Consider the following 72,089-nt stretch of genomic DNA (forward strand, 5'->3'; position numbering starts at 1 on the left):
CGTTTAGGACTTGCGAACGCCACCCTACGTGCCACTGGATCCTCCCCCTTTGTAAGGCCTAACTATTGCGGATATTAAACTAATCCTTGTAGAACAAGGAGCAATCGTAACGGATCAGATCTACTAAATAATGATCAAGCGGGTGCCGCCCCCACACCCGAGATAGGCGTGAGGGCGGCTAGATATGCAAGGGTTGCACTACGTAAGCATGCTTAAACGAAGAACAATGCTAACCCTAACACATCTAATGATAACTACGTTGCTCGCCATCAAAAGCGCTTCAGTACGAGCAACGCATGAACAACGTGGGGCTTGTGCTGCCTAGATCGCAAGATGCGATCTAGGCAGCATGTCGCTTACCTGATAGAAACCCTCGAGACGAAGGAGTTGGCGATGCGCCGAGATTGGTTTGTTTTGGGGTTGAACGTGAGTTGTTGTTTATTCCATAAACCCTAGGTACATATTTATAGTCCAGGGGACTTTCTAACGTGGGAATATCCCATCGTGCATGATACAAACTCTAACCCTTATCTAAAATAATAAACTACTAAATAAAGATACACGGGCAATTCAGCCCAAAACCCTTCGTGCCGAGCCGCTTCGAAATCTTCCACATGTAATCTTCCAAGCCCGGCCCACCTCTGGATTTGTCTAAAATCTGGTGATAACACATGCCCCCCGGTTTTGGAAATAACATTTCCAAAATCATTATGCTTTCCCTTCGAAGGGTCATGTCGTGGCAGGAGCGAGCCGTTACAGAGCATCCGTCATCATTATGCCCTCGTCTTCTCGGCTTCTCTAAAAATTCCGACAGCTTTAGCATCGATCCCTTGGAAGCTGTAATGGCATTAAACCTTCACCAGATTTCTCATTATTTAACCGTGCCGACTTGGTTAGCTCTCTCTATCCTCTATTCCATCCCAGCTATCGGCACCAAAAAACCCTCTCCTCCTGTAGCAATGTCTTCCTCTTCCTCTTCCTTCTCAAAACTCTTCCCCCAATCTTCGCCGAAGAAGAAGAACGAGGACAGCCTCCACCCCGTGATGAATCCCTTCTCCTCCGACAAGGAGGAGAAAGAAGGAGAAGCAGCCGAAGGCCAAGGCCTCCCCTTCCGCCCAGCTCCCGCCGAAGAAGCGCCCCCGCATGTGGGCGGACAGCGAGGACGAAGATGATGACGAAGAGGAAGAGGAGGAGGATGACTCCTCCTCCTCCATCGGGTATCCGCCGACCAAGCGCTTCCGCTCCCGGGCGGACAGCGAGGATGATGATGATGACGAGGAGGAAGAGGCTCCGGCCAAGGGCTGGGGCAGCAGCCGACGAGGAGCTCCCTGGGAGCAGCGCCGACGACGTCGACGGCGGCGATGACGAGGACAGCGACGACTAGTAGTATAGGACTAGTAGTAGCAGTGCACTAGGCACTAGATCCCTCTTTTGAGAGCCATCGGCTCTTTCTTGTAAAGTCGCTCCTTGGAATTAATGAAATTGTTCTTTCCATTCATCTTTTAATCGCTCCAATTTCATTCCTTCCGTTTGTCATGCTAAGACCGATAGCAACGCGTCGGACTTCTTTCCTTTTCTTGCAGCAACAGCACAGTCCAAGCCCTGTACTAGACGATGGCTTTTCCTTCCCAGTTCCTCCCTGAGACGACCATGATGCAGCCGCAGCCGAGATGACTTCTAATCGGCTCTTAAAAACAGGGCATCTTCCAGGCTTGTTGCCCCCCGAGTCTTAGCCGAGGCAAAACAGAGCTGTATGGACCTGGGCTCGATCATGTCTGAGGGAGCTCCTTATGCCGAGCTAGCCGATTTAAACATAAATCGGCTTCCCAAAGCAGAGAACCCTCAAGGTGAGCTGCCCCCCGAGTTCCTTCAGCTCCTGCCGGCCAGATAGGCTCCTTTCCTTTGGTGGACCTGATGCAATCCATCCTTGACCTGACCCGCACGCCCATGCTGCTCCTGACATTGTTCTTGAAGAGAGGATCTGAGCTTCCAAACTGCGAGGAGTTCTGTCGTGGTATCGTCACGGCATATGCCATAGGGTGGCTAATCGAAGGGGCTCCTGAGAGATCTCACGGCGGTATCCGGAAGCGGGTTTGGGCACGAGCGACACGGCGACGTACCCGGGTTCGAGGCCCTCCGGTGGAGGTAAAACCTCTACTCCTGCTATGAGTGTATAAGGTGATCACACGAGTACAATGGCGCTCCTAGAGCTGTATCCGGCTGGCCCCGAGAGGCTAAGGGAGACGATGGTCTCTCTCACAGGGCAGCGCTGTAGGTAGGTGAAAGCAATAAGTGTTCGATCGTCCCCTGCACGAGAGGGGTAGTGCGGCTTATATAGGCACCGGCACCTTACATATAAGACCCTATAGTCTATTGGCCGGCTTGGCCGGCTTCGGCTTCCGCTCCTTCCCGAGGCGGTGACGTCGGGAGCCGTTGAGGCGTCATGGCCTGTCCCATCCGGCTGCTCGGGTCGGCGGTATGGAGAGGAAGTGTCCCTGTCGCCGTCAGCCCACTGTTGCTCGTACGGCGCGTCGTAAGCCATGATGGCCTGTCCGGCGCGTGGCACTATTGCTCCACGGTGCCCCGCGCTTTACGGAAGATGAAGTCGGCGTGGACTTTGGGAACCCGGATCACCAACCCGGTTCCTTCCGAGTGCAAGACTCGCCAGCCTCGAGTCGGTCCGAGGTGCAATCCCCGGTCGGATATGGCTTGTAGAAGCCGGCCCAGCTACAGCATTGGCGGCCGTAGCCGGGCCGACTAGGACCTGGAGCCGGCCGACTTCGGACCAGCCGGCCACGGCGCCGGCCGGCTGCTCCTCGGCCGGCCTTTGCCGCGAGCCGGCCAGTGGTCAGCCGGCTGCTCCGCGTCCATTGCCCTACCCGGGGTCTTCCCCCCGACATTAGCCCCCGAAGCTGGCAAGGTCCTGCGTTTAGAAGGACCTAGGCAGGTTTTCCTGGCTTCATGAATATATTCGACGGCACTCGGAGGGGCCGACTGAGGATTTCCTTTTAGCCGGCTGCGCCCTCATCCGGCTCGTTCTTGCCGGCTGCTTCTAGCCGGCCGCTTTTTACACTTGTATAGTTTTTGCTTTTTTGCAAGATCTGATGGCGCCTCCGCCTTGCTGAAGAGTTTTGGTTCGAGTGGAACTTTTCGTCCGGCTCCGGCTTGCTGCGCGCCGGAGTCTCCGCCGCCTCGGGTCCTGCGCCCGACTTGACTGGTCTGACGCCTGGCCTGGCCGTCGGTTCGTCTGGTCACATCAATGTCCCTCCGGATCCGGTGTGGTCGTGGGCGACGTGGTGTGGCCGTTTCTGATAACCGTAGCGATCGTGGGGGGAGTTACTGCGCAGGAAATCCGGAGACGTGGCCCACGATCGCCACGTGGAGGCCCACTTGCCCGCCGCGGTCGGCTATAAATGCCGCGGGGGGGGGCACCGAGGCGGCACTTGCTCACTTGTTCTTCTTCCTCGCGCCCCTGCCTCCGTCGTTCTCCGCGCGCCCAAGCTTTTCGCTGCTCCGGCGAACGTCTTCCGCTGGCGAACTCCGGCGACCAAAACTCCACCGTTCCGCCGCCGCCGCCGCTCCATCAATCCGGCGTCACGGGGCCGCGCGTCTCGACGGAGCGTCCGCAGCCGCTGCTGTCGCCGCCGCGGTCGCAAGGTTCCTCCTCGCCGTTCCACCTTTCGTGGTCGTCCTCTTCTTCTTCGGCCTCGTCAATGGCGTCCCCCAGCGGATCTTGGAGGGGCTCCTACATGCGGGAGGACGACATCGAGCGCCTGGTGCGTCTCCGGCGGATCCCGCGGGGGGTGATCACGCGGGAGCCTGGCAAGGAGACGGAGCCCAAGCCGGAGCCCGGCGAGCGCGTCGTTTTCGGCGCGCATCTCGACCGCGGGCTGGGCCTGCCGGCTTCAAACTTCTTCCGGCGGTTCCTCGACCATTTCGGCCTTCAGCCGCACCACCTGCCGGCCAACGCGTGCGTCCTCCTGAGCTGCTATGTCGCGTTCATGGAGGCCTACGCCGGCTTGTGGCCCGACATCGACTTCTGGAGCCGGCTCTTCTACTTGAAGGCCCAAACCAATGACGGCCAGCTGCGGGCCTGTGGCGCCGCCTCGATCTACACCCGGCCCGGTACGCCTTTCCCCAAAATCCCCACCGTCGACTCGGTGAAGAATTGGCAGATGTCATTCTTCTACGTGCGCAACGACGGGCGCTCGTCGACCGGATCAATTTGCCGGAGTTCAACCCGGCACCTCCGGTCGGCCGGATTAACCTGGAGCCACAACGCTCGCTCGACGGATCCGGACGCCGAGGTGAACCTGCTGTGGGATTTCCTGGCGACGGCCACTAAAGGCGGAGCTGACTGCCGAGGATCTCCTCTCGCACCATCGCCGAGCGCCGCGTGCTGCCGCTCCGGATGCGCTCCCACAAGATTGGGCACATGTCCGGCCGGTTCGACCCGAACCGGACGTCCAAGGCGCCGCTCAACAAGGCCCGGGTGGCCAGCCGGGTGAACCACATCACCAAGGCGAACATGACGGAGAGCTGGAGCTACGGGCTGGCGCCTCGCGACAGGGAGCATCCGCCGGCGCGGGTAAGTCTCATGTCTCTGCCATTTTCCGGCTTGCGGCTGCGAGGCCGACTTCCTTTTTCTCCTGCCGACTTCCGGCTTGTCATATGTTCATATTTTTTCTGTCTTCTAGCTTTTTGAGCGCCAGAACGCCGAGGACGGCGACCTGGCGACGAAGAGGTGGACGCCGGATCTCATCGATCCGGCCGACCAAGCCGGCGAGCATGCCGGCGACGACGACCTGCCGCAGGCGCCTGATCTAGGCGGCCAAGGGGAGCACAATCCGCCCCCTTCCCCAGAGCAGCAGGAGGAGGAGGTGGAACCGGCGACGTCCGGCACGGGGCCCATAGCCGCCGTGCCTCTGCGTGCGAGGCCGCCAAGCACCACGGCAACTTCGGCGCCCAAGGGCACGAAGCGAGCCGGCTCCACCGCCGCCTTGGAGGCGAAGGCGAAGAAGCAGCGCCGGCTGCAGCCGAAGATGGTCCCGGAGAAGGCCGGGTGAGTTCTTTCTCTCTTTTTCTTGTTTGATTCCTTTTCTTTCCTTACTTTTGTGCTTACTATCTCTCTGTTTATCCGGCTAGGGCCCCTATCAAGTTTGCCCGGGCGGCGGCTCCCGGCAAGCTCCGCGCGTTGTGTCGCCGCTTCCCCGCCGGCGAGAGGGAGCGGACGCCGCAGCCTTCCTCGCGCGCATCTACACCGCCGCCGCCTGCCGCAGGGGCGCCTTCCTTCGCCGTGCCGCTGGCCTCAGCGCCTGATCGCGGCACGCGGGCTGAGCCGGCCCGCCAGGCGACGCTGGACGACATGTTCCCAGACCGGACTCGTCCTCTTGGCCCAGCTGCTGGGGCTGGTCTGGGAATGCCGCCATCGACCGGAGCCGGAGCCGGCAGCTCAGCGCCGCCTGCGACCGGAACCGGGGCCGGAAGGGCTGCGCCGCCCACGATCGGAGCCGGAGCCAGGCCGAGCGTGGTGGTGCTGGACGGAAGTCCGGAGGAGGCACCTCAGGCGCCGGAGGCGACTGGGCCGGCTGGGCCATCTGCTGCGCCCGGAGCGATGCCGCCACCGCAGCCGACGACGGAGGAGCCGGCCCGAAGGGAGCCGGCAAGCGACGAGCCGGTGCGCACGGAGGGCGCCGACTCGCGCGCGCTGGTGAGGATGGGGACTCCAACGGCGTCACCGCAAGGCCTGCACGTGGCCAAGGGCGCACTTCTTCTTCAGGTGCCGTCCGCCTCCGACTCCAGCCTCGGCTCGGCTGCCACCATGGAGCAGGCGTGGCTCCGCGCCGACTCCTACGAGGTGACCGGCCGGGAGGGGAATCCCGGCCAAGCGTCGCTGGAGATGTTCTTCTCCGGCCTGCAGGCCAACCTCAAGGCCATGGCAACCGGGGCCGCGGCTGACGTCGCCAAGGTGGAGGAAGCCAGCAAGGTAAGCTTCGACTGTTTTTGGTCTGATAATTATCCTGGTAGCCCTCCGAGGCGTGGGCCGGCTGCTTGGAGCCGGCACGGGTTTCGCTTGATTGACTAACTTTCTCTTTTTTTCCTTAGGCTGTGGCTGATCGGCGCACCGCTCTGTACAACCGCGCCGTGACCCATTACCACAAGGCCAAGCTGGCCCGGGCCGACTTGGCCCGCGAGCTGGAAGCCGCCAAGGGTGAGCTCTATGCTTCTTTTGACTTGATGTCTTCTTTTCTTTCTAATCTTGGTTGGCTGACCTTCCTTTCTGGCCGACTTGTAGTTGAAGCCGCCAAGGTCCCACAGCTGGAGTCGGATCTCCGAGCCGCTCGCGACCAATGCGCCGTGAGCGAGGAGGCGGGCCGCTCCGCCGCCCGCAAGGTTAAACCGGCTGATCGGGGAGCCGACGCGGCTGCGCCAGCCGGAGCGAGAACCACCTCAAGGAACTTGCTGCCCTCAAGAAGGACGGGGAGGACAAGCTGGCGGAGCTGAGCAGGCGGCTGGACGAAGTGGAGCGGCAACGGCTTGCGCTTCAGGAGGAAGTCTCCACCAAGTCCACGGAGCTGACTGCCACCGCCAAGCGCTGGACGGAGGGGATTGGCGCGCTTGATCGCGGTTTGTCGGGTGAGTGCCTCTGTGTTTCCTTCCCCTTTGCCGGCTTTCGGCTGTCGGCTGCCGGCTTAGGTTGGCAGCCGGCAGCTGAAACTTGTCTTTTTTCGCTATCTCCATCTTCGGGCTGGGGGCAGTCGGTTTGTGCCGGCTGCCGCCAGGCTTTTTGCTTTGTTCCTTCGAAATCTCCATCTTCGGGCTGGGGGCAGTCGGTTCGTGCCGGCTGCCGCCAGTCTTACTTTAGGACTTCGAAAATTTGCATTTTTCAGCTTATTTCGGCTTTTGGTGGTTTCTGACATGCTTCTTCCCGCAGCGGCCTTCCCAGAGACGCAAGATGCTGCCTTGGCAGCCGTTGGCATTGAGCGCGAGTCTCGGAGGCAAGCGACTGGCGAGGGCAGCTCGGAGTATTTCTCCATGGAGGATCATCTGGCATCCATGAGTGCCCGCATCGAGCCCATCACCAAGCTTGGCTGGGAGCTTCGGAAGGCGGCCGAAGAGCCGGTGCCCATGCCGTGGCCTCGGAGAGGCGGCGCCGCAAGATATCTCCTGGCCTCGTCGCTGCGATGGAGCGGGCACCGGATCGTTTCCTCGACCGGAAGGAGTCGGCCACGCGCGCCGGTGCCGACATGGCGCCGTCCTTCGTCCTCTCTTGGTACAACGAGGTGGATCCGGGGCAGCTTGAGTTCCGGCGAGCGGCGTGGAGGACAAGCTCCCAGCCGATCTCAAGGCCGCCCGCCTTGCTCGAGCCGAGCGCCATCGCCGAGTTCGTCGACAAGGCCCTCTTCGTCGCGGACCCGAACCCTCCTCTGTCCGATGGAGAGTACATGGACGATGAGGAGGCGGAGGACGTGCCTGAGGATGACCCGGCCGCCGGCTCCACTGATGCTCCTCCAGCTGGTGCTTAGTTTACCTGTCTTTTGATTGTTGTTTTTGCCAAGACAATTTGTTAAATCCCCGGGATGCCGGGTGCATATGTAAGACAATATAATTATCCTTTTATTAGGGCACACTTTAATGTGTTTGTTAATCATTTGTGTGCCGGCTTGCTTTCTTTCGACTTGTTCGCTTTTTCCTATCTGCCCCACTCTTTGGCTGTGCTCTTGCCGGTCGTACGTCCGACTTGCGATCCGTCGCCGGATCAAGAGCGGGCCGCTGAGGGAGGCCGACAGTACTTCAGTCGAACGAGCTGAATTCGGCAATCCGACACTTTATGAAAGTTTGCAAGTCAACTCGCTTTTACTCTTTCCCTTAGTCGTTTTTCGCGTGCCGGCTCCCTAGGCCTTACTCCCGCCAGCCGGACAGCCGGGTTGCGGTCTGTAGCTGGTTCGGAAGCCGGCTGTCGGAAACCGGATCACGTTACTGAGCCGACCGAGTGAGAGGGTTCAAGCCAATTGGCGAAACAAGGTAAAGTACGCGAGAAACTTGTCGGGAACGGCGCTCTTGGCGCGTGCTTTTCATAGCTTACAAAAGGGATACAAGGGATACATACATTCCTGCTCTCATGCGTAGAATGGGCGGAGTAACCTGACATTCCAGGGACGTTTAGTCTCCTCGTCAGCCTTGTCCGGCTTGTTTTTCTTAGCCTCTTGGGCATCTATGAGATAGTAGGAATCATTGCCTACCTGCCTTGCTCACGATGAAGGGACCCTCCCATGGGGATGCTAGTTTATGTCTGTCCGGCTGTCCGCTGGATCAGCCGGAGCACTAGGTCTCCTTCTCGGAATACTAAGGTCTTGACCTTCCGGCTGTGATAGCGACGGAGGCTTTGCTGATATACGGTTGACCTGGATTCGGCCATCAGCCGGACCTCTTCAACCAGGTCGACTCCATCTTCGCGAGCTTCTTTGGCTTCAACTTCTGTGTAGAGCTTGATTCTTGGCGCGTCGTGCTCGATATCAGTCGGCAGGACGGCTTCGGCCCCGTATACGAGGAAGAAGGGCGTGAACCCGACTGAGCGGTTTGGCGTCGTGCGCAGGCTCCACAGCACACTGGGCAGCTCTTCAATCCAGCAGCCGGCTGAGCGCTCAAGCGGCTCCACCAGCCTGGGCCGGATGCCGGCTAGGATCAAGCCGTTGGCTTTCTCCACTTGGCCGTTGGTCTCCGGGTGCGCCACGGACGATAGGTCCATCCGGATCCCCATCTCTCCGCAGTAGCGTTTGAAGATACCTTCGGCGAAGTTGCTGCCGTTGTCGGTGATGATGCTATGTGGGTAGCCATATCTCACGATTATTTCTTTGAGGAATGTGACGGCCGTGGAGCCGTCCAGCTTCTTGATTGGCTTGGCTTCGATCCACTTAGTGAACTTGTCAATCATCACCAAGAGATGAGTCATGCCGCCTCGGGCTGTTTTGAATGGGCCCACCATATCCAAGCCCCATACGGCAAATGGCCGGGTAATGGGGATGGTCTTCAAGGCGGAAGCCGGCGTGTTCCTTTGCTTGGCAAAGCGTTGGCAGCCGTTGCACTTCTTCACCGGTTCTTCTGCGTCTCCGAGCGCAGTCGGCCAGTAAAAACCGTGCCGGAAGGCTTTGGCCACTATGGCTCGGGAGGAGGCGTGATGGCCGCACTCGCCCTGATGGATTTCTCGTAGGAGTTCAATCCCTTCAGCCGGCTCGACGCACCGCTGGAACACCCCACTTACGCTGCGTTTGTACAGCTCGTGGTTGATGATTGTATAGGCCTTGGCCCTTCTCTCAATCTGCCTGGCCTCGGACTCGTCATCGGGCAGCACACCGTCGGTGAGGTAGGAGAGGAATTCTTGTGCCCATGAAGGTACGCATCTTATCTCGAATACGCTGACCAACAGGGTCTCCCGCGTGGGAGCTTCCGGCTTCGACTGCGTGGTCGCCGGGTTCGGCTTGCTAGCCGGCGGGTTCGGCTTGCTAGCCCCCGGGTGTGGCGATGAAGCCCCCGGGTCGGACTGAGAAGTCCCCGGGTTCGGCATGGTAGCCGGCGGGTTCGGCTTGTTAGCCCCCGACTTGGGCGATGAAGCCCCCGGGTTTGGCTGAGCAGCCCCCGGGTCGGCCGGCACGAATATTGAATCCGAATCCGGTGACGGTATGATGGACGGCTTCTTGATAACCGCCAAGGCGATACCCGGCGGAATGGCTTGCCGGGTTGAGCCAATCTTGGACAAGGCGTCAGCCGCCTCATTGTTTGCTCGTGGCACATGGTGGAACTCGCAGCCGTCGAAGAAGCCGGATAACTGCTGGACATGGAAGCGGTATGAGGCCATGTTGGCGTCCTTCGCGTCCCAGTCGCCAGATGCTTGTTGTATAACCAAGTCGGAGTCGCCGAAGCAAAGTATGCGGCGCACGCCAATCTCCTTGGCCAGCTTCAGCCCATGTATGAGCGCTTCATACTCCGCCACATTGTTGGATGCGGCGAAGTGGATCTGCAGGACGTAGTCCAGCCGGTCTCCCTTGGGAGAGGTGATGACGATGCCGGCTCCCAGGCCGTTGCGCATCTTCGAGCCGTCGAAGTGCATCTTCCAATGTGTGGAATCCGGCACGAGCGGCGGGTACCGCATCTCAGCCCGGTCGACGAAGAAGTCCGCGAGGACCTGCGACTTGATGGCTGTGCGTGGCTCGTAGAGGATGGTGTGGGCGGCTAGCTCCGGGGCCCACTTGGCAACTCGGCCGTTGGCATCCTTGCTGCCGATGATTTCTGCCAGAGGTGCTGTGGCCACCACCCGGATAGGATGTTCTTGGAAGTAATGCTTGAGCTTCTTGGCTGCCATGTAGACACCGTAGGTGACCTTCTGGTAGTGGGGGTAGTTCTGCTTCGACTGGGAGAGCACTTCGCTGAGGTAGTAGACTGGGCGCCGGACCAGTCTGCTCTGCTTTCGGCTTCTTTGCGCTCCACCACCAGGACAACGCTAACCACTCGGTTGGTGGCTGCGATGTACAACAGCATCGGCTCCATTGAACCCGGCGTTGCGAGGATTGGCGCGGTTGAGAGCACGCGCTTTAAGTCACGGAAGGCTTCATCCGCCTGCGGTGACCAGACGAACTTGTCCGCCTTCCTCATCAACTGATACAGGGGCAGTGCCTTCTCCCCCAGCCGGCTGACGAAGCGGCTCAAGGAAGCCGGACAGCCGGCGAACTTCCGGACGTCCTTGAGAGCACCGCGGCAGCTCCATCTTCTCAATGGCACCGATCTTCTCCGGGTTGGCTTCGATTCCTCGCCGAGAGACGAGGTAGCCCAGGAGTTGGCCGGCCGGCACGCCGAAAGTGCACTTGGCCGGGTTGAGCTTCATCCGGAATCTTCGCGGATTGGTGAAGGTTTCTCTCGGGTCATCAAGGAGGGTAGGCATCTCCTTGGTTTTTACAACGACATCATCCACGTATGCGTGAACATTTCTGCCGATTTGATCCTCGCAAACACTTTTGCATGCACCTTTGGTAGGTGGCGCCTGCATTTTTCAAGCCGAACGGCATAGTCGTGTAGCGGTAAGCCCCGTACGGGGTAATGAACGAAGTCTTTATTTGATCAGCCGGATTCAAAGGAATGCGGTGGTAGCCTGAATAGGCATCTAGAAAAGACAACAGTTCACGGCCGGCGATCGAGTCTATGACTTGATCTATGCGCGGCAGGGGGAAGGGGTCCTTCGGGCACGCCTTGTTCAGGCTGGTGTAGTCGATACACATGCGCCGAGAGCCGTTCTTCTTCAAAACCAGGACCGGGTTCGCCAACCAGTCCGGGTGCGGTACTTCCATGATGAAGCCGGCAGCTAGGAGCCGGGCGATTTCTTCACCGATGGCCTTCCTTCGTTCTTCGGCGAAGCGCCTGAGAGGCTGCTTCACCGGCTTGGCTTCGGGCCTGACGTGGAGGTGGTGCTCAGCCAACTCCCTCGGCACACCCGGCATGTCTCTTGGAGTCCATGCGAAGATGTCCCGATTCTCACGGAGGAAGCTGGTGAGCTCGCTTTCCTATTTCTTGTTCAAGCCGGCACCGATGGTGACGTACTTGTCCGGCTGCGCCGGGTCCAGCAGGATCTTCTTGGTGCCTGTCGGCCGGCTGGAAGTGAGTCGTCCCAGCCGGGTTGCCGCCGGCCCGGCATGTCCGTCTCGCGCGGCCTTGGCGAGGGCAACGGCGTCGTGGATGAGCTGCTTCTCGGTGGCGATGACCAGCGTCCGGGCCATCTTGGAGCTCGCGTGGCGCAGTCCATGGAGCGGCGATAGTCGCCGGCTATGGTGATGACCCCCTTTGGGCCGGGCAGCTTCACCTTCGGGTACCCATAGTGGGGCACCGTCATGAACTTGGTCGGGGCCGGCCTGCCCAGGAGCGCGTGGTAGGGACTCACGAGGTCCACCACCTCGAACTCGATTCTCTCGGTGCGGAAGTGGTCCGGCTTCCCGAACATCACCTCCGAGCGTGATCCGGCCTATCGGCCGGCAGCGGTGGCCCGGCACGATGCCATGGAAGACGGTGGGGGTGGGGCGCAACTCGGCCTCCTGGATGCCCGGCTTGCGGGCGGTGTCGCGGTAGAGGATGTTGATGCTGCTGCCGCCGTCGATGAGGACGCGCGAAATCGCACGCTGCGCCGGGTCGTGCCGATGGTGGGGTCAAGGACCATGGCGTAGCTGCCCGGCTTCGGCAGGACAGCCGGTGTGTCGCGGCGATCAAATGTGATGGCCTGCTCGACCGGTTTAGGTATCGGGGGACCGGCGGTATGACCGCGTTGACCTCGAGGGAACGGCTCTGCTGGCTCGTCTTGTCCTCGGGCTCGGAGGTGAAGATGATGTAGGTAGCATCTTCGGCCCGATATCGGCCGCCATGGTGCACTTGGTTAGCCTCGTGGTGCTCGAGGTTGGCGTTCTCGGCGCCGCCTTGACCACCCGGCCCGCCGGCGGGAGGGGGCGGGGGTGGAGGGGGGAGGGGTTCGCCGCTTGTCAGCCGCTTCATGAAGTGGCAGTCGCGGGTGGTGTGGTTGGAGGGGTTCTTGCCGCTGTGGTACTTGCACGGCGAGTCGAGCATCTGCTCGAAGGTGTACTTCGGCTTCCATTGCCGGTCCGTTTGCTTCTGGCGGCGGCTGCCGCCTGCCGCGTTGTCCGACACGGCTGCCACATGGGCGGAACCGTACCGGCGGTCCGGCTGGTCGCTGTGACGCTTGCCGCGGTAATTGTCCCGCCGGCTGCCATGCGAGCCGCCTTCGGCCGGCTTGTGCTCAGCCGGCTTGTGGTTGTCCCGTCTTGCTGGGGCTGGTGAAACGTCAGCCGGCGCCTTGCCGGCTTCCTCAGCCAGCGCGTACTTGTCGGCAATGGCCATCAAGGCGGCCATCGTCTTGGGCTCGCTGCGGCGTAGCTTGTGCCACAGCATGGTGTTGGGCCGGCAGCCTCCCATGAAGAAGCTGATGGCTTGCATCTCGTGCACGCCCTCGCAAGAGTTGCGCATCTCGCACCAGCGCGTTAGGTACGCGCGATCCGTCTCGTCCGGGCCCTGCTTGCACATCTCAAGCTGTTGAGGGCGACCCGGCCGGCGATAGGTGCCGGTGAAGTTGCTGATGAAGGCGGCCTCGAAGTCCAGCCAGCCGTTTATGCTGCCGGCTGGCAGGTTGTTGAGCCATGTGCGGGCGGAGCCGAGCAGCATGAGGGGGGAGTAGCGCACAGCCCAGCGCTTGTTGCCCCGGGAGATGCCGACTGCGGTGGAGTAGTCCAGCAGCCAGTCCTCCGGCTTGGCGGTGCCGTCATACTTGGGCGTGTCGCGGGGAGCTGGAAACCGTCGAGCACGGGCTCGTTGGCGATGCGGGGCCCGAAGCACTTGGGGCAAGCTGGCGCCTCCTCTTCCGCGATGCGGGATTCGATCAGCCGGTCGAGGCGGTCTCTGGCGTCGGCGGGCTCGATGCGTGGGCCCAGCCGGGAGTGGGCCGGCTGGCGAGCGCCGCCTGCTTCGGGAGCCGGCCGGTGAGGGCGTCGCAGCTCGGAGTCTTGCTCCTGGTTCCGGCTTGGCGGAGCCCGGCTGCGGCTGCTGCCGCCGGCGGCGATGGCTCGGCCGGCTCGGGGTTGCGCGCGTGGCGCGGGAGTCGCTGCGCCGGCTTGGTGCTGGGGAGGCGGACTCGGCCGTGTCCTCGGCGTTGCCTCGCGGCACCACGAGCGTGAGAAGCTCTAGGATCTCGGGCGTACCGGGGTCTTTCGACCGCTCGTTGGCAGCCTTCACCAAATCAGCCACCCGCGCGGTCGGCGGCGTAGCTCTTCGCCTTCGAGGCGGTGCAGCTCTTCCGCGGCGGCTTCGGCCGCGAGCATGTTCTTGTCGGGGGTGTTGTAGATGGGCAGCTCCATGGATGGAGCCGGCTCGTCCGCGCCGTCGCGGTCGATCTCGGCGCCTAGGTCGCGGCCTCTGCGGCGGATCTCGCCGGCTCGGCTGGGGTTGTCGCCGCCTGGGGTGAGGCCGTGGGCGCGGTTGTACTCGCGCTGGGTGATGTCCCATTGGCGCTTAGCAGCAGCCAGCTCCTCGGTCTGCTTGAGGAGGAGCACGCGGTGCGCCTCCAGGTCTGCCTCGACGGCGGCGGCGTCGGTGCCGGCGCCGGTGGTGAGCGGGGTGCTCAGCTTTGCCCGGACTTGCTCCAGCCGGGACGGTGGTGGTGGCGCCTTTGGGCCCGAGCCGGCGGCGTTGGGGTCAACGTGGCGCTCCGAGTTAGGGCCGCGGGTGCGCGGGTTCTTGGTGACTTCTTCGCCGGCCATCATGACTTGCACGACCGGCGGGGCCGGCGGGAACGCCGCAGCCGGCTCGCGGAGGAGGGCTGGCGCAGCGCAGCACCTGCCGCGGGTAGCGCGGCGGTGCGACGGTGGCGACGTAGACGTCGTGGCCGCCGAAGGAGATGACGTTGCCGCCAGCCTGGGAAGGGCCGGTCGGCGAAGCAGCCCGGCGTTGTCGGCCGACGCAGCCGAGGGAGCCGAATCTCCGGATCAAGCCCGAAGCGACTCGCTCGCCGGTGGTGATGGTGAGGCCCGTCCGGATGAAGACACCGGCCGAGGATGCTCGAAGGCCCCACGGTGGGCGCCAAATGTCGTGGTATCGTCACGGCATATGCCATAGGGTGGCTAATCGAAGGGGCTCTCGAGAGATCTCACGGCGGTATCCGGAAGCGGGTTTGGGCACGAGCGACACGGCGACGTACCCGGGTTCGAGGCCCTCCGGTGGAGGTAAAACCTCTACTCCTGCTATGAGTGTATAAGGTGATCACACGAGTACAATGGCGCTCCTAGAGCCGTATCCGGCTGGCCCCGAGAGGCTAAGGAAGACGATGGTCTCTCTCACGAGGCGGCGCTGTAGGTAGGTGAAAGCAATAAGTGTTCGATCGTCCCCTGCACGAGAGGGGTAGTGCGGCTTATATAGGCACCGGCACTTTACATATAAGACCCTATAGTCTACCGGCCGGCTTGGCCGGCTTCGGCTCCGCTCCTTCCCGAGGTGGTGACGTCGGGAGCCGTTGAGGCGTCGTGGCTCTGTCCCATCCGGCCGCTCGGGTCAGCGGTATGGAGAGGAAGTGTCCCCGTCGCCGTCGGCCACTGTTGCTCGTACGGCGCGTCGTAAGCCATGATGGCCTGTCCGGCGCGTGGCACTATTGCTCCACAGGTGCCCCGCGCTTTACGGAAGATGAAGTCAGCGTGGACTTTGGGAACCCGGATCACCAACCCGGTTCCTTCCAAGTGCAAGACTCGCCAGCCTCGAGTCGGTCCGAGGTGCAATCCCCGGTCGGATATGGCTTGTAGAAGCCGGCCCAGCTACAGCATTGGCGGCCGTAGCCGGGCCGACTAGGACCTGGAGCCAGCCGACTTCCGGACCAGCCGGCCACGGCGTCAGCCGGCTGCTCCTCAGCCGGCCTTTGCCGCGAGCCGGCCAGTGGTCAGCCGGCTGCTCCGCGTCCATTGCCCTACCCGGGGTCTTCCCCCCGACAAGTTCCTTCATAAAAAATCTCCCTTTTGGTGCTCCATTGACCCTCTGATCGTACCAGTTACTCCTCTTGAGTCGATGGCCACGCATCGGCTTTCAGATCCTTAAGTCAATGCCTGCTGCATCGGCTGTGCTCGAAAAATTTCGAATTTTCACCCCCTTTTTTTTTTTACGGCCGACCTGTGCATCGGCCCCCATATTCCAATACCCATCACCAGAAGATGAGATGCTTCCGTTGCATATCCTCGTATTTTATCTACCTGGGTGCCCCCCGAGCCGATTCTGTCAAGAGAATTGATGGTGTCGGCTCGTTGGATAACATGTTGAACCTAGGCGAGAATGGTGGGTGAGGATAATTTTGGCCGATTGCTGGAATCGGCCTCCACGTTGCTTGCTCGTTGAAGGTTTTGTAAGTTCCCTTCATAAATTTTTTGGGGCCGATCACAAGGATCAGCCTCTCCCGGTTTGCTCATTGGTTTGATCTTGCTACTTGGTCGGGCTGGATAAAACCAACCCGACCTCCGACTTGATGCGCTTGCTGTCGTCCACCTTGAGTGCTCCGTAGAGTCGTGGAGCGCTAAGCTCAGTCGGCAAGACGAGTACCATGTTTGTGCCGGCCGATGTCTCATCATCGGCTTTCCTCCGTTTGGGGCGCCACTCCATCTTCCGTGGACGACCCTCTTCATCCAGGGTTCGCCGAACCTTTGCAGCCGGATCAGGCCGTGCCTTCCTTAGCGTATGTAGGTACAACCTTTCGGCTTCCTCCGGGCCGCGCAATCGCTGAACCCCGCGCTTTTGGGAACGGCTGAGTCCGTCGGGGCACCACCTTGGCCGGTGGTACCTGTCTTCTTCCACTTCTCCCTCGTCTTCTGAATCCTCAAGATCTGCCCAACGAGGTGACTCAGCGCGTTTGCTTTGTGGCGGGAGAGGCCCTAGGCGCTCGAACACAGACACGTTGGCTGCCTCCTTTTTATTGTTGCATTCTGGGCAATTGCCGATTGTGGGCAACCGGCTCATTCCTGAATCCCAGCAGTGTCTGAAGAAGGGGCAGTCCCAATGCCTGGCGTTGTCATCTTGCTCCCTTGATGCTTCCGTGGCCCAGCGCTCGTGCTCCTCCTCATCGCGATCCTGCCGACGATATCTTCCGGCTTCTCTAGCCGGACGATCTCCTCTATCATCGTAATTGGACCGTCGGCGTTGGTCATACCGACTCACATATTTGTTGAGGAGGTGATCGCAGAGGGGTCGCCGATATCTTATATTCTTCACCTCTCCCTCTGTGACGTAGCGCTTGCCATCATGACGGAGCCGATCGCGTGGAGCGGCCTCCTCTGTATCCTTGCTATGAGAGCAGCTGCCCTCATCTCCATCTTTGCCAGAGTGGTTTCCAGGTCCCACCATGTTGATGCTGAACGAGGGACCCGGCTGGCAATCCTCCGGGTAGGTGATTTCTACCATGTTAACGGCGGGGAAGGGTTGGGTGTCGACCTTCATGGCGTACTGGTTGAAAATTAGCCGCCCCTTCTCTATCGCCGCTTGGATGTGCTGACGCCACACCCGGCAGTCGTTGGTGGCATGGGAAAGCGAGTTGTGGAATTTGCGCACGGCTTTCCGTTTAGCTCTTTCGCCGTGGGGAACTTGAGACCTTCAGGAACCGTCAATCGTTTCTCCTTGAGCAGGAGGTCGAAGATTTGTTCGGCCTTGGTCACGTCAAAATCAAATCCCCGGGCGGCCCCGGTGGCTTTACCCATTTGCAGGCCACGGGGGTTCCTCCCCGAGTCCACTCAGCCATCGCTATTTCTTGGTCTCCCGCAGGCACTTCATCTTCCTCTCGTATCGACCATAACTACCGCACGCTTGAACTTGTCTTGGTACAGGTCGGGGTGGCGCTGTTCATATGCCGATAGTTTCGAACCATGTGCGCCGACGAGGGATAATCTGCTTGGGAGGCCATGTCCTTGAGCTGGGTTGCAAGGCCTGCTACCGCCAACTCGATCGCTTCCTTTTCAGTTATACGAACCGAATAACATCGGTTCCTAAGATTCCTGAAACGCCGGATGTATTCTCGTCACCGTTTCCCGCGCTTCGACGTAGTTGTGCTAGATCGGCAATGCCGGACTCGGAAGCTTCTGAATGGTATTGCATATGGAACTCGTTCTTCCAATTGCTTCCAAGACTGGATGGAGTTTGCTGGCAAAGAGGTGTACCATCCAAAAGCCGATCCCGTGAGGGACTGTGAAAAGAGCCTCACGCGTAGCTGATCCGACACCGAAGCCGGTCCTAATTGAGCCAAATATCGGCTGACGTGCTCGATGGAGCTGGAGCCATCTGATCCACTGAATTTGGAGAAGTCAGGGAGCCGATATTTAGGTGGCAGCGGGATCATCTCGTAATCGTCGGGGTACGGCTTGGAATAGCCGACTGCCCTTCTTTTCGGCATCATGCCGAACCGGTCTCTCGGCATGGTACCGATTTGATCCGCCGTGCTGGCCGTAGGAGTTGCACTCCGAAGATTCGCCGGGGTGGCGTACTTGGCCTGCCATGTTTGCTTTTCCAGCTCCGAGCCATCTGCGGGAGCCGGGCTCGGGAGTTTCGTCGGTGTGGCGTATTTAGTTAGCCACGTCTGCTCCGTCGCCGACGTTCCTCCAGTCTTCGCCGGAGTCCCCGATGTTGTGGCCTGGTTTGTGAGTGCCCAGTCACCACAATCCGGCACATACATGCACGCGTATCCATGAGGGATCTCCTTAGGCGCCTCCATTAAGAACTGGGTAGTCACTAGGGTCGCCACCAATCCCGTAGACGAGGAATGCCGGTGTAGTCGGCACTTCAGCAGGTGCTGCCAACGCATATGGCAGCGGTGGACGGGACCTGGAGTGGCAACTCTCCTTGATGAGTCCCGAGAGCTGGTCCCGACGGCGAGTACCGGCGGCTCATGATCTCCCGGATCACGCGCGAGCGACACGCTCCAACACGTTGACCAAGTTCTCGCAGTGGCGGTGTAGCGAGTGAGCCACCGGGTAGTTGATCTCCTGCCGCGGACCCTCGGTGCGTTCCTCCGACGGGGTAGAGAGGTCTATCCCATCGAGCGCACCTTGCGGTGAGAATCCCTTCCATCCGATGCCATGGGAACGGGTTCTCCGAAAAGAGCCGATGAGGTCGGCTTCGAGGGTGGCCTTGATCTCGTTGTATTGCTTCTTGAGGTCGTCGGGCAGATCCTCGTAGGTGACCGGCGTGCCGTCCGCCATCTCGGATGTAGATGGCGATGTGGTTGATGTAGACGATTGTCCCACCGGGCGTGCCGGAATGTGTTGACTCGCCAAAACCCACCGGCGGGCAGCGGCCTTGTCAACACCGTAGAGCCGGGAAGAGCCTAGAGCTGCGGCCGGCCGAGACCCCTCCGAGCGACGGCCCGCAATGCTCTTCTGGTCACACGCGGCGATGCGAAGTGCAAGGGCGTGCCACCTGACCTATACCTGGTCAGGAAGGTGATGAGGATGCCTCGCTTAGTTTCCTGCAGGGCATACATGTAAACGTTAAATACGAGCCTCGATCGGCTCTCAGGTTATCCTGTGAATCGGCTCAAAGAGCCGATCCACCCATGATCCGTACGGGGTGCACGAATACTTGGTGGTCCTGCTTGATCAAGATGAAGCTAATGAGATCTACGACGATTTAGGGTTTTCACCGCATAATCGGATCATCCTACTCCAGAGTTGGGCCTCGCGGCCACGCACGGTGCTCGTAAGCCGATCCTAAACAAGGCCTAAAAACCAACATGAAGTTGATCCTCGGAACATCCCGTTTAGGACTTGCGAACGCCACCCTACGTGCCACCGGATCCTCCCCCCTTTGTAAGGCCTAACTATTGCAGATATTAAACTAATCCTTGTAGAACAAGGAGCAATCGTAACGGATCAGATCTACTAAATAATGATCAAGCGGGTGCCGCCCCCACACCTGAGATAGGCGTGAGGGCGGCTAGATATGCAAGGGTTGCACTACGTAAGCATGCTTAAACGAAGAACAATGCTAACCCTAACACATCTAATGATAACTACGTTGCTCGCCATCAAAAGCGCTTCAGCACGAGCAACGCATGAACAACGTGGGGCTTGTGCTGCCTAGATCGCAAGATGCGATCTAGGCAGCATGTCGCTACCCGATAGAAACCCTCGAGACGAAGGAGTTGGCGATGCGCCGAGATTGGTTTGTTTTGGGGTTGAACGTGAGTTGTTGTTTATTCCATAAACCCTAGGTACATATTTATAGTCCAGGGGACTTTCTAACGTGGGAATATCCCATCGTGCATGATACAAACTCTAACCCTTATCTAAAATAATAAACTACTAAATAAAGATACACGGGCAATTCAGCCCAAAACCCTTCGTGCCAGGCCGCTTCAGAAATCTTCCACATGTAATCTTCCAAGCCCGGCCCACCTCTGGATTTGTCTAAAATCTGGTGATAACAGATTCTTCTAGCATTTTGGTTGTGATGCCCATGTTTCTAACTATGCTGGTGAATATCAGATTTAATCCACTTCCACCATCCATGAACACTTTGCTCATACTGAATCCTCCTATTTGTGCTTTAACTACTTATGACCTGGCTTTGGGATGGTCATCGAATGGTCCGCCCTGCTAAATAGATTTAAACCACTTTGCATTTTTTTTCCTAAGACTTTGAAATAGCATTTGGACGGGTTCACATCGTCCGTGGCCCCTTACATCAGTTTATTATATTTGCTCCAAGTGGATCCTCGACTAACCAAATCCATCACTAGTATCATAAGCACTATATTATGTACGACATGTTAGATAAAAACTTATGCTAATTCTCAGTTAAGGGCTCAGTTAAATTTCTAACCGTTCAAATAAATGTTGAGATTAGTGCGGCCAAGTTTTTATTTTGGGAGAAGCTTTGGCTCGGACCAGCTTTGCTGGCGCAGAAATTGATCTCGCCCGCATGCGGCTTACCTTGCGTGCATGAAGTGACTAGCTAGCTACGGTTTTGTTGTATACACATGCTACTAGCTCTCTTTTTTTACCTCCTGCTGGCCGCGTGAGTTAGTTGATGTTACATGGAGTAACTAGCTAGGCCATGTAGTAGTAGTACAAGTTAGTTAACTTTTTGTATGTGTTTATCATTTTTTAAATTAGTTGAAGTAACTTTTGCGTAAATGTGTTTTTGTTCATGTGGATTATTTTGTGATATTTTCTATACATGTCCATTCAAAATTACTTTTTAATCTTATGAGCGTCTTAGTGGGTTGCAACGTTGCAACTGTGATTTTTCAGTTGCAAATAGGGTTGTACTTTTGCTTTTTCCAGTTGCGAGCAAGGTTGCAACTGTGATTTATTTGAGTTGCAACTAAGGTTATAATTGTGATATTTTTCAGTTGCAAGTGGGTTGCAACTATGATTTTTTCAGTTGCAAGCCCACTTGCAACTGTGAATTTGTTAGTTGCAAGGAGGGTTGCAACTGTGGTTTTCCAGTTGCAAGTAAGGTTACAACTGTGGTTTTCCAGTTGCAAATAGAGTTGTAACTGAATTTTCCAGCTGCAAGTGGTTTTGCGACTCTGGTTTTTCAGTTGCAAGTGGGGTTTTAACTGTGAATTTTCTAGTTGCAAGTAGGGCTGCAATTGTGAATTTTCGTGTTGCAACTTGCAAGTGGGGTTGTGAATCTGATTTCCAGTTGCAAGTGAGGTTGCAACTAAGCATTTTCTAGTTGCAAGTAGGGTTGCAATTGTGAATTTTCTAGTTGCAAGTAGGATTGCAACTGTGATTTTTCCAGTTACAGGTGGGGTTGCAACTGTGATTTTTCCTGATTTTTTCCATCTGCAAGTGAAGTTGCAACTGTGATATTTTTTCAGCTGCAACTGAGGTTTTATCTAGTTGTAAGTAGGGTTGCAATGGTGATATTTTGTGGTTGAAAGTGAAATAATAATTGAGTTATTGTCAGCTGTAGCTGAAATGTTTTTTCTACTCACTTTTTCTCCGGTTCCAAGTATAAGTTCTATATATCCTAGTTATAAATGAGATTTTTTATTAGATGTTGATGCAAATGACAATTTTATGGTTAAAAAATGTGTACCAACCATTTTTTTTCTTGTTAAAAATAGCAAAATCATTTTAAATCGATGAGTTTTCCGTTACAAATGTAGGAGTAGTAATAGAAAAAATTATTGTTAGAGCATCTCCAACAGGGCGACGCAAACGGACGCTGAGCGACTATTTGCGTCCGCCGTGACCGAAAATGCGTCTGGGCCCTCCTTCAGTGGGCCGACGCAAAGTGACCGGGCCGTCCGTGGCGACGCAAACCTGGCGCAAATATACGCCTCGGGTGCGTCTCCGCGGACGCGCAAAGTGTCCGCTCGCGTCTGGCGGACGTTTCGTCGGGCCTGCCTGGCAGCGACCCTGCTCGATGCGTCTTCTCAGGCGCGCCAGCAACTAGCGCCGCTGCGTCGCTTCGGCAGTCTGCGCCACGTTAATGGCGATGCCTCGGCTGCCGAGCGGCCGTCGCCCACCTCTGCCAACGAAATTAATGGCGACGCCACGTGTCCCGCGGCCGTCTCCTGCCTCCGGCTATATAAAAAGGACGCACGTTCTTCTTCCTCATCCACTCCTCCAAGCAAACCCTAGCCGCCACAAGCTCCACCGTAGCGTCGTCTAGCTCTTCCTACGACGCAGCCAGGCCTACGAGGAAGTCCACGGCGGGACCTGGTGCCCAGCGAGGCGGTCGAGGCCGCGGGCCTGGGCGCCTCTGGGGCCGTGGCCGGGGCAGGGCCGCCGTGGTGGAGCAGCTACGACACCACGGTCGGCGTCGCCTGCGCCCTCCTCGTCTTTGCAGGAGGACCGCTACTTCGAGTTTCTCCTCCGCATCGACGACGACCCACTCGGCATCAAGCGGCTCCCGGACAAGTTCGCCGAGTTTGTCAATGGCGTCGAGCCGCGGCAGTTGCAACTACGGGAGGCCAACTGCAACTTCTGCCGGTGGAATGTCGAGGTCTTGTTCGACGGGCAGGGCAATATATACCTGCACACGGGGTGGGACAAGTTCGTCCGCGACCTCGACCTCGAGCCCGGCTGCCAGCTCACCTTCCTCTACGAGGGTGACATCGAGATGATCGTCAAGGTGTTCGACGACACAACGTGCCGCAGGCACTACCACACCGGCGAATCCGACTTGGACACCGATAGTTAGAACTTAGAGTGTTCTTTCTTTGCAGCGAATATGGCTACAGGCCAGTTGAAGCCAGTAGAGAAGTTTTCTAGATGTTCATCCTCGTAAGAACCAAGAAGGGCACCGTCACCAGCTGGATTTTCCATTTTGGGTGAGTGGGTGTGCCCTCGAGTGTTCTTTCTTGGCAGCGAACATACGAAAATCAACACAACTGGTTTTCTCTTTTTAAAATGTTTTATTTCTGTCAACCATGGTTCAAACTATGTATTAGTTTGTGTAAACCATGTTCCAAACTATGTATTAGTTTGTGTAAAATCATGTTCCAATATGTAATATTTGGAACTATGTTTAAATGGAGAATAGGAAAAAACAATTAAAAACATACGTCGCTCTGTTGGACGCAATGAACACGCGGACAAAAATGATCATTTTAGCATCCACGGCGCGACGGAAACAGACACTCGCGAATAATAAAATGCGTCACGCGCTTAGTATGAAAAATTAAGAAGCTATTAAATGGTGGGCTTAATAACTCACATGGTATGCCCCTTGGAGCTAGTCTAGAGACAGGCCGGACAGCTACAGCAACTTTTGTGCGCCTATGAGCTAGCTTAGAGGCAGGCTACATGTACATGCACAGTTGCGACAGAATTGATAGACGTGCGCGTGTCGGTTAAAATTTAATAGCTAAATTTATCACGCACGTTGATGATGTCAGACTACCGAGCACTAAGCTAATGCTCAGTAAATTGAACTCTAGCCACACCTAAAAACTTAATATGTCACAACAATTAACGATGAGAGAGATGAGAGCAGTATCATAATAAGATAACGTACCATATCGCGTAAAATTAAAATGTTTATTAGAAAATATAAGATGTACCAAAAAATGCTTTGCGGTTCTACAAAATAGTAAATATGATAGACAAAAACTAGTTCCGAACTTGGGTGTAGATGCTTCTGATTGAATAAAAAATCAAAAAAAAAAAGTAAACAAATCCAAAAGAATCTGAAATTTCTGGACAATGAACATAAACAAGTGTCCTAACTTCACACAAAAAATCTCCGAGAAAAGATGTGTGTAGTGGTCTGTGAAAAAAAATACAAAATGTGGTGTTGTTTAAAACATCTAGATTTGTTTCTTACATCACTCCAATTGTCTTTTTTTTTGCATAGACCACTACTTATGTCTTTTTTTGGAGATTTTTTTGTGTACAGTTAGACACTTGTTCGTATTTATTTCTCAAAAATTTCAATTTTTTTTGAATTTTGTTGCTATTTTTGAACTTTTTATTCAACCAGAAGCATCTACACCCGGTCCGAAATGCCTTGTCCCTACTCCCCCTGTTTTTACTTTTTAATTACATCGCGTTCAAGGTTTCGTTAGAGTCAAACTTTGCAAGGTTTAACCTAAAAGATAAGAAAAAATGGTAAATTTCATCCACACTAGACTACTCCCCTTGTTTTTAATTATTTCATCCACATCAAATCAAACTGCTGCATCCTCATCAACAGCTGGTAGCCCGGTACTACACCGTATACAAAACGCGCGTCAACTCTCGCGTGTCCGCATGCTGGAATTAACAAACAGCATAGGGCGGCTTGCCGACGGCCACTTATGATCCGCGAGCTCGCTCGGCTCTATCCCGACCGAAGTACTGAGTAATTTGCTAGGTTCAGTTTGATTCGTTGCTAGCGTTTCAGATGGAGCAAATGGCGGTGTCGGCGCAAGCAAAGGACGCCGAGGTGCTCCGGTTCATCGAGGAGATGACCAGCGATGTGGACTCCCTGCAGGAGCGAGTGTTGGCCGAGATCCTCGCCCAGAACGCCGGCACGGAGTACCTGAGCAAGTGCGGCCGCCCCACGGACCGCGCTATGTTTCGGGCCAAGGTGCCGGTGGTGTCGTACGAAGCTCTGAAGCCGTACATCCAGCGCATCGCCGACGGATACCGGTCGCCAATGCTGTCGACGCGCCCCGTCACCGACTTGGTGGCCAGCTCCGGCACGTCGGCCGGCGAGTGCAGGATGCTTCCCAACATTCAGGACGTGGGCGGCCGGCTCCGGCATCTCGACAGCCTCCTTATGCCAATGATGAACATGTAAGTCTTGTCATTTCCATCCCGAGCGAGACGCACTGCTGCATATGCTTGTAGGCTCAGTATTTGGTTTGGTATACAATCCATAGGCACCTCCCTGGTCTGGACAAGGGGAAGGCACTCTACTTCCTGTTCGTGAGGCCGGAGACCAAGACGGCGGGTGGCCTCACGGTGTGGCCCTTCCTGACGAGCATCTACAAGAGCGAGGGCTTCAGGAACCGGCCGCACGACCCCTTGCGTGACTACACGAGCCCCACGGCGGCCATCATCTGCCCGGACACGTTCCAGAGCATGTACGCGCAGATGCTGTGCGGCCTGTGCCAGCGCCACCAGGTGCTGCGCATCGGCGCCGTGTTCGCCACCGGCCTCCTTCGCGCCGTCCGCTTCCTCCAGCTCAACTGGGAGCAGCTCGCCGCCGACATCGAGGCCGGCACGCTCAACCCACGTGTCGCGGAAGAGTCGGTGCGTGAGGCGGTAGCCGGCATTCTTCGGCCGGATCCTGAGCTCGCCCGCTCCGTCCGGGAAGAGTGCGGCAAGACCGAGTGGGCCGGCATCCTCGGCCGCGTCTGGCCCAACACCAGGTACCTCGACGTCGTCATCACCGGCACCATGGCGCAGTACGTCCCCACCCTGAGACACTACAGCGGTGGCCTGCCCATGGTGTCCCTCTCCTACGCGTCCTCCGAGTGCTACTTCGGCGTCAACCTCCGCCCGCTGTGCGACCCGTCGGAGGTGTCCTACACCATCATGCCCAACCTGGCCTACTTCGAGTTCCTCCCGGTAGACGGCGACGAGCAGGAGGAGGGCGACGAGGTCCCGGCGCTGGTGGATCTTGCGAGGGTGGAGGCCGGCCGCGAGTACGAGATCGTGATCACCACCTTCGCGGGGCTGAACCGGTACCGCGTTGGCGACGTGCTGCGCGTGTCAGGGTTCCACAACAGCGCGCCGCAGTTCCAGTTCGTGCGCCGCGCCGGCGTGGTCTTGTCCGTGGACGTGGACAAGACGGACGAGGTGGATCTGCAGCGCGCCGTGGAGCGGGCCTCGGCGCTGCTGCGGCCGCACGGCGCGTCCGTCGCGGAGTACACCAGCCGCACCTGCACCGATCGCATCCCAGGCCACTACGTCGTCTACTGGGAGCTGCTGCTGCTGGCTGGCGCCGTGGCGGTGGACAAGGAGGTCCTGGACGGCTGCTGCCTGGAGATGGAGGAGGCCCTGAACACGGTGTACAGGCAGAGCCGGGTGGTGGACGGCTCCGTCGGGCCGCTCGAGATCCGGGTCGTCCGGCCAGGCACCTTCGAAGGTCTCATGGACTACACCATCTCCCGCGGCGCCTCCATCAACCAGTACAAGACGCCCCGCTGTGTCACCTTCCCGCCGGCTATCAAGCTGCTCGACTCATGTGCCGTGTCCAGCCACTTCAGCGCTGCCCTGCCCCGTTGGACCTCCTATGACTAAACGGAGGCAGCTCCCCGATTTTAGGTGGTGTTGGCAAGTTGTATCGAACGGCTGTGTCTCAAACATGACCGCAATAATTGTTGTAATTAATATAAATTAAACTGAGTTGGGTATTGTGACTGCATGTGGTCACGATCCCCCGGTGGAGGCATATTGTGACCTAAACCAGCTCCCATATTGGACCACGTAGGGTCAAAAGATTCATTCGAACGTAAACAACAGGTCATTAATTGGCATGTAAATAATCACGTGTTAGTAGGTAATTATTAAATATGAGCATACCTGAGTGTTGAATCTTTGCGAATAATCGCCTTCTGTATAGGAGTATTGTTGTCCAGATGGATATGACGGAAATTGATCGTCGTCCTATTACAATTGGAAAAAAAATGTCATTGTTGTAAGTTCAGGAGAAATAGATGTACACAACTTGAGTACCTGTGTGGCGCCATGGTGTTTACATATGTGTGCGGACTGTGAGCGGTCAAGTAGAGATGAGTCACGTCGTGGATTAGATGTATGCCAGGTAGAGGGAACTGCTATGGTCGGTGTGGCGGATGACTGGTTCACACGTTTCATACTCGGTCTATTCGACGGCGCCTCCGGCATGTCGAATGCTCGACTGACAACAGCATCATGGCGAGTGCAACAAAAATGCATAAGCCCTTTTATGGCAGTATTAAAAATACGTTTTACCATGTATTTTCTCTCTGAACTATCCATGTTGCGCCTGTTCAAAGTGTACTGGGCGTCCCGTGCGATCTGCCTAAACTCGTCAATCTAAATGAATAAAAAAATATTAATATTGGATATAAACACAAGTTTTCTTAATTAAATTTATATAGCAAGTACCGAAGTGTCACGGTGGTAAGCTGAGGCCCATGTGAGGTGTATCGGACTCGATGGTGGGGGACCGGTGAACAGAGTCCGTGTGCTAGCGCGGTACCATTCATTATTCATTGACAATATCTCACTGTTCTACCGTCTGCATTAATGATAAATTACATTAGCACGTACATGATGATAAAATGAATTAAAATATAGAATTACCTATTTTTGTGTATTTTATTGGACTCTGCTTCATCAATCCATTTCGTAATCAATGTTTGATTACGGTGACTCCAGTCGAAACAACTCATGCCTTTATTGTCTTGTCTACAATCCAATAAGTTTTATTAAATAATGAAATAGATTAACTGAAATGCAATTCATTGTTTCTATTAGAGTGATCAAACTTACGTATGAACATCAACAAAAAGTCGTCTTGGTGATGGTGGGGGAACATCCTGATGCATACCAAACTGACGCATGACACGCTCTAGGTTGTATGACTCAACCATCCAAATAAAGAGTAGGTTGCATCATGTGAACCACAACCGTCTGTCTCGCAGCATATCTGGTGGTGGGGGAACAAGACCCCAGACAGCGTACACATCGTGTTCCGTATATGGGTCCCATTTGACCATGGTCTCCTGCAGCTCCTCAAACTGTTGGTGGTATTCAGGGTAGTAACCGTGTACCACATTATTTGATCATAATTTTTTAGCATGTACCCATCGACTTCCAAAGGTAAGAGGGGCATATTGTTCGGACTCACCGCCGTAGGGGTGAATTGGGTTCATTATGCGGGGACGCCCAACTGGAAGGTACTCCCACGACCATAACTGAAGAAACTCTGCGCTTACAACAAGTATATGTCCCTTTGAAGATGCATTGGTTTTTTTTGTTGCATCACACAACCCCTGTAGGTATTAGCGAGCATTGCAGAACCAAAGCTGTATATAGGGCTGGGAGGTGGAGGCGAATCTACTATGTTCTCGGCTATCTTAATTAAACCCGGAAGAACAATGTCACCATGGGATGAAGGAAATATTATACCAAATAGGTACGATAAATACGCAAAAAGATGTCGCCTCATGATCGCATTATCTGCATGAGCTGGTAACTCTTGAAAATTATTGACCAACCAGCTTAGAGGGACCCCCCTAGGACGTGACCCTCCGTGGCTCGTAGCAGGCATTGCCACGCCAAGACGGTCCTATACCTCAGTCGGCCAAATACTAGAATAAGAGATAGGGACCAAAGGAGTACCATTGACTGGCAAACAGGTGATCATGGAAACATCTTTCAGCGTAGGTGTCAGCTCCCCACAACTTAAGTGGAAGGTGTGGGTTTCAGGTCTCCAACGATCAACAAGGGCCGATAGAAGAAATGGGTCTAACGTGAACTTCTCCCTGCTTGATGTCAGCTTAGAATATGGCAGAAGTCCATGAGCCCTGAGATGTTCCTCATAAACATTGTTAACAAGAAACCTGTTCTTAATGGTTCGTACCTTGAAGGTCGGAGGTGGGTTTGGGTAGGCGTCCGGGTTCAACCAGAGGTGGCAACGGTGTCCGGCATCGCAGGATCTTCGCAGAAGGTCTGGCAAATCCGACGTCATAAACTGCATCCATCGATTGTATAATCATACATTAATACATTAATCACACATTAGTAAAATAATAATTTAAATATGTATGCATGTAGCGATGCGATAATCATACAATAATACATTAATACATGTCTCTTTATTACAGCACACCAGACATACAAATATTTGAATTTTTTTTACATCATGCAGTGTTATTGTTGGTGCGGTAAGGGCATTCCCTTCGCGCATGACCGGGGCATCTGCAAAGGCGACAACGGTGAGGTTCTCCTGCCTAGCTATGATCCATGTCATTCCTATGACGTCGAGATTGGCGTCATCCCCTTGCGGTTCTCTTCAACGTCGGGTCCGGAACCCAATTGGTAGTTCTTTCTAGAAACTCGTCCCTATAGGGTCGAGCGAGTCCCCAGGTCCAGAACTCACCGTTCCAAGTTCCGAGTAGGTTCTGGATGTTGAAGTACGGAGATATGTAGTTCTCCACGCTGATGTTCTGCGCTGCAGCCGCCCTGAGGACATGACTACACGGGTATCCTAAAAGCTTGGGCTTGTTGCAACTGCATTCACATATGTTGGGGCCGAGTTGAAAAGCTTGCTTTCTTGATCCTCTATGGTGGCCTTTCACATACTTTGCTCGTCGTGGATTTTCCATTTATTATTAAGTGCATCAATTTGACGAAACCCATGACTTTTGGATTTTTCAGCTTTCTCATCCAAATGCCATTGCTGACAAGGTATCGACTTGTCAATGCCTACAGATTGTAGACTAGGGTTTTCGTAAGAAGTAGAGGGCAAGTAGATCTCTAGGGTTCAGCCGGAAAAGTACTCGACTGCTAGAAAACTAGGGTTATGTTGACAATGAAATCGATCCTTTCTTTCTCCTTCGACTCCCCCTTATATAGGAGGCGGAGCCGGAGGTTTCGTGATGCACAAGTTACAAAGACCGGAAGACTCTTTGAGTTCGTCTGATGTCTACGGGAGCTTCTATTCTTGTAGACAGTGTTGGGCCTCCAAGAGCAGAGGTTTGTAGAACAGCAGCAAGTTTCCCTTAAGTGGATCACCCAAGGTTTATCGATCTCAGGGAGGAAGAGGTCAAAGATATCCCTCTCATGCAACCCCGCAACCGTAAAGCAAGAAGTCTCTTGTGTCCCCAACACACCTAATAGGTGCACTAGTTCGGCGAAGAGATAGTGAAATACAGGTGGTATGAATAAGTAGTAGCAACGGCACCGAGAAAAGTGTTTTGCCCGGGACGAGTAAACAAGCAGTAGTAACGCAACAGTAGTAACGCAGCGATGAGTAACGCAAAGAAACAAGTAAACAAGCAGCGATAGCGATATTTAGGAACAAGGCCTAGGGAATAGACTTTCACTAGTGGACACTCTCAACATTGATCACATAACGGAATAGATAAATGCATACTCTACACTCTTGTTGGATGATGAACACATTGCGTAGGATTACACGAACCCTCAATGCCGGAGTTAACAAGCTCCACAATTCAATGTTCATATTTAAATAACCTTAGAGTGCATGAAAGATCAATTCGACTAAACCAAGTACTAACATAGTATGCACACTGTCACCTTCACACTATGTAGGAGGAATAGATCACATCAATACCATCATAGCAATAGTTAACTTCACAATCTACAAGAGATCATGATCATAGCATACGCCAAGTACTAACACGGATGCACACACTCGTCACCATTACACCGTGCAGGAGGAATAAAACTACTTTAATAACACATCACTAGAGTAGCACATAGATAAATTGTGATACAAAACACATTGCAATCATAAAGAGATATAAATAAGCACTTCACTACGCCATTCATAACGGTGAGTAAGTATTCGTGAAATATAGCCTAAGAGACCCACACGGTGCACACACTGTCACCTTTACACACGTGGGACAAGGAGTCTCCGGAGATCACATAAGTAAAACTCACTTGACTAGCATAGTGACATCTAGATTACAAGCATCATCATATGAATCTCAATCATGTAAGGCAGCTCATGAGATTATTGTATTGAAGTACATAGGAGAGAGATGAACCACATAGCTACCGGTACAGCCCCGAGCCTCGATGGAGAACTACTCCCTCCTCATGGGAGCAGCAGCGGTGATGAAGATGGCGGTGGAGATGGCAGCGGTGTCGATGGATAAGCCTTCCGGGGCACTTCCCCGCTCCGGCGGGTGCCGGAACGGAGACTCCTGTCCCCGGATCTTGGCTTCGCGATGGCGGCGGCTCTGGAAGGTTTTCCGTATCGTGGTTTTTCGCATCAGGGGTTTCGCGACGGAGGCTTTAAGTAGGTGGAAGGGCAGAGTCGGGGGGCTGACGAGGGGCCCACACCACAGGGCGGCGCGGGTCCCCCTTTGGCCGCGCCGCCATGTGGTTTGGCCACCTCGTGGCCCCACTTCGTATGCTCTTCGGTCTTCTGGAAGGTTCGTGGCGAAATAGGCCCCTGGGTCTTCGTTTCGTCCAATTCCGAGAATATTTTGTTACTAGGATTTCTGAACCAAAAACAGCAGAAAACAGGAACTAGCACTTCGGCATCTTGTTAATAGGTTAGTTCCGGAAAATGCACGAATATGACATAAAGTGTGCATAAAACATGTAGGTATCATCAATAATATGGCATAGAACATAAGAAATTATCGATACGTCGGAGACGTATCAAGCATCCCCAAGCTTAGTTACTGCTCGTCCCGAGCGGGTAAAACGATAACAAAGATAATTTCTGAAGTGATATGCCATCATAACCTTGATCATACTATTTGTAAACATATGTAGTGGATGCAGCGATCAAAACAATGGTAATGACATGAGTAAACAAGTGAATCATAAAGCAAAGACTTTTCATGAATAGTACTTCAAGACAAGTATTAATAAGTCTTGCATAAGAGTTAACTCATAAAGCAATAAATCAAAGTAAAGGCATTGAAGCAACACAAAGGAAGATTAAGTTTCAGCGGTTGCTTTCAACTTGTAACATGTATATCTCATGGATAATTGTCAACATAGAGTAATATAACAAGTACAATATGCAAGTATGTAGGAATCAATGCACAGTTCACACAAGTGTTTGCTTCTTGAGATGGAGAGAGATAGGTGAACTGACTCAACATAAAAGTAAAAAGAATGGTCCTTCAAAGAGGAAAGCATCGATTTCTATATTTGTGCTAGAGCTTTTATTTTGAAAACATGAAACAATTTTGTCAACGGTAGTAATAAAGCATATGAGTTATGTACATTATATCTTACAAGTTGCAAGTCTCATGCATAGTATACTAATAGTGCCCGCACCTTGTCCTAATTAGCTTGGACTACCGGATCTTTGCAATGCACATGTTTTAACCAAGTGTCACAATGGGGTACCTCCATGCCGCTCGTACAAAGGTCTAAGGAGAAAGCTCGCATTTTGGATTTCTCGCTTTTGATTATTCTCAACTTAGACATCCATACCGGGACAACATGGACAACGAGATAATGGAATCCTCTTTAATGCATAAGCATGTGGCAACAATTATTATTCTCATATGAGATTGAGGATATGCGTCCAAAACTGAAACTTCCACCATGATTCATGGCTTTAGTTAGCGGCCCAAAGTTCTTCTCTAACAATATGCATGCTCCAACCATAAAGGTGGTAGATCTCTCTTACTTCAGACAAGACGGACATGCATAGCAACTCACATGATATCCAACAAAGAATAGTTGATGGCGTCCCCGAAGCATGGTTATCGCACAACAAGCAACTTAATAAGAGATAAAGTGCATAAGTACATATTCAATACCACAATAGTTTTTAAGCTATTTGTCCCATGAGCTATATATTGTAAAGGTGAATGATGGAAATTTTAAAGGTAGCACTCAAGAAATTTACTTTGGAATGACGGATAAATACCATGTAGTAGGTAGGTATGGTGGACACAATTGGCATAGTGGTTGGCTCAAGTATTTTGGATGCATGAGAAGTATTCCCTCTCGATACAAGGTTTAGGCTAGCAAGGTTATTTGAAACAAACACAAGGATGAACGGTACAGCAAAACTCACATAAAAGACATATTGTAAACATTATAAGACTCCATACCGTCTTCCTTGTTGTTCAAAACTCAATACTAGATGTTATCTAGACTCTAGAGAAACCAAATATGCAAACCAAATTAGCAAGCTCTAAGTATTTCTTCATTAATGGGTGCAAAGTATATGATGCAAGAGCTTAAACATGAGCACAACAATTGCCAAGTATCAAATTATCCAAGACATTTTAGAGTTACTACATGTAGTATTTTCCAATTCCAACCATATAACAATTTAACGAAGAAGAAACTTCGCCATGAATACTATGAGTAGAGCCTAAGGACATATTTGTCCATATGCTACAGCGGAGCGTGTCTCTCTCCCATAAAGTGAATGCTAGGATCCATTTTATTCAAACAAAACAAAAAACAAAAACAAACCGACGCTCCAAGCAAAGTACATAAGATGTGACGGAATAAAAATATAGTTTCAGGGGAGGAACCCGATAATGTTGTCGATGAAGAAGGGGATGCCTTGGGCATCCCCAAGCTTAGACGCTTGAGTCTTCTTAAAATATGCGAGGGTGAACCACCGGGCATCCCCAAGCTTAGAGCTTTCACTCTCCTTGATCATATTACATCATACTCCTCTCTTGATCCTTGAAAACTTCCTCCACACCAAACTCGAAACAACTCATTAGAGGGTTAGTGCATAATAAAAATTCACATGTTCAGAGGTGACACAATCATTCTTAACACTTCTGGACATTGCATAAAGCTACTGGACATTAATGGATCAAAGAAATTCATCCAACATAGCAAAAGAGGCAATGCGAAATAAAAGACAGAATCTGTCAAAACAGAACAGTCCGTAAAGATGGATTTTATTAGGCCACCAGACTTGGTCAAATGAAAATGCTCAAATTTAATGAAAGTTGCGTACATATCTGAGGATCATGCACGTAAATTGGCTTAATTTTCTGAGCTTCCTACAGGGAGGTAGACCCAGATTCGTGACAGTAAAGAAATCTGGAACTGCGCAGTAATCCAAATCTAGTACTTACTTTACTATCAAAGACTTTACTTGGCACAACAAAACACAAAACTAAGATAAGGAGAGGTTGCTACAGTAGTAAACAACTTCCAAGACACAAATATAAAACAAAGTACTGTAGCAAAATAACACATGGGTTATCTCCCAAGAAGTTCTTTCTTTATAGCCATTAAGATGGGCTTAGCAGTTTTAATGATGCACTCGCAAGAAATAGTAGTTGAAGCAAAAGAGAGCATCAAGAGGCAAATTCAAAACAAATTTAAGTCTAACAAGCTTCCTATGCATAGGAATCTTGTAAATAAACAAGTTCAAGAAGCATAATGCAACAAGCATAGAAAAACTAGACAAGCTCAACTTCAAGATTTTAAGCATATAGAGAGGTGTTTTAGTAACATGAAAATTTCTACCACCATATTTTCCTCTCTCATAGTAACTTTCAGTAGCAACATGAGCAAACTCAACAATATAACTATCACATAAAGCATTCTTATCATGAGTCTCATGCATAAAATTATTACTCTCCACATAAGCATAATCAATTTTATTAGTAATAGCGGGAGCAAATTCAACAAAGTAGCTATCATTATCATTCTCATCAAGTGTAGGAGGCATAGTATAATCACAATAAAATTTACTCTCCATAGTAGGTTGTACCAAAAGACCACTATTATAATCATCATAAATAGGAGGCAAAGTATCATCAAAGAAAATTTTCTCCTCAATGCTTGGGGGACTAAAAAGATCATGAAAACCAGCTTCCCCAAGCTTAGAACTTTCTATATCATTATCAACAATGGTGTTCAAAGCGTTCATACTAATATTACTACCAGGCATGCAAATAAGATTTCATAGGTTTTTTAATTTTCGCATCAAATAATCCATGTTTTAAATCAGGAAATAGAATAAGAAGCTCATTGTTGTCCATTATGCCAAACTAGTGTAAACAAGAAACAAAAAGATGCAATTGCAGGATCTAAAGGAAATAGCTTCGAGCACACACACGACGGCGCCGGAAAAGTATCGTTACCCGGAACCGGAGTATGAGTGCCTTTTACCTTTCCTCCCCGAGCAACGGCGCCGGAAAAGTGCTTGATGTCTACGGGAGCTTCTATTCTTGTAGACAGTGTTGGGCCTCCAAGAGCGAGAGGTTTGTAGAACAGCAGCAAGTTTCCCTTAAGTGGATCACCCAAGGTTTATCGATCTCGGGGAGGAAGAGGTCAAAGATATCCCTCTCATGCAACCACTGCAACCACAAAGCAAGAAGTCTCTTGTGTCCCCAACACACCTAATAGGTGCACTAGTTCGGCGAAGAGATAGTGAAATACAGGTGGTATGAATAAGTAGTAGCAACGGCACCGGAAAAGTGCTTTGCCCAGGACAAGTAAACAAGCAGTAGTAACGCAGCAGTAGTAACGCTAGCAGTAGTAACGCAGCAGTAGTAACGCAGATAAAACGAGTAAACAAGCAGCGATAGCGATATTTAGGAACAAGGCCTAGGGAATAGACTTTCACTAGTGGACACTCTCAACATTGATCACATAACGAGAATAGATAAATGCATACTCTACACTCTTGTTGGATGATGAACACATTGCGTAGGATTACACGAACCCTCAATGCCGGAGTTAACAAGCTCCACAATTCAATGTTCATATTTAAATAACCTTAGAGTGCATGAAAGATCAATTCGACTAAACCAAGTACTAACATAGTATGCACACTGTCACCTTCACACTATGTAGGAGGAATAGATCACATCAATACCATCATAGCAATAGTTAACTTCACAATCTACAAGAGATCATGATCATAGCATACGCCAAGTACTAACACGGATGCACACACTGTCACCATTACACCGTGCAGGAGGAATAAAACTACTTTAATAACACATCACTAGAGTAGCACATAGATAAATTGTGATACAAAACACATTGCAATCATAAAGAGATATAAATAAGCACTTCACTACGCCATTCATAACGAGTGAGTAAGTATTCTGTGAAATATAGCCTAAGAGACCCACACGGTGCACACACTGTCACCTTTACACACGTGGGACAAGGAGTCTCCGGAGATCACATAAGTAAAACTCACTTGACTAGCATAGTGACATCTAGATTACAAGCATCATCATATGAATCTCAATCATGTAAGGCAGCTCATGAGATTATTGTATTGAAGTACATAGGAGAGAGATGAACCACATAGCTACCGGTACAGCCCCGAGCCTCGATGGAGAACTACTCCCTCCTCATGGGAGCAGCAGCGGTGATGAAGATGGCGGTGGAGATGGCAGCGGTGTCGATGGAGAAGCCTTCCGGGGCACTTCCCCGCTCCGGCAGGGTGCCGGAACGGAGACTCCTGTCCCCGGATCTTGGCTTCGCGATGGCGGCGGCTCCGGAAGGTTTTCCGTATCGTGGTTTTTCGCATCAGGGGTTTCACGACGGAGGCTTTAAGTAGGCGGAAGGGCAGAGTCGGGGGGCTGACGAGGGGCCCACACCACAGGGCGGCGCGGGCCCCCCTTTGGCCGCGCCGCCATGTGTTTTGGCCACCTCGTGGCCCCACTTCGTATGCTCTTCGGTCTTCTGGAAGGTTCGTGGCGAAATAGGCCCCTGGGTCTTCGTTTCGTCCAATTCCGAGAATATTTTGTTACTAGGATTTCTGAAACCAAAAACAGCAGAAAACATGAACTGGCACTTCGGCATCTTGTTAATAGGTTAGTTCCAGAAAATGCACGAATATGACATAAAGTGTGCATAAAACATGTAGGTATCATCAATAATATGGCATAGAACATAAGAAATTATCGATACGTCGGAGCCGTATCATCGTCCCGTAATAGTTACAAGTCTATTCCTAATACAACTTTATCTTTCCAAACTATCTCTTAATTGGGCTTCCGGGCTTCATAAACTTCGGGTCGTGGGCCTTCAGTAAATCCCGGGTACTATCTTTGGCATGCCCATTGGGGATGCCTATGTCAGTTGCATCTTTTCATACCATTGCTTATTTATCACATACCGTGTGTTTGCGACCTGCACTCTGTCTGCAAAGTATGATAGAGTCCGGTTCCAAGTTTCAGCAATCAGAGTTGTGATAGGGAGGGCTCACACACCTTTCAGCACACCATTGTAAACCTCTAACATGTTGCTGGTCATTATGTCGTACCGAGCCCCCGAGTCGTGAGATTTCGTCCACTTACTTAAATCGGGGCAGTTCTGATTAATCCATGTAGTCAAATTTATTTCAATCCTCCGGCCCCTCCGGTCTTCTCTCGACGGCAAGGCAGCACTCTCGATTTCTTTGTTGATTCCAGCCTAAATAGAATTCATCTTTGCTGATATCTTCTGCATGCACATCCTCTTAAATAGCTTGAACCAATCCTTGTTCTTGAACTTTGAGTAAAAATTGGCTGCCAAGTGCCTCATTCACCACCTTGTCTCCAAGTCGGGCCACCCCCAGTCAGGGTCCGATGAATTCTTGATTATTTCGAGAGCGCTCGAAAGGCCCGTGTTGCGATCTGATATGATGCAAACATCGGGCCGATCTCTCACGACTCCCATTTTCAAGCAGTTGAGGAACCATAACCATCTATCTTTGTTTTCACTCTCGACAAGTGCATAGGCAATAAACAAGAGCTGATTATTTGCGTTAGCTGCGATCGCCACCAAGAGTGTGCCCTTGTACTTTCCTGTGAGCAAGGTACTATCTATTGACAGCACCGGGCGGCAGTGATGGAATGCGCGTATAGCCTGGGGGAATGCCCAGAATAAACGATCAAGTATTTCTTGGTTTTCCTCCAGAGGGTGTTGACGAGCTCTCCTGACCACTTGAATCCCCCGGTTAGTTGTTGCCATCTATGGAGTAGTCTCGGGGTAAGGTTATATGCCTCCTCATAGATGCCAAACAATATCTGGAAAATCTTCTCCTTCGCCCGCCTTGCCTTACTATAGCTGACCGGGAAACCAATCAGATCTTCCGTGATTTTTTGCAGCTTCTTTGTACCAAGGGTTATATCTTCCACCGCCACTTGCATGATATGTGATACATATTTTGCAGCGACGTTGCGGTGTTCATCAAGAGACCACATCTGCTCGCAGCTATGGGGTTCTATTTTTGAGATATGCCATGGCTGACATACCCCAGGGCTCACCCGAGCGATAACTCTCCCCCTGCAACCCCTATTCAATTTGATGCATATGACTTTCAGCCACCTTCGATCAGACCGCTTCACTCTCTGTTCCCGAGATATGGCCAACGCATACCTCTTGATTGCTTGGTCAGCCGAGTCCTTGTCTGGGAAAGTTTGCCCAACCTGAAGACTCGCCTCCCCTAGGCCTGGAGCATAACATAATTCATTCTTGATGGTCATTGTTTTTAAGAACTCAGGGTCCATTGGTGCCGCAACCGCCCTCCGGGAAGGACCGACGCCTTCTTCATCCGAGGAGGATTCAGACGAAGAAGAATGAGCGTCATCGTCCAACGCCTCCAGCAATCCCTCCACACACTCGCTAATGTCAACGAACGCGGACCAGTATCCTGGGTCGGCAAAAAACTGGGCGACCATCTGCTCCGATGGGCCGGTGCTATGGCATGTAGTCAGTGCCTCATGCTCTGATTGGCCTATCATGGCTGCTGCAGTCAGGTCCAAATGCTCCGAGTGAACGGTGCTCGGTCGTGTGGTGATGGACATCTCCTCTTCACCAGTGCTGGTATTGCATCCGGCATCATCATCACCAGATATAAGCTGAACATACACCATGGGCTCTCCGTACATAGCAGCACAAGGTGTGCTTGCAAACCTCATGTAGGTACCCCAATTTCTATCACTCTTTACCTCCCGCAAACTCCAACGGTCAAGTGTCCCATCATCCCCTCCTACGATGATGAGAGCCTCAACGATCATCTTCTTCCCACGCATGTCACGCCCAAACTTTACTCGGATGCATCTTCTAACATCCAAAAATCCTCTATTGAACATGGTTGTCACTACAACTTTCATCGAGTCGCAACGCGACACATCGACACCACAAAATTCGTCGCGTACTACATCTCCAAAAAAACAGTAACACAGTTTCCATCGTACCTACCGCACAACCATATTTTTAAAATAAATTACAATACAAACATGTGATGAACAATTTTATATAATCATAATGCAACACCGTCTATAATAATTTTAACACCGCTCCATAATAATTCTATTAGCCACCTACGACTCACTCATTCCATAATAAATTTAACACAAAACATAAGACGACACCATTAATACGCAACAAATTTTAATACTACCAACTACAAAGTTAAATTAAAATAAGTACGGACGGATTTTAATACCTCAACTTCAGCCCTCAACTTTTAATTACATCTTAAAATACTTTCACCTTATTGCAATCATAGCAGTCTATAATCAAATCCACCTAAAATACACGTTCAACATATTTAGTTACAACATTAATAATTCAACACTAGCGTTCACCATTACTGTAATATCCCAGGTTTAGAGATGATCGAGGGGTAGATTTTAGAAAGGGATGTGCATTGCATCGTAAAATCTGGGGAAATTTTGCGCTTTTAAAAGAAAACTACATCGAAGGGGGACAAGTTTCTCTCTCGACACCTTACAGGGTTAGGGTTTCGAGAGTGCGATAGACTTGGACCTAAATGACCTAAACTAGGGTTTTCGAGAAGAGAGGGGAATAGTGCATCTCAAATTTAAGTTGCATGATTGAATTCAACTAAGTATGTTTGAATTCCAAAATTCAAACATCACATGATCATGTCATAATTCAAATTGAGATCACTTATTAAATAAATATAAATGCAAGTGTATAAATAATACATCAAATATATTTAAAGCTCATTAAGGAAAATTTGAGCTTCATTGATTCACACACAAGATACGTTGTCAATTACAATATCCAGATTGAATTATAAATATTACAACACATTTCTGAAATGAATAGATGAAATAAGAAAAAGGGAAAAATTACAAGGAAATGAAAGATCCTAATCTACACAAACTAATCTTCAAGAACTCCTTATTCAACATGAATTTGAGATGATCTTGATCATTTCTTGATCCCTGCACACACACAAATCAAACATGGTGTTATGCCAAGTGGCATTGCCACTTGGCAGGTTAGCAAAAACAATGGAATGGAGGGGATATGATCAAAGATCAGCCGAGCTGATCCATTCCAGAGCCCAAGTACCAAGCACACACACACAGGCAGCTCACACTGCATGTGTGCATGCTAAACAGCACACCAGGAGTGCTGCATGCACTCCACACACACACAGCCATGGAGAAGCACCAGCACAACATGGATGTCGACCAGAAAGGCATGGAGAAGGCCAGTATAAAGACTTTACACCAGCAAACCCTAGTCATTCCATCGACATGACTCCACAGGGTAAGAACACCAAGAACATATAGAACAGCAAGAACAACACACTTTTAGAAAGTATCCAGAAAACAGTTTCCACCAAGAACTGTTGTCTGTTAAACAAGCACAAGGTGAAGTAGATCAAGCACAAGCTAGCCAGGAGGAGCAGGGCAAGCAAACCAACCATCCAGAAGAAATCCTCTACAACAACATATAAATCTAGGAGCTGGAGTGAGGTATACAAAGATCATCCTGAGCAAAAACATGTTTTGCTCATAAATAAGCATGCTATGCATCACAAGAGCACAGAAGGGTAGAACCTTGTTTGTGTCATCATCTCGTTATCAAACCATTTGGTGCAAGCAAATATGGAAGAAGCCAATAGGTAAATCAACCAAGGGAACATTGGTTGGATCAAAACACTGACACCACCAAGGAAATCCAGCAAGGGTTGATCCTATCTAGTCAACCATGAACACTTAGCACCTATAGCTAGCTATACCATCAGACAAATAGACAAATCTTTGTCTATATATATTTTTTCAGCATCAAAAGCTACTGGAAGTCCAGTCCTGGATCAACCAGTGAGCAATTATCCACTTACAGCAAGCCAACTGAGGTGGGAGCTTCCTGAACAGCAATGAATTGCTGTTGAGGCCACCTAAACCACACAACTAGTCCAAAAAATTAAGCCATGTACAGCTATCATCACCCAGAAGGGTTCAAAGGAGGGCTAGGGTACCCAACCAAGGGTTGGCATCCATCTAGCTCTACCAAATACATTGAAATGATCATTACTGCAAAGCAGTTCACATCATTTAATAAAGCAAGGTAATACAGATAAATGAATTACACAAGTAATCAAGGCACCAGCACCTTGCATATGATCCAAGGGATCACTGCAAGCATCAGCAGATGCTTGAGCAAGTACAAACCAACACCAGCACCAGATATGTAGCCACACATACACAGAGATAAGCAACAGTAAGGCACAGACAGCAGGTGAGCAATCCACCAACCAGTAGCTCGCTGATCATATGATCATCGTAGCTTGCTAGAGCATGCCGGTGCATGCTAGAGCATCACCGAGCAAAGAGCATGGACCAGTTAATTAAATAGCCACAGTTAAGCAACAATTGTATCACAGATAATCATACAAACAATTTTATGATTGTATCCAGAAGCACATCATCAAAAAATTGATGCATATAGACAACAATTAAGCTAAGCAGAGCCTACCATGAGCCAGAGCCCAATAAGCATCACACAAACAGCATCGGCTCTTGCTAAAAGCAAGGATTACTCATAGTAATCAAGCCAGGGGCACTAACCATGGCTACACATGGTTATACAGTAACAGCAACAGCAGCTGGAGCAACATGGCAAGCCATGAGCATCACAACATGCTCATGAGCAAGTATATAAGCACCACAGCAGAAGGAAGTGCATGTACATGAGCATAGGGTGAGCACACGCGCATAAGCTAGGAAGAGAAGAGCATCAGCACAAGCACCATAGCAGCATAGCACAGGCATGGCCACAGAAACAATGGCCATGGCCAGTAAAGCGCAGCAGTAGCATATAGCAATAGCAGCACGGCACAGCATCTCCATGAGGAGAAGCAGCCATAGCTCAGACAGGAGGAGGAGGTAGAACAGGCAACAGAGAAGAGGGAGGAGCACTTACCGGGGAGGAGATGGTCGACACGGCCATGGCGGCCACGGCGGCGCACACCAGGGCACACGGCGGCACCAGGCCTGGCCAAGCCAAGCCACGACGACCACCACAGCACCCCAGCGTAGCACCACGCGCCCAAAAGAGCACCAGGAGGGAGATCCACGGCATCTCCATCGCGCGGCGGCGGTGAACGCCGAAACCCTAGGCGCACAGGAGGGTCGGGGGCGTGCAGACGAGGCAGTGAATGTCAGATCGACGCGGACCACCGTGTCCGCCGTTGAAAGGCGGTTCAGATGTGGCTCATCTTATTGCCGGCGACGGTCGAAGGCGGCCGGAAATAATCGGCGACGGCGGTGGCGATTTCAGTGTCGCGAGAGCCAGAGAGGAGTTAGGGTTAGGACGAGGAGAGGAAGACGACGCGACTGGGTCGGTTGGACCGAGCCCAACGGGCTGGTCCAACCTAACCGCTTGGCCACCCTGACAGGTGGGGCCAGGGGCAAAAAGGTCATTTTCCATATTCAAATTAATCAGAAACTTTGAAAAGGTATAGAAAATGATTAAAAGCTCTAAAAAATAAATAAAAATATGAAAACCACTCAGCATAAAATTCTCTATCATAATAAAATATGAAATGGACTTTTTGAGACAATTCTAAATAAGGCATATTTAAATGCAAGGAATTAATCATTAAAAATTAAACCTTGTATTTTTTATGATAAAAATAAGTCCATAAATACTTTTGGACTTTAAAAACACCTTGACAACATTTCAAGGTAGTATTTTACCCTAAATAGAGTATCCCTAAATCATTCTTAGTAATTAACTCTTACATGAAATAATAAGCATCGGAAAGGGGGGAGCAAACCCTAAAAATGGAAAGCATGCATAATTGCTTCTTTAACCATTGCCCTTATCGGACAATGATGCTATTTTTCAGCAACAGAGGACAAGGGTCAGTCCACACCTTCCAACTGCAACACTTTGCAGTCTTCACACCTCTTGAGTATTTTTACCAAATTACTTGCAAAGTACTATATTTATCGCTCGTGCATAAAAGCAAAACCACTATTTTCATAACTATGAATATGACTATGTGGTTGGCAATGGAACCATGTATTGTGTTGACATGGTGGAGGTTCCATTGCAATGGGTTTATATCCATCTAGGATTAAACAACAAATGTCGTCCAGTGATTCTTGTGCCGTAATACCCATGTTAACCATAAGATCTGGAGTGGGACGGAATAGTCAATTGTATTTCCACCTCTTGTACATCAACGGATGCGCTTTACCGTAGACACTTGAATTCCAAGGGGACAAGCGGTAGGCTGGAGAAGCCTTAAGTCCCCACGGCATTGTCCGTAGTACACTTGTAGCCCGAGGAGCAAGTTGTAGGGTGGGGGTCCCAATAAAGTCCCCACGGTATTGCGGTCTATGATGGGTTGCATCTACCGACGAAGGCGTTTGGTTCGATCCCAGACTGTCGTCGTGGTCGGGGGCCGTCCTTAATTGGTATAAGAGCACCGGCGAGGACCCAGGGTCGGGGTATGCAACAAAGGGTGGGTGTGCGAGGTAGCGGAGGAATATGATTGGCTATGACCTTGTACCGGGCCTCACACCAAAGGAAGTGTGGACGGGAAAGCTGCCCGGTTGGCACCAAGGTTAAGATCTCTTACGGGGAAAGAAACACACCTCTGCAGAGTGTAATGAATCGTGACCTGTCACTCCCTATTCCGGGATTTGGAACTGCGAACGATGCCGGAAAGGAACTCCATGAAGTTTTAGTAAACCGGTGAAGGCTGACGGGCATAGTTCTTCTGAATAAAAGCAACCTCTTGAAGAAATGTTTACCAAAAACCTGCATTGATATTAGACTTTCTGGTCTGATATCGTAGCTAGTGCATTAAACACCTCTTTCCTATAATGAACTTGTTGAGTACGCTCGTACTCATACCACTCTTAAATCCCCTGCTTAGATTGTCTGGATCGACTTGAGGAGGACAACGACAACCAAGATGGAGCAGAAGACATCTGCTATGAAGAACCAGACCTCTCCGGAGGTATAGAAGGAGTTGATTACCTCATCGTCTACGGAACCGGGGAGGGTTCCGGAGGAAAACAAGCGTAGACCTATCAAATCGTAGTAGTATCCGAGCAGTACAAACACTTAGTGATTTCCTGTTCGATGAGAATAAATGTATAACTTAGACACTTAGTAAGACTTCTATATTGTAAGTTGAGTCGGGTTCACCTTGAACCCAGGAGTAGCCCTCTTAGGACCCAAGAGGAACTCCGAGATGACATGTATATATGGCTTGTAATAATAAATGAATGAGTTATGGACCTGCTATGTTCTGTTGTACTACTCTGAGGGATGTAATATTTGCGGATTGGTACTTCGTGAATGTTATATCAACGACTGGCATACTACAACATGCAGTGGTATGTAGGGTCACCACAGTTGGTATCAGAGCAAAAGCTTTGACCTTAGGTTGGAACCTAGTAAATGGGACAGAACGTTAGGAGTCAAATAGGATTAGTATAGAATTCTCTAAAAATATGGTGTATATTCACTTGAGAATAAAACAATCATATCTTTTAGTGCGATATTCTTTATTATCACTATTATGATGCATCATTACTAATATTATACTCTTTCTTATCTACAGCCAACTATGGCAAGTTCACGTTCTGGACGTAACGTGAAAGTGAGTAATCAACTCTGAGCGATTATGACGGAGGACTCGCTGATATTCTTCGTGCAATGTTACTCGAATGTGGGTGCGATCCCCAAATCCAAGTAATGAAATACATGTACTACGATGGTACAGTATTGGCGAAGTGTAGGGTAGGATTACGACTCCCAGAATCCCTAGGAATGAGTGTAGTGATGCCAGCAGGAGAGGCTAGAACCATAAGAACAACCTACCACATAGCCATAATGAAAGTCATCACTGATATTCGGGAACATAAGACGAAGGAGCTTATTGGTTCCGAATTCGCACATATTCCACACACGGAGGAGGAAGATGACCCTATGCTGAACCACTTTAAGTTCGCAAAGCGGAAACCTGCAGAAGCCTCTAAGTACATGGATAACTGTCGAAACCTACTGACATTGTTCTTTCAGTTGAACCGACATCTGTCGGGAGCAATTGACACAATGTTGGAAGAATTCACTGAGCCCAAGGAGGAGTCGAAGGGAAAGGAACCAATGGAGGGTGAGGTTCATACACCAGTTTATTCAGCTGATGACTTCATTAGTATTGACCATCCAGAACAACAAACCACACCTGTAACACCTAGGTACTTTCCTAGTAGTTCCCAAGGTGGATATGAGGGCGGAGAGGAATCCAGAAACCATCAGCGTTCCGAGACTCCTATTGAGAACTCCACAGGTTGGCGTTGGGGATCCTTCATGGGAACCTATAGTGATCCAGTTAGATGTAATCCTGAGATGGATGAGGACGCCACAACCCAGTTTCAGAACCATCAGTATAGTAGGGGAGATTATGAGGAGTATCCGATACTAATCGAGTCAGATACAGATGGTGGGAATGCCTACGGTGGAGTCGCAGGGGAGTACACCCCAGGGGTGGATTATGCTGCATTGAATAACCAGTTCATGAATACAGATTTCTCCCTGGGATCATCCTCTGATTCTGATTACTAGCCGACTGGAAGACCCTATGTTCCAGACTCTGTCAGGAGGACTACTCGTTCGACTGGATGGAAGCCTGGGATCTACCGGGAGTGAAGCCACGACTAGAGACCACCATGGGAGGCGAGACTACAATACAGTTGTACAACATGTATTGTAGTATGTATTTGTATAAGTTGTAAATATACTTCAATAAGTGAGTTTGCATACTCACATCGCCACTGAGTATTGTAATAAACCACTTAAGTATGTATATACATGGTATATGTTTTGTATGATTTGGATTTGCTTCTTGATTTTCATTGCGTCACTAGTTCTGTGCACAAAGTTGAGTTCAGAAAACTTGCGCATGGAGTAACTATGAGTACCACTTTGTGTTGCAGAACTAGGGGGAAATGTCTGGAGCGACGGGTGAGGAGAGTGAAGCACAGCGCCTCGAGCGCGAGGCAAAGCAAAATGAGGAGGCGGATGAAGCCGCCAGAAATCAGTTTCCACCACCACCACCACCCATGACGCAGCAGAATTTTCTCCAATACATGCAAATGTTGGAGGAAAGGCAACGTTTGACCATGGAGCAACAGAACAAGTTCTTTCAGGAGTTGCTGCAGCAAAACAGGGTGGAAAGGCCAGAAAATCAGGGAGTTACCTTGTCAGACTTCCAAAATACGAAGCCAATATCCTTCGCATACGCGCCAGAACCCATGGACACGGAGGATTGGTTGATGGATACTGAACGAAAACTCAATACGGTTGGATGCAACGACCTGGAGAAGGTCAGATACGCAACACATCTGTTGTGTGGACCCGCCGCATCTTGGTGGGATAACATCGTAGCCGTTTATCCGGCTGAGAAGGTGTTCACTTGGGAGGAGTTCAAACGGAAGTTCAGGGAATCCAATGTCCCTGAAAGTATTGTGGAATTGAAGCGTCGAGAGTTTGAGAGTCTCGAGCAAAAGGATAAGGCTATCCTGACTTACGTCAGGGAGTTTTCAGGATTGTCCCGGTACGCCGTTGAGAAGGTCAACACCGAGGACAAGAAAAAGAAGAGGTTTATGAGAGGATTGAATCCTCAGTTCAAGGTACAGCTCAGGATGTTGAGAGCTACCGAGTTTCAGGAGTTGGTGGATGCAGCCATCACTCTTGAAGATGACTTCAAACAGCTGCAAGAGGAGAAGAGAAAGAAGGCCAAATTTGAGCCTAAGAGGTTTATCAGCAACAAGCTCAATACCAGCTTGAGTTTCAAGCCAAGGTATAACAACAACAAAAACAACAACAACAACAACAACAACAACAACAACAACAACATGAGGAATCAAGGATTCCCGTCTGCAAACCAGATTGTTTGCCGCATTTGTGGAACCAAGGGACATCTCTCAAAGGAGTGTCGTAAACCCAGAATCATATGTTTTGGGTGTCGTCAGGAGGGGCACATGATGAGAGACTGCCCTAATAAAAAGAATGGGGGAGGTAAGTCAGGAGGAGGTGGGAACAGAAGCGGGAATACCGGAGGGAACTGGAAGAACAAGAAGCCCTTCGGAAAGTTAAACTGCACTAGCTTGGAGGAGGTGGTGAACTCCGATCAAGCAGTGATATGTACGCTTCAGATACTCACTCATCCTGGCAAAGTACTTTTTGATACTGGTGCAACTACATCATTCATTTCTCAGCAATTTATCATCAAACATGGGATTAGTTGCACTAAGTTAGACAAACCTATCACCATACTTTCTGCGGGGGGAACGATAGTAGTAACCCACATTAAACAAGGACAGGTCATTATGATCAATAAGTGCGCATTCGACGCAAACTTGTTCATTCTACCTATGAAGGACATAGATGTCATTCTTGGTATGAATTGGTTAGAGGCAAATGGAGCCTTGATAGATTGTGCAAACAAGACAGTGTCTTTGAAAAGCCCCGATGGAGGCAGAATGATTTACCAAGGAGATAAGCATACCCAGATAGAAGTAGAGTTACAGTTGAATAGCATGAAGGAAGCAAAACTGGAGGATATACCTGTAGTTAATGAATTCCAGGATGTTTTTCCTAAGGAATTACCTGGAATGCCACCAGATAGGGAGATAGAGTTTACTATCGACCTAATTCCAGGAACAGCTCCGATTGCTAAGGCACCATACAAGATGGGGCCTAAGGAATTAAAGGAACTCAAGGAACAATTGGATGACATAGAACAGAAAGGATTCATTCAAGAGAGTATCTCATCATGGGGATCACCAGTGATATTCGTGGATAAAAGAGACGGGGGTCGAAGGATGTGCGGAGACTATAGAAACCTGAATAATGTTACTATTAAGAACAAGTATCCACTTCCTAGAATACAAGATCTGTTTGATCAAGTTAGAGGCGCGGGAGTCTTTTCCAAGATTGATCTAAGATCCGGATACCATCAGATAAAGATCAAGAAGGAAGACGTTCCGAAAATAGCCTTTGTCTCAAGGTACGAACATCATGAATATCTAGTAGTACCTTTTGGATTAACCAATGCCCCAGCAATCTTCCTGAATCTCATGAATAAGATCGTCATGCCATGTCTAGACAAGTTTGTCATCGTGTTCATCGATGATATCTTGATATATTCCAAGGATAAAGCTGAACATGCAGAACATCTTAGGATAGTATTGCAAACACTAAGAGAACATCAACTCTATGCCAAATTCAGCAAGTGTGAGTTTTGGCTAGATCAAGTAGAATTTCTTGGTCATGTTATTAGCAAGGATGGGATAGCAGTCAACCCAAGCAAGGTAGCAGCAGTTTTAGAATGGGAAGCACCTAAGACTGTCAAGGAAATCCGAGGATTCTTAGGAATGGCAGGATACTATCGGAGATTCATTGAAGGATTCTCTAAGATAGCAGGACCAATGACTAAGCTGTTAAGGAAGAACACACCATTCGTGTGGTCTGATGAGTGTGAGAAGAGTTTTCAGACTCTGAAGTAGAAACTCACCACAACACCGGTGTTAGCAGTCCCAGAAGTTGGCAAGGATTACACCGTGTATTGTGACGCATCCAAACATGGATTGGGTTGCGTACTCATGCAAGATCGAAAAGTAATATCTTATGGATCAAGGCAACTCAGACCTCATGAAGTGAACTATCCAACCCATGACCTAGAGTTAGCAGCGGTCGTATTTGCACTTAAAACTTGGAGACATTTTATCTATGGAGCCAAGTGTGAGCTCTATACAGATCATAAGAGTCTCAAGTACTTCTTCACTCAGAAGGAACTCAACATGAGACAGAAAAGATGGCTGGAGCTAATCAAGGATTATGACTTGACAATCAATTACACTCCAGGAAAGGCTAATGTTGTAGCAGATGCCTTGAGCAGGAAGAGCACTGGAGGAGTGGAACAAGAAATAGCACCAGAGTTGAAGAATGAAATAAGCCAAGCCCAGATACAACTTTGGGAGCAAGAAGCTCATGAAGGACTATCAGCTTTACAAGTAGCTGATGAACTAAGTGTTAATCTAAAGAATGACATAATCATGGGTCAATTGGACGATCCATTCATCGTTGAGGAGATGAGAAGGATTGATGAGGGTAGACCATCAGAATTTCACCGAGGAGAGTCGGGATCATTATGGTTCCAGAAAAGGATTTGCGTTCCGGATAATGATGAGATCAAGGAAGTGATACTCAGAGAAGCACATCAAACACCGTACTCTATACATCCAGGAAGTACAAAGATGTACATGGATCTTAAGGAATTGTTCTGGTGGAATAACATGAAAAGAGAGATACCACAATATGTGGCGGAATGCCATACATGTCAAAGGGTGAAGGCTGAACATCAAAGTCCGGCAGGACAGTTGCAACCTTTACCAATCCCAGAATGGAAATGGGAAGAGATAGGAATGGATTTCATCACCGGACTACCCATGACTAATAAAAAGAAGGACATGATATGGGTAATCGTGGACCGGTTGACGAAGAGTGCACACTTCGTCGCAGTAAACCAGCAGGACAAAGGAGAAAAACTCATCGATCTTTACATCAAAGAGATTGTGAGTAAACACGGAGTACCCAAGAAGATAGTATCAGATCGAGGATCCGTGTTCACATCAGCGTTTTGGAAACAAACTACATGAAGCTTTAGGATCCAAGTTAGACTATAGCACCGCCTATCATCCTCAGACGGGAGGACAAACAGAGAGGACAAACCAGATATTGGAGGATATGCTTAGGGCTTGTGCCCTAGACTTCGGAGGATCATGGGAGGAGCATTTACCACTAGCAGAGTTTTCGTACAACAATAGCTATCAAAGCAGTATCAAGATGGCACCGTTTGTAGCTCTGTATGGAAGAAAGTGTAGATCACCAATCTGTTGGTACGAGGTAGGTTCAAGCAAGGAGTTCAATCCAGATTATGTTAAGGAAAAGCAGCAGATCATCGACATTATAAGAGATAGACTCAAAATAGCCCAAAGCCGACAGAAGAGCTATGCAGACCAAAAAAGAAGGACATGGGAGCCAAAAGTTGGAGACATGGTTTACCTTAAGGTTAGTCCGATGAAAGGTATTCAGAGATTAGGAGTAAAGGGGAAGCTTAGCCCTAGATACTTCAGACCTTTCAAGATACTGAGTCAGAACCGAGGGTTAGCCTTTGAATTGGATCTACCGGGAAGGTTATCTCAAGTACACAATGTATTCCATGTGTCTCAACTCAGAAAATGTTTGCAGACCCCAGACGAGCCAGTATCACATGACGAGCTAGAACTACAACCAGACTTGACCTATATCGAGAAGCCAGCAAGGATTCTTGAGGAGAATTGGAAACAACTCAGGAATAGAGCCATTAAGTATTCCAAGATTCAGTGGAAGCACCAACCCGACAGAGAAGCCACCTGGGAGAAGGAAGAAGACCTGAGAAGGTCTTACCCAGAACTGTTCAGGTATTACAACCACAACTTCGGGACGAAGTTTTCTTTAAGGGGGAAAGGCTGTAATGTCCCAGGTTTAGAGACGATCGAGGGGTAGATTTTAGTAAGGGATGTGCATTGCATCGTAAATTCTGGGGAAATTTCGCGCTTTTAAAAGAAAACTACATCGAAGGGGGACAAGTTTCTCTCTCGACACCTTACAGGGTTAGGGTTTCGACAGAGCGATAAACTTGCACCTCAATTAGTTCAATTAGGGTTTTTGAGAAGAGAGGGGAATAGTGCATCACAAATATTAAGTTGCATGATTGAATTCAAACAACTTGAGTTGAATTTCAAATTCAAACATCACATGAATATTTCATAATTCAAATTGAGGTAATTCATTAAACAAATATAAATAATAAAGTATATAAATAGTACAACTAATATATAAAGCTCATTAAGGAAAATTGGAGCTTTATTGATATTCACACAAGATACAATGTCAATTACAATATCCAGAATTGAATTATGAATTTACAACACATTACAAGAATTGAAGAAATGGAAAAAGAAAAAGGAAAAGTACAATTAAATGTTATGTCCTAAACTACATAAGTGATCTTCATGAAATTCTTGCTCAAGATGATCTTGAACATCTTCTTGATCAATTCTTGAGCCCTGCACACACATAAACAAGAAAATGGGGTTATGCCAAGTGGCATTGCCACTGGGCAGGTTAGCAAAAGAATGAAATTGAGAGGATATGACCAGGAACAGCCGAGCTGATCCACTCAGCTGCACAAGTCCCACACACACACACAGGCAGCTCACACAGCTTGAGTGCATGCTCAACAGCAAGCCAGGGTGTGCTGCATGCACAACAGCACACAATAGCCAGGGGAGGGTCACCAAAATGACCAGGCAAGTGCTGTCGACCAAGAGAAGATGGAGAGGGCCAGTATAAGAGTTATTCACAGCAAACCCTAGCCATTTCATCGACAACAGCTGCACCAGGGTAAGAAGACCAAGAACACAAGAACAGCAAGAACAGGAAGAACAGACACAGCTGTTCAGCCTATTCCAGTAACCACGGTAACAAACCAAGCATCAGAAGCTTGCAAGGAGGAGCAGGGCAAGGAAACCAACCAAACCAGAAGAAATCCTCTACACCAACAACCTTTTTAGGAGCTGGAGTGAGGTATACATAGATAATCATGAGCAAGCCATGGTTTTGCTCATAATATAAGCACATGCATACATCACAGCAACAGAAAAGGGTAGAAACCCTGTGTGAGTCATCATATGGCTAAAAGCCAATTGGTGCAAGTAAATATGAGAGAAACCAATAGGAAATCACCCACGGAACATTGGTTATGCCAAACCAGTGGCATAACCAAAGACATCCAGCAAGGAGATGATCCTATCTAGCTAGCCAAGTTCACTTAGCACCTATGACTACTACACCATCAGACAAATAGACAATATGTGTCTATTCTTGTTTGTCAACATCAAAGATCACTGGAAATCCAACAAGGAATTAACCGAGTAATGCATTCACTAAGCCACAAGCAAGCCAACAAGGGTGGGAGCTACCTAAACGAGCAAGGAATTGTTGTCAAGGTCACCTCAACCACTGAACCAGTCCAAATAAATAAGCCATGCATCGTTATCATCACCCAGAAGGGTTCAAAGGAGGGCTAGGGTACCCAACCAAAGGTTGGCATCCATCTAGCCCTGCCAAACTTAAGGAAATGATCATTACTGCAAGCAGTTCACATCACTTATCCATTTAGTAAAGCCAGGTAATACAGATAATGAATTACACAAGTAATTGATGCACCAGAACCTTGCAGATGATCCAATGGATCATTGCAAGCATCAGCAGCTGCTTGAGCAAGCAATAGCATGCACCAGTATAGATTTTGGTGTCACACAGACACAAGGAATAGCAGCAATGAGGCACAGTCATAACACAGCAGCTTTTACAAACAACTGAGGATCATATGATCATCAGAAGCTTGCTAGAGCATGGTAAAGCATGCTAGAATCAGTTCTAGCATCAATTTGCAAGTATTACACACAGTAATCAAGCAAATTTGCAAGTATTACACACAGTAATCAAGCCAGGGCAAGTTAATTGAATACACTTGATGATCTAGCAGGAGTAGCATCAAGAACAGAGTCACAGGGATAATTTCAAGCAAGAAATACAAGCATAAGCAAGCACATGGCTTAGGAAAATTGCATAGAATCATGCATGGCAAAGATAGCACAGCTTAAGCTAGGCCATGGAGAGTAGAGCAGCAGCCACTAGTTCACAATTGCAGCAGCAGAGAGCACAGCCATAGCAGCCTAGCATCACCCGAGCAGATGGCAGCGACGAAGCACAAGCACAGGCATGGCCACAGAAGAAATGGCCATGGCAAGCAGAGGGCAGCAGCAGCACACACAGTAGCAGCATGGGCACAGCAGCAGCATAGCAGTAGCAGCAGCACGGCACGGTCACATCTCCAAGATATGGAACAGCCGTAGCGCGGGCTAGACGAAGAGGAAGAACAAGACAGAGAGAGAAGGAGGAGAACGCACCTGGAGCAGAGCACCGCAGCGTGCCCATGGCGGCACGGCGGCACGGGCCGACCACGGCAGCGCCAGGCCGCAGCCAGGCCAGGCGTCGCCGGGCACAGATGCCCCAGCACCACCACGACGAGGCACACGGCCGCGCCAACGCGTGCGGTTCGCCGGCGAGCAACGAATCGCCGCGAAACCCCACGGCCGTACCGCATATGAGTTGGGGGCGAGCGGTGGCGGCGATGAAATGCAGATCGACGCGGACCGATAGGTGCGCCGTCGAGCGGCCGTTCTTTTGCGACTGATCTCGCCGGCGGGGATGGCCGGAGGCGAGCGGAAGAATTCGGCGATGGCGCAGGCGACGCGGGCATCACGGGAGCGTGAGGAGGTAGGGTTTCGCGAGAGAGAGTGAGGAAGGGGGCGACTGAGTCCGACCGAGCCGGTCGGTGTGGCTTGGGTTAGGCTCAACCCGATGGGCTCCACTGACAGGTGGGCCCAAGGGGAAATTAGTTTTTCACAAATCCATTTAAACCAGAAACTTTGAAATTAAATAGAAAATGGATAAAAGCTCTAAAAAAATAATTAAAAATATGAAAACTGCTCAGCATAAAATTCTCTATCAGAATAAAATATAACAAGGAATTTTTGAATACAAATAAGAATAAGTCATATTTTGATGAATATTTAATTCATTAAAATAACCCACTATATTTTCAATAATGAAAATAGGTCCATAAATTCTTTTGGACTTTAAAAACACCTTGACAACATTTCAAGGTAATATTTTACCCTAAACAGAGTATCCCTAAATCATTCTTAGTATTCACCTCTTACATGAAATAATAAACACCGGAAGGGGGGAAACAAACCCTAAAAGCTGAATCATGCATAATTGCTTCTTTAACCATTGCCCTTATCGGACAATGATACTATTTTTCAGCAACAGAGGACAAGGGTCAGTCCACACCATCCAACTGCAACACTTTGCAGTGTTCAGGAAATTTCATCGCTTGCTCATATCATTTGATTATTTTTACCAAATTACTTGCAAAGTACTATGTTTATCACTATTGCATAAAAAGCAAAACCCCTATTTTCATAACTATGAATATGACTATGTGGTGGGCAATGGAACCATGGATTGTGTTGATATGGTGGAGGTTCCATTGCAAGGGTTTATATCCATCTAGGATTAAACAACAAATGTCGTCCAGTGATTGTTGTGCCGTAATAACCGTGTTAACCATAAGATCTGGAGTGGGACGGAGTAGTCAAAAGTGTTTCCACCTCTCGTTCATCAACGGATGCGCTTTACCGTAGTACACTTGTAATCCAAGGGGGCAAGCGGTGAGGCTAGGGAGTCCTAAGTCCCCACGGCATTGTCCGTAGTACACTTGTCGCCCGAGGAGCAAGCGGTGAGGCTGGGGAGTCCTAAGTCCCCACGGTATCGCGGTCTATGATGGGTTGCACCTACCGGCGAAGGAATTTATGGTAGAGCCCTGAATTGACGTCGTGGTCGGGGGCCGTCCTTAATTGGTATAAGAGCACCGGCGAGGACCCAGGGTCGGGGAGTGCAACAAAGGGTGGGTGTTCGAGGTAGCGGAGGAACATGATTGGCTAGACCTTATACCGGGCCTCACACCGAAGGAAGTGTGGACGGGAAAGCTGCCCGGTTGGCACCAAGGTTAAGATCTCTTATGGGTAAAGCAACACACCTCTGCAGAGTGTAATGAATCATGACCTGTCACTCCCTGTTCCGGGATTTGGAACTGCGAACGCTGCCGGAAAGGAACTCCATGAAGTTCTAGTAAACCGGTGAAGGCTGACGGACATAGTTCTTCTGAATAAAAGCAACCTCTTGAAGAAATGATTATTAAAACCTGCATGGGTATTAGATTTTCTGGTCTAATATCGTAGCTAGTGCATTAAACACCTCTTTTCTATAATGAACTGTTGAGTACGCTCGTACTCATACCACTCTTAAATCCCCTGCTTAGATTGTCTGAATCGACTTGAGGAGGACAACGACGACCCCGAAGGAGCAGAAGAAATCTGCTATGAAGAACCAGACCTCTCCGGAGGTACAGAAGGAGTTGACTACCTCATCGTCTACGGAACCGGGGAGGGTTCCGGCGGAGAGCAAGCATAGACCTACCTAGTAGTAGTAGTATCTGAGCAGTACGAAATCTTAGTACTCCACTGCTCGTTGAGAATAAATGTATAACCTAGTAAGACTCTTATATTGTAAGTTGAGTCGGGTTCACCTCGAACCCAGGAGTATTCCTCTTAGGACCCAAGAGGAACTCCGAGATGATATGTACATGTTGCTTGTAATAATAAATGAATGAGTTATGGACCTGCTATGTTCTGTTGTACTACTCTGAGGGATGTAATATTTGCGGATTGGTACTTCGTGAATGTTATATCAACGACTGGCATACTATAACATGCAGTGGTATGCAGGGTCACCATATCCATCTAATACACACATCACCCCACACATGCTCTTGCATAGATGTTGGATCAGAACAAATACTTAAGAATGGGGTACATAATATGCATCTATCAATACATCTCACACATAACATGATCGGATCTTATAGCACAATATCGTAGAATAAGGATCCACCACATAGGTATTACAAATATGGCCATAATCATGTTATGAAGCTCATATGGCACTAAGAACTATGAAGAACATGAGAGAAATAGATCAAGCTAATGCCACAAACCCGTAGTCCAGAGGTGGACTACTCTCCCTTGACTATCGTGATGATGATGAAGACGTTGGAGAAGGTGGAGATCCCTCCGGCGGTGATCCCGATGGAGTTTCCCCTCCAATCTTCTCGGCAGCTGCCTTCGTTTTCGTGTTTCTGTGTTTGTGCGGCGCTCTTCTCCTGAGAACTCTTCGGGGCCATATATATATAGTGGTTTTTAGGGCAAAATATGTCGGTTGGTGAAAGAATCAGGGCAATCGGACGTTCAACGTCCGAACGGAGGTGGGTGGCACGCCCTCCCTTACTGGGTGCACCACCTGGCCTCTTTCGGGCCCCAGGCCTCTCCAGGCGAGCCTCCAAGGCCCATGGTACTTCTCCCGATGAAAAAAATGATGCTCCAGAAATCCCAGGTCAATTTGACTCCGTATAGGTCTCTAAAAGTGAAAAATACGCGAAAGAAGGTTTTCCTGTTATGTAGAGTTATAACCCAAATAAAGGGGATCATTGGTAAATCCCCATAAATTAATGTAAAAAATGCTATTATAATCATATATGTTGCAATTATGTGGGAATTCAATATGATAAAGGACAAAGTTCATGTATGCATTTTGCATGCATCAACATCCCCAAGCTTAACCTATGCTCGTCCCGAGCATGAAGGTGATAAAACTAACATGAACTTTGGAGTTTATAATATATAGCTTCCAAATAATCATGCAAAGTATCACAAGGTCCAGTCAATAAAGAATGACAATAAGTAATCTCAACTCATCAAGTGATAACTCTTACATTCTACGTAGCATGCAAAAAAGTAAATAACATTGTAAGAAACATGAATGATAAGTAATATGAATAATAAAGCATGCTTAGAAGAATTGACGTGGGCATTACCCTTCGGGTAACCGTTATTTCCCTATCCTGAACGACCCAACTGGAGGCCCATGAAAGCAATCGATGGCAAGGTGGGCCACTATGTCGGTGCCGAAGAGGATTCCTTGAAGAACAAGACGAGGAGACGGAGAATACGAGGAAATTCTAGAACCGGGACCCTTTATAACCTAGTCGTACCCGGTCAGATCTCTCGAGACCTGGCTCCCTATATAAGGGCCAGGAGAGGGGCTGCCGAGGGACACACGCAATCTTAACAATTTTAGCCACCATAAGTCCAGAGCTATGTCGACGAGATCACAGCCGAAACCTTCGGCACCCCATTGTAACCCGATATTTTCATAATCAAGATTAGACAGGCAGGACGTAAGGGTTTTACCTCATCGAGGGCCCCGAACCTGGGTAAATCACTTTCCCCGCTTGTTTCATAACCGATGTCTCGTGTCAGCCTACAGGATTCCATCTACCCTAAGCCCAAACGGAGGGCATTGCCGAGGAGTACCCTCGACAATTGGCGCCGTCTGTGGGAACCCTGTTGGCACAAGATCCATCATCGGCAGATCCAGTCATGTCGTCGGCAGCTTCGTCGACGCCATCAGCATCACCAAGTTTGGGGAGCCCGATCAGATTTGGCTCCTACGAGTTCACCCCGCACAGCGACTCTTCCTGTTCGACTTTCTCGGGTCTGCAAGGGAACATGGACATGACGTTTTCGGGAGCGTCCACTGTAACGTCAACGCGGAAGGAGTCCTTCGTTTGCTGGAGCCATTCGTCCCCAGATCAGCAAGGAAATCGCCCTCACCGGCCGCAGGATCGATCATGTCATCGTCAATCGATCTTTCGGCTGGCCTGACAGACTCGACGAATTCGTCTCCACCGACAACCCCTCGATCGATGTCTTCGATGTCGGTTGGATCCGATAACCTTGTATTATCGGAGATGACCTCGTACTACTACAAGAACTGCGACACCAGGCACGGGTTGGGATCGAGTGACACACTGTTCATCTGCAGTGCCAAGTATTCGTCGGGAGAGGACAGTGTCGACAGCGTTGTCAAGGAGGCCACCTGGAAAACAGCGCATCATCAAGTCTATGCCGCCAATAACGCAGGAAACGCGGGAAACGGGGGAGGAGGAGATCACACCCCTCGCTTCAGCAGACGATATAGCTTTGAAAACAGTGCCAGTAACAACAACAGCGATTACACCATCACGGAGGAAGAATGGGCAGCAGCCCGGGCAGCCGTACTCAATAACACACCGCTTCCCGCCGGAACTTCGGTTGGAACCCTCAATGCCTATCGCTCCATCTTGGAGAAAAATCGGGAGCGACTATCGAATGAGCAAGCCACCCTCGAAAGGCGTCTGTTAGCAGCAGATCAGTCTAGTGAACGACGGAGGGGCTCACGAGGAAGCGCGTCCCGAAGCAGCCAAGGTGTAGGGAGGCATCGATCAAGGCTATCCAGACTTTCGGAAGACGACGCTAGAGAAATAACGTCAAACCTATCCAAGTCCTTCATGACTACGGACACTGCGGGTATGTTAAGGCCAAAAACCGTTGAAAGAGCAACTGCCAACCTCGTGGCATATCTCATCAACCAACGACCCGAAGGTTCTATGGCTCAACTCATCGGGGCGCCCTGGAAAGCCTTGCAATCCTGGGAGACAATTTGGTTCCACGAAAGGAAAAGTCCACGCTCCAAGCCAGCGGCTCGAAGCACTGCTCAAGGGACGCCTGAGACAAAATCACTCAGAGTAGGATCGACAAAGCTAGGCGACGGCAAGCCGCAAGGGAGGAGTATGATAGCGACGCCTCAGAAGAAAGCCAGGAGTACGATGGCGAGATGAGGGGAGCTGATTGTTTAAGCTACAAGATCTGTGAGACAATGCCACCCAAAAGGTTCAAACCTACTCCTAGTGATGCCGCTAAGTATGACGGATAGCAGGAGCCGAGGTCTTGGATAGATGATTACTAGGAAGTATGCCCGTGCGTTGCACGGAGAGAAGAAAAAAACTACTGTACATTTTTACGAAGTGGAGCCACATGCATGATGAGGAAAAAACCCATTTATTTAGCTACATTGTATCTGTTAAATCATTTGAAGTTGTTGAACATCAAGTTTTATTGGCCATATTGCTCAGCTTGACATTTCTGTCAAAATAACATATCCAGAAAAAGAGTAACAACTCTTGTCGGTCTTGCTGGTAAGGCCAAGATGCATGTACGTCAAAATAAAAAGTAACCATCCTATGTACTCCCTCCGGTCTCTTTTAATTGACTCGGATTTAGTACAACTTTATACTAAATTTGAGTACTAAATTTTAGTCAATTAAAAAAGAACGGAGGGAGTATAAATTGTCGTATTTGATGTCTGCTTTTTAAAAAGATCTTTTAAATCACTACTAATTAACATGTTAGATTCAGTCAACAAATTACTCTTGGTAAATAGTTAAATATCCGAGCATTGTTGCATTATTTTCAAAGTTTAGTACGTCCGCCGTATGCACAAACAGAAAGAAAGTATGGTAAGATGAAAACCATGACGATTACCAGACAGGCTTCCAGGTGCAAGCCACACATCAATAAAACTGAAGTGCACGCTGATGAAGAAACTCTAAAGCAAGGATGCGGATGCAGTGCAGCTCCATGTAGCAGCTCCGTGAGCATCCTGCATGCGGTGTACTGTGTACAGGAAGCCATCTAGCTGCAGCATCGGAAACAGGGAGATTCCAGGGACATCGTTGTGAGCTTCCTGCCTGCCGTGGATGGAAGCCAACGCGAGATTGTATCGGGAACGGCGAGCATCCAGGGACAGCGTTCCTGGACAAGCCGGAAGGCGTTGGGCTCACGCTGCGCCACTCGGCGGTGGCCGGCGGGCCAGCGGCCGCTTCCACCGGGTTCAACAATCCTGACGCCGGCCGCGGCGAGACCGCCTAGTTGATATTGTTCTTGGACAGCTCCAGGGTAGACGGGTGCCGCCGCGCCGGGTACACCTCCTGCTCTTTCCAGGCTCGCGTAGAAGCGGCAGTTGAGACACCACGCTACTTCACGGTGTTGACAGCGCAGAGCTTCCGTTCCTCCATGTGATGTTGCCAAGTACGTACACCTAGTTGGTGCGTTGCGCAGACGGATTCTTCTTCGCCATCGTCGCGCCTCCATCTGTTCCTCTCCCCTTGATCTTCTCGTGGGACCACAGACACCTCCACGGCTCCACCAAAATTTCTTGGTCTTGAGCTCATCTGTCACTGGCCAAATTACTCCGCCGTGAGCGCAAGGATTTATCAATTGAGGCGCACTCTCCTCCCCTCTAGGTTGCGCGCGGCATGTAGGTCGATGCAGCGTTTCCCACCCTCTACGGCCTCCACGCGGAAGGGAGGACGAGTGGACGACCATGCGCGGGAGAAAGGCGCGCCTCGTGGATCTCGACGGAAGGGCCAACGCGCTGTGTCCTAGTGACGGCGGGGAGCCCGTGATGCGCCATGGATGGCAGCCTTGCAGCGCAGGACTCCGCTTGTGCCCGTTGCAGCAGGGGGGTGCCACGCTCGCTGCGGCCATAGTCCTCGGAGCGCGCACGGCAGCGTCGCAGCCCGGGATCCGCTCTTGCCTGTTGCATTGAGGCGCCGCTCGCCGCGGTCATAGTCTTCACCGCTGCCCGCTTTCGCTGGGTTCCGCGGCGTGGCTGATAACGGAATTGACGGCGTCAGAATCTCGATTTCGGTGGCGTAGCGATGGGATCGTGAGCTGGACGGTCCGTTTCGCTGGTCATATTTGTGCTTATCAGGGACGACCAAGCACTTATATTTTATTATAGACTAGTAAGAATACCGGGATAGATAAAGACGCATATGCTCCAACTTTATTTTGTGGCACAGTCAACCAAGGTAGTCACGCTTTATCTTTCATATTAAACAAGATTAATTTTTAGATGACTGGGTGAGTTCTTCTCTTCGACGACGTGTAATACGGTAAACTTGGAATATTGTGTACACCACCACTATTTATTTTTAATTTGGTGCATGCTAATGTTGTTGATTAAAATATATTAATCGCTATTTAAAATATTAGTTTATAATTGGAAAATATCGTCACTATTTTAGTTTTGTCTTAAAATCGTTTGACCCGCCTTACCTCATACATAGTACATTAACAAAATCGACTCAGCCCCTAACCAATACTTAATTTAATTTATGTAATCCGCTCTCTATTTTTATACTATATTTTTAATACTGAGTATGGGTTTATGTATTGTCAAAAAAAAGTATGGGTTTATGTAATCTGCTCTTGTATACTTTGCTGCTAAAATATTTAGTTAGTTTAATAAGTAAGTATATAATAGGCTTATTTTCTCGGGAGTGCCTGGGTCTCAGTCGACTGAGAAAATTTTAAGTCTCAGTCGATGCCCAGAAAACCATCGATCGCTGGTCCTTTCCTTCTGTGTCGTGTCTTTCTGCTGTGTCACCTGATTGCTTTCTCGGCCCATGTTGATTCCTCGCCTGTCACCCGATTGCTTTCTCGGCCCGTGTCTTTCTCGCCCGTCACCCGATGCACAAAGTATCTTTCCGGGCTTTTGTCCGATTTTGACCCAGCCACCTGTCTCGTGCAATTATGTTGCTGGCTGGGCTCATGTGGGCTGACCAAGTCATAGCTATACCCCTTGCGCAAGAAAAAGAAGGACAGACGAGAGATCAGATCGAGGCATCGTCTCCTTCCTCCCGTCGAGACCTTGCTGGCCATGGGGAGAAGAAATCCCAGTAAGGCTTAGCAAAATTCTTCCCCAAAAACGTCCAGGCCGAAAAGGATCTCAAGAAGATGGAGAATGGATCAGGATCTTACCCGGGTATGATCTCGCTCGAAATCCAACAATTTTTCCTCCTCAATCTCTCGTTGAAAATTTTCTCCCGGATCTGTACTGCACCTTGTGCATCAGAAAAAATCATGTCTTCTTCTCAATTTGTTGTTCCTGTGTTGAAAAAATTGACTACAGCTAGTTCAAAAGAAAAAGGATTAGATTCCAAGAAATAGAAGTTAAGTTAACTACAGCTAGCACAGGTCAATGTATACAGGTAAAATGCACTATAAACGAAAAGAGAAAAACTTCCGATTCGCATGAACAGTCTACACAGGTGGAACTCTACCGTTAGAACATATAATGCTATGATAAAACAGCTAGAACAAGGCAAAAACAGCGATATTGGCATGCGAGTACAACCCTGATTTTAGTCTACAGTCTCTCCTTAACTACTATCTGAACATGACCAAAGTGACAAATCGCAAATGACAGTAATATGCATCCTATCTTTGATCAAATGTTAAGCATTGTGCAAGCATTGTTAGCTAATCACTGCACCAGATAGACGGATACAAGGGGTTTAATTCATAACTTTGCAAGAATTGGGTTGTGCTGAAAAAACAAATTAGCATCAACAATCCGACTCGGAACTACACAGATCAACCACAAAATTTTGACAGTGAAAAGGCAAAACAAAAGGCATGCTACAACATGTAAGGGAAAAGAAGCAAGGCACTACCTTCCCTGCAAGTTTGATTGAGTGCCATACTTCCATATGTTTTATTGTTTCTTGTTGGCGCAACAAAAGATAACTTAACTGGAACTGGACTGAAGCCATTACTTAAGAGTACCTGTGCTTTCTTACATGTAGTATTAGTCTAGCTGCCGACGTCGGCATCCTGCTTGCGCTGCACACCTCCCGCCCCATTTTATATGATGATAGGGACTACACTTCTATTCCTGTTGCAGTTCAAACAAATAGACATATTACAGATTCAGATTATCAGTAAGAATAACAATTGCATGGAATATATCTGCATACACCTCAACCCTGATTTTAGTCTACAGCTCTAACTTCTCTTGTGAGTGTTAGTGTAGTACGATTAGGATAACATTTCTTATGACTACAAAGTGTTCTTACTTAGCAGAGCAGCAGCTGCTAAAAATCGACAAGCTGCTGCATAAGAAGCTTGAGTAGCGGTAATTGGATGGCCTTCGAGGCCGGTGCTTGTGTGGGAAATGCCTGCAGTTTGAATAGGCAAGAATATATGCATCATATACCAACACGAAAAAAATAACAGATTTTCACAAATTTGTAGGAAATGCAAGAGCGATTAAAGAGGCAAGTATATATGCATCATATGGTTCATTCCTCAAAGGCGAAAGTCGAGTAATCCTTTTGTTGACATATGGCGAAGTTGCAATTTTCTATAAGTATGTCTGTACAAACAAATTGACAATTTAAAAATGATCTTCAAAATGTAGGTTTCATCTTACACACCTTTGCATGGGCAACCTCGAAATTTCGACCAATCATCGAGATATTCAGAGCAGCTTCTCTTTAGCAATTCTACTGTATCGTCTTCATCTGGTCCACAGGTAACAAGATAAGTCAAACTTTTAGTTCTCTGACTAGTTTCACTAACACTTTTACAATGTTGAATCTATTTGTCTGAATCTATTTCTTGAAACAATACAACATGTTTTGCTTTTTATTCAGGTTGAATTCTTTGAAGATCAACAGCATGTAGAGTGCACACAGGTAAATGCACTATAAAAAACAAAAGGAAAACTTTCGATTTGCATGTACGAGTCTACACGTGTGGTTTGCACTTAAATAGTAAACACATAGGCAGTATTGAAGAATTTTCATTTCATATGATCATAGGGACTACACTATAGTTAACTTAACTTCTATTCCCGTAGCCGACATTTTAAATGACAAATGTTTGTCCTTTCTACGAGTTCCTCCGCCCCGCCACTTAGACCTACAGCACCGCAAGAATAGATATTCAAGAAAATGCAGTGAGTGTACAACCTAAAAATATGAAGAAGTGAAAGTAGTATATATCTGATTGTATATATCTGATATTAACATGAAAAATGCAGCTGAACCTATCACAAGGCAGTGGTATGACATACTCTCAAATGATGCAGAGCATTGAATCGATGCAACTTTCTCAGGTTAAATGCACAAACAAAAAGTTCTATATGTTCTGCCATTATTGAAAAAAATAATGCAAAAATTGATTGAACTGATGTTTTCATATTTTCAGCAAGGTGAAGGTAGTTTCATGGATTTGCTTACTGGACCAATGGGTAGTGAGGTAATAAAAATGTTGATCAATTTTTGACAAGACCTACAAAAACATTTCATGTTTAACATGTATTATAATTCTCTAATTGTCCTTTACTGTTTAATTCCATAATCAAATGTTCATGATAACCGGCAGTAAGTGAATATGTTCATAACAGTGATGAAGATTATGCTCATGGAGGTAATGCCTGCAGCTTGAATGACACATACTTGAGAAATGGCCAACCGGATGAGTATTCGGATGCTCAAGGGGATAGTGCATACAAATACAATGATACATGGGTTAATCCCCGCAATCGAGTCGAACTCGGACAACAGTGATGGTGCGGAACAAGAATGCTCTCAGCCTGACATTCCTGATAATCGAGAGGAACCGAATGTTGCTAGCACAGTTGATTTAGAAGGAGAAGAAAGTGATGGTGAAGTAAGGTCAGTGGGAGAAGATATTGTACAAGGATTGTCTCAAGAAGATATCGAAATATTTCTTGAGAATGAAAGTCTAAAGGCCGCTCAAACATGCAGATCGGGAAGTGCGGAGCCACCATGTACCACATATTGACCAGGTTTTTGATACACATGAGGCTGCTTTTGAGTTCTACAACACTTACTCAGAGATAATTGGGTTTTCAGCTAAAATAGCAGGAAACTATCATTGCAGAAAGAATAATAAAGCAACTAGGTATACTTTCAAATGCAACCGCTCTGGCAAAGTTTTGGATGAAGAAACAAAAGCAGAAAGGAAGAGAAAAAGAGATCTGAAGAGGCAAGAAACTAGAAGGAAGAAAATGCAAGAGAAAGGAGAGACTGAACCTTTGAAGCCTTCACCACCGCCGAGCATTCCACCTAAAGATCAACCTAAGAAGAGAAAAAGAAACAATGTGGAAATTACAGGTTGTCTTGCTGAAATGATTGTGACTCTCAAAGGAGATAAATGGGTGATAACTAGTCCGAATATGGAACACAACCATGAGTTGAGCCCGTCCGAAGAATCTAGATTTTTGAGGTCACATAAACACATGACAAATGAAGAGAAGCTTTTCATAAGGACATTTAATTCAGTGAAGCTTCCGACTAGGAAAATCATGGCAATACTAACTTACTTGAGAGGTGGTTGTTCCAGGGCTGTTCCATATACCAAAAAATTTGTGAGCAACTTAAGAACTGCAATGAGAAAAGAGAGCAGGCTTAATGACATGATGCAATCTCTTGAATATTTTAAGAAGAAACAATCTGATGATCCAAGGTTCTACTATGATTTCAAAGTGGACAAGAAAACAAATACAGTGGAGAACATTTTCTGGTGTGATGCTACATCTAGAAGAATGTACGAGCTATATGGTGATTGTATCAGCTTTGACACCACATTCAAGACCAACGGATACAATATGCCGTTTGCCCCTTTTGTTGGAGTAACGGGACATGGCGACAACTGCCTTTTCGGTTGTGCCATCCTTCGAATGAAAGTGCAGAGACATTTGAGTGGTTATTCATAACTTTCTTGAAATGCATGGGAGGAAAGTCTCCAAAGACAATTATAACGAGATCAAGATGCAGCTATGGCAAAAGCAATTCCTGCGGTTTTCATACACACTGTACACGTAAATTGCCTTTTCCATGTTGTAAAGAAAGTCGAAGAGAAGCATCCAAGAAGTTTTGGAAAAATACCTAATCTACACAATGAATTCAAAGACACTATCCATTTCTCGTTGACAGATGGCAGAGTTTGAAGCATCATGGCAAGAAATGATACGAAATATGAAGTCGGCAACCTTAAGTACTTGAAAACAATGTGGGAGAATAGAAAGAAGTTTATACTCGTATACTTCAAGAATGACTTCTTCCCGTTCATTCACGATGACAGACAAGGAGCGAAGGCACCAATGCTGTTTTCAAAGATAATGTTGGATCAACATACAAAGTGTCGGCAGCTTTTCGATCGAGTACGATAAGATAGCGAGAAAATATTGAACAAAATGAGATACATGAAGATTCCATCACAAGGACAACAACACCTACATATTGGTGTGGAAATGATATGGAAGTGCATGCTGGAAAGATATACAATAGGAAGATATTTTATAGGTTTCAGAAGCAGCTGAAATTTACTTCCTATCTGCATGTACAAGAGGTTGAGACAAACAAGAAATATGAAGTGTACAAATCTGGCCTGGCTGCAACAAGAGATTACAGGACAAGAAAATACCTTGTTATTGTTGATTTATCATGTGAAGATTTCAGTTGCATTTGTTCCAAGTTCAACAAGGATGGAATTTTGTGCTCTCATGTTCTTAAAGTTCTTATCCATCTAAACTTCGTACAAATTCCAGAAAAATATTTTATTGCTAGATGGAAGCCAAGAGAGAAGAAAGATATAAGAGATTTGAGGTACAATGTACCTTTGGAGATGACAGGAGATTGCAGCCAACCGAGATTTAATGTTCTATCCAAGGTTTGCATCAATGTAGCATCCGATGGCTCAAAAAGTAATGAGAAATACCTGTTTGTCACACAAGAAGTCAAGAAGATTGCAGAGAAATTAGATGCAATGACATTGGTCGAGGACAAAGCAAAAGAAGTAGATCCCAACGATAAAAGTAATGAGCAAGTTGGTGATCTTGCTGATATTCAAAGTGAATATGGTTACTTAAATGATCCCAAGGTTGTGAAGTCTAAGGGAAGGCCAACTATTTCAGCAAAGCAAAAGCCAGATGGGAGGTACAGGACATTTGCAGAGCAGTTTTGGGGAAACAACAGATTACATGCAGCCACCTGCGGGTCACATTACCATAATATTCAAACATGTCAAAGTTTACACTTGGATGCATCATTGTTTCCAAACAACAAGAAGTCGAAAACTAACCCCGGAGGTATAAACTACGTGCATAAAGAAGCTGGTTTAATTTTGTCATATTTATTTTTGTCATCTAACAAGTTTGGTATTAAATGTATTTCAGCGAAGAAAAATGATACAAATGCAAGCAGCAAGAAGGCAAGAAAGACAAAAGAGAAGTAATACAAGACTTACAACTTACGGACAGCATGATTCGTCTTCATGGTTGAGTGTGATGCTTCGATTCGTGAAAGTGACAAAAGGAACAGCTTAGAAAAAACTGATATAAGTTGTAGTAAAAAAGAGATTTAAACTATGATTGAGTATGAATTGTAATTCTTAATATTTACCTTTGTGTGCATGAACTATTCTATGTCTATTATAAGTGATGTCCGTATGAAAACATCAGTTCAATCAATTTTTGGCAGAAAACAGTTATGTAGCAAAGATGACAGCCTTTTTGAAATCTCACTAGATAAGTACTCTAAGTGAGGAGCTAAGTATTTTTTGCAAGAAGCACAAGACAAACGACATGCAAAAAAAGGTGTTTCCTAGCGCGTACGTTATTTGCCTTAGAAAATAGCTTGCGTAAAACAGTATTTTGAACGCTTAAAATGTCTTTGACAAACAAGCTCCAACTACATGTAGCCATTTCCTCAAAGAAGTTATATCAAGAAATATCACCACAAAAGGAACAGATTTGCTAAAGATCACCATGTATTTGGGAATAAAAATGTGACAGTAAGTAGATAATGGAGGACAAAAACAAACCTGGAAGTTTTGACAGTAAGTACATAATGCAGCGTCCGATATGCCTAAACAGCGGCACAACGCTGGAACTCAGCGCTGAAACTGAGCATATCTTTTTTGAATAGTACAAAATCAAAAACTACATTGGCAAAAGTGCAAAGGAAAATGATTGCAGAAAAAATAAAAGATAAACTCTATAGTTTTTGAATAGTTACCAGATAAAAGATAGGAGATAATAAGATGTGCCAAATTTACTTAGACTTATAGAAAAAAGATAACGGAACTCTATATATATATATATTATGAACATATATGAACACACATAGATGTAGGTTGCAACAGATATAACTGAAAAGAACGATTGTATGTTGCCCAAAACATAACATCAGCAGATGGGGGTGAATCAACTCATAAACCTTGAAACTATAGCACATAGTGGTTGTGCATTTAGCCAAAAACTATATCTTCGTTTTTTATCGAAACTCTCTTTACATAAAAATAAAATAAACTTGGAACTACTAATGCCAAATACACATGAGAACTTGATTTCTTTTTCACATCATCCTTGCATACGTTCCATGAACCTGGAAAAAACAAACAGAAAAAAGCAGTCAGCTCATGCAAAGATGTGAGATAACAATCCTAGTGAAGAAACATGACTGGAAAAAGTAAATCTTGAATCACAAATTGCTACAGATAGTTATTTATTATTATCAACGAGTTTCAAAGAATGACAACCTTTCTTTCACTGAGTCACTGACAGATTGAATGCATCTAGTTGTTGAACCCAAACACAACTCAATAGCAGTTTAAAAGTTAAACTAGGATTGTGTCTACAAGTCTGCGAAGTACTTCATAACTCGAAGTAAAGAATAGGTAGTAAAAAACAGAGAGGGTGTGAAAATAAGCTAGGAGCCATTCAGACAAGCACATACACGCTTAGCTGCAGTGGCGTATGGCTACTGAGTTTGTCATCAAAATGGGTAATATAGTTATCTCTTGCACAACAGCAGAACAAAAAAACCTTAGAGCTGCAGCACATTATTAAAAAACTTTAACTAGCCTTAAATAACATCCAGTTATATCACAAAAATTCAACAATTTTTCATATTAGTGATTGCCAGGTTGAAAATATGGAAGGAGAGAGGTCACGGCATATACTTTGAACAAGAAAAATACCATCATCATCAAAATAATGAGGGTGTCACTCCATTTGATTAGGCGAGACTTAACAAGAGATACATAATTTGAAACACCTTCTGAAGAAAAATGACTACCAATAGGGTTCGTACTATGTGTGATTCCGATTATGTCAATACTGATCGTACGTGAAGATTATGAACCTGGAGTGTAATAGAAGATAGTAGAAAGACTTATGACTTAACAGTGACGAGCTCATGATCATAATCTATCCACTTTATATTAATTATAACCATTGTATGTACACATATGCATAAACTATTACAAGTTGAAAGCATGAACATGTCTACTGATCTTAAATTCATACTGGGAATCAGAAAATTAACAAAATTAGAAAATGCATGGACTCAAAAAGGCAGAGCCTGCCATACTACTAATAAATTAGTTGCATATTGGATTAATATTTAATTCAGATGATTAGGAAACAAAACAAATAATTACAGACAGAAAAATCTTACATGAGGTTTAAATGTCATCACAACTTCCTGGATTTCATGCATCTCGTTGTGTTCGCAGAACATCATCTCATTTGCCATCTGAATTCGAAAATCTGGAATATCTTTGTGTGAGAATTTTCCCATCAAACTAGTTCTTGGCTTAAATAGTTCGATACTTTTCATCAAGTGTATTCCGCAGTCTTTCCTGATATTGATAAAATAGAGAAAGAGCAGATTCCAGTCATATAAACAAAACAGTAATGAAGACAAGTAGAAATGGTTTAAGACTGTAAAAACATGAACGTACCCATTTTTTTGCTTTGGAACAGGTGGGTAGATGACTTCAAATTCTTGGAAGTTAATGTCTTTCAAGCGGCATTCACTCCAAGTTCTTCCAAAGTTCATAATCTTCGACATAACACAAGGTAAATGTATTACACATAATCATTAGATATAAAATCATTTATGTTTACTGAAAAAAAGTAAGAAAGAAAACCATGATAGAAAAAGTACCATTCGATTATCAACTTCTTGGTGTAAATCTGAATTCTTGTCAAAAAGGGAGTCCATAAAGATGAACTTTTTGTCCCTAATGTCAACGAGTGAATAGGAACCAGTGGTAGTTGTACAGGGATGGGAAGTGCAACTGTCCAAAACAAGGAAAAGTGGTTTGGTTAAACTTATAAACGAAAAAGATTTATGAAAAAGCAAACAAAAACAATGAAAAGATTAAAAATAAAAAATACCGAATCTGTCAAGTGTAGTTTCCTTGCTTTTCCAGCACCTTCAAAAGCTTTTATTGCTTGATCTTTCATGTACAATCTTCTTGATTCATTCTCCCATTTTTCAAGAAAATATTCCTATTTCAGTTAGTTATTGCAAAAGATGACAAAAAAATCAGTCAAGTACTATATAGAAGATAAATTAGATTGCTATGCAAGTAACTATTAAAGAGGACATAAATTAAATATATAGAGAGTAATAACTTACACTTGATGTATGGAAGAATGTGTGTCCGTTTGAGGACTTTGGGTGGTTAGACAAGAATAGGATACGACAATACAAGTTTATGACCCAAGCTTCAACAGTTCCTCCTGGTTTGAAAGAATTCCCAAAAGTATCTAGACCGACTTTACGAGTTACCAATTTGTATAGCCATCTTACTGTTTTAGATAGTATAAGAAAAACATGTAAGGAAAAATAGAATGTTCAACAGAAATAAATAATATGTGAAAAAAGACAGAAATGATATATTGGTCTCTACTTACTGCTTGTAACCATCCATATTTGCGAGACGGATAATTGCTTGATAGTGCTTTTTTTGATCTTGATCTTGTTCATAACTTGATATGTTTTCATCGTAAGGAGATGAAACATATCTGCTTGGCATTACTATACGCCTTGGTGGCAATATTGATGAGGAGCTTGCTTGGGATTTCTGGTTAGATAGGTTTTCTTTGTCATACATTGCATCAATGGCCTCAGATGTATGCCTCCGGACTGGGCTTAGCCGATGTTTTCCGATGTAAACATCATCATAACTGTCATGCGAGTTGTCAATTTCGCTGCCTCTGATTTCCTTCAGAAAAACAACCTCTGGAGATTCTTGCGAGCTCGGTTTTTGAAAAAATCAATATTAGTACAAGCATAAATATCTATAAATTTTAATTCTAAAGGAAGATAGCCATGCAGAATTAAAAAATATATGAAACCCAAATTTAGCATAATATCCGTAGATGCATATATTACAAACTTAAGATACACCATATATATAAAAATTAAGATAAACAGAGAATTTGTTATATGCACACATACTATGGATATTATCTCATTTCCTCCGTTTCTTGCAGGTGAATTGGGGCTGGGAACTGAATTTGTCCTTTGTGGAGATGTTCTTGTTCCAAATGAATCAACCTTTCGAGCAGAAGGTACATGAACAGCATGGAAAGTGGATTGAGGATTTTGGAATCCTTCTTCATTTATACTTACAGATCGCCTTTGTGCTAACTTTCTCATATATTCATGTCTAAGCACCTAAAAAAACCAAAATACATGTTATGTAAGTGTGATATGAAGAGAAAAGAAAATCATACTTGATTGTATTAAAAACAAAAATTTAGAAAAACAAATCACCTGTCCTCTTGGACTTGCAAGCCAACTTTCCTCGAATGATAATGATGGTCTACCATCATCAATCTATTATGCAGAAATAGATAGTTCAGATTACCATATGTGAAAAAAAATGTGAAAAGCACACACACCAAGCAAAGTCGAACCGCAAAAACTCATGTTCACAAACAAAAATATAGAAACCATATTTGAGTTGCATGCTTCTTGAAGAAATTTGCAACTCAAATATGTGCAACTCTTATCGGGTTGCACGTTTCTTCGAGAAACGTGCAACCCGGGGTTGAAGTTGCATGTACCTCGATGAAAGGTGTAACCGAAGAACTTGCAAACCACAAAAACTATGAAGAAAAAGTGCAAGCGAACCCGTGATTAGTTGCATATTTCTTGAAGAAATGTGCAAGTACACAAACAATCCAATAATTATATAGGACAACAAATCTAGAAAACATATTTGAGTTGCATGCTTCTTGAAGAAATTTGCAACTCAAATATGTGCAACTCTTATTGGGTTGCACGTTTCTTTAAGAAACGTGCAACCCGGGGTTTAGTTACATGTACCTCAATGAAAGGTGTAACTTGCAAAACCACAAAAACAATGAAGAAAAAGTGCAAGCGAACCCGTGATTAGTTGCATATTTCTTGAAGAAATGTGCAAGTACACAACAATCCAATAATTATATAGGACAACAAATCTAGAAAACATATTTGAGTTGCATGCTTCTTGAAGAAATTTGCAACTCTAATATGTGCAACTCTTATTGGGTTGCACATTTCTTTAAGAAACGTGCAACCCGGGGGTTTAGTTACATGTACCTCAATGAAAGGTGTAACTTGCAAAACCACAAATACAATGAAGAAAAAGTGCAAGCGAACCCGTGATTAGTTGCATATTTCTTGAAGAAATGTGCAAGTACACAACAATCCAATAATTTAATAGGACAAGCAAGTCAAAATGCAAAAACTTATGTTGACAACAAATCTAGAAAACATATTTGAGTTGCATGCTTCTTGAAGAAATTTGCAACTCTAATATGTGCAATTCTTATTGGGTTGCACGTTTCTTTGAGAAACATGCAACCCGGGGTTGAGTTGCA

General features: G+C 47.9%; 1 protein-coding gene across 1 annotated transcript; it reads left to right on the forward strand.

Moving 5' to 3' along the window:
• Window positions 1-5,899: 5,899 nt before the first annotated feature.
• On the forward strand, window positions 5,900-34,831 carry LOC124657324 (indole-3-acetic acid-amido synthetase GH3.8-like; the record flags this gene model as incomplete). The annotated part of the gene is made up of 4 exons (XM_047195895.1): window positions 5,900-5,986; window positions 24,403-24,797; window positions 24,884-26,236; window positions 34,819-34,831. Coding segments are annotated over exons 1-4 (1,848 nt in total), but the record flags the coding sequence as incomplete, so codon positions are not given.
• Between the last annotated feature and the right edge of the window lie 37,258 nt (window positions 34,832-72,089).

Source organism: Lolium rigidum, chromosome 5 (assembly GCF_022539505.1).
Source record: "Lolium rigidum isolate FL_2022 chromosome 5, APGP_CSIRO_Lrig_0.1, whole genome shotgun sequence".
NCBI lineage: Eukaryota > Viridiplantae > Streptophyta > Magnoliopsida > Poales > Poaceae > Lolium > Lolium rigidum.